Source organism: Zingiber officinale, chromosome 4B, assembly GCF_018446385.1.
Source record: "Zingiber officinale cultivar Zhangliang chromosome 4B, Zo_v1.1, whole genome shotgun sequence".
Classification (NCBI taxonomy): Eukaryota; Viridiplantae; Streptophyta; class Magnoliopsida; order Zingiberales; family Zingiberaceae; genus Zingiber; species Zingiber officinale.
Genome location: NC_055993.1, coordinates 105053334 through 105125422, shown reverse-complemented (window position 1 = coordinate 105125422; position 72089 = coordinate 105053334). Strand labels below are relative to the sequence as shown.

The 72089-nt window shown below is 38.3% G+C and overlaps 4 protein-coding genes across 4 annotated transcripts; 2 read left to right on the top strand and 2 right to left on the bottom strand.

Annotated features, from left to right (window-relative positions):
• The first annotated feature begins 24453 nt into the window (after window positions 1–24453).
• On the top strand, window positions 24454–27399 carry LOC121975879 (zinc finger protein JAGGED-like). Its single transcript, XM_042527789.1, has 2 exons — window positions 24454–24841; window positions 26564–27399. The coding sequence occupies exon 2, from the start codon at window positions 26569–26571 to the stop codon at window positions 27196–27198; it is 630 nt and encodes a 209-aa protein (XP_042383723.1). The 5' UTR covers window positions 24454–24841; window positions 26564–26568; the 3' UTR covers window positions 27199–27399.
• A 281-nt stretch (window positions 27400–27680) lies between these two features.
• On the bottom strand, window positions 27681–35059 carry LOC121975878. The gene is made up of 8 exons (XM_042527788.1): window positions 34915–35059; window positions 34544–34604; window positions 34260–34411; window positions 32643–32741; window positions 31887–32558; window positions 30674–30741; window positions 30033–30600; window positions 27681–29863 (listed from the first exon to the last, which is right to left on the bottom strand). Exons 3-8 carry the CDS (start codon window positions 34362–34364, stop codon window positions 28451–28453), a joined length of 2925 nt encoding a protein of 974 aa, XP_042383722.1. The 5' UTR covers window positions 34365–34411; window positions 34544–34604; window positions 34915–35059; the 3' UTR covers window positions 27681–28450.
• A 7323-nt stretch (window positions 35060–42382) lies between these two features.
• On the top strand, window positions 42383–46707 carry LOC121975877 (putative septum site-determining protein minD homolog, chloroplastic). The gene is made up of 2 exons (XM_042527787.1): window positions 42383–43536; window positions 46458–46707. The coding sequence occupies exon 1, from the start codon at window positions 42467–42469 to the stop codon at window positions 43430–43432; it is 966 nt and encodes a 321-aa protein (XP_042383721.1). The 5' UTR covers window positions 42383–42466; the 3' UTR covers window positions 43433–43536; window positions 46458–46707.
• Window positions 46708–47352: 645 nt separating this feature from the next.
• LOC121975876 (tricetin 3',4',5'-O-trimethyltransferase-like) lies at window positions 47353–48887 on the bottom strand. Its single transcript, XM_042527786.1, has 4 exons — window positions 48394–48887; window positions 48014–48324; window positions 47882–47946; window positions 47353–47794 (listed from the first exon to the last, which is right to left on the bottom strand). Exons 1-4 carry the CDS (start codon window positions 48807–48809, stop codon window positions 47498–47500), a joined length of 1089 nt encoding a protein of 362 aa, XP_042383720.1. The 5' UTR covers window positions 48810–48887; the 3' UTR covers window positions 47353–47497.
• Between the last annotated feature and the right edge of the window lie 23202 nt (window positions 48888–72089).

The following is a 72089-nucleotide window of genomic DNA, read 5'->3' as shown; positions in this document are numbered from 1 at the left end:
CTTCAACCTGCTGCATTTGGCTTAGTAGAACTAACTGAAACTACCCTTTACGGATCCTAACCAGTTAGACCAAGGTTTTGTACTAAGTTCAGTGGATAGGACTATCTGGAAAACCTCGAAGGCATGGTTACTTTAATGATGTCCAAGTGACTCACCATAGCCCAGACGTTTATCCAGAGAATGTCTATTTGTTGAGCCCAAAGCTGAATCTGAATCTAACACAAAGTTAAACTAAACCCTGAAACTGAATCTAACTCATCTCACAAAAATTATAGGATTCCCTGAATGAAAATCTAGATTGGGTGAAATGACTAAAGACATCCAATCAAATCGAATCGAATCGAATCGAACAAAATTAAATTAAATCTAACCAAAAATAAATTAGATCCAATTAAAATTAAACTAAACCAAAATAAAATTCAATTTCAAATTATATTATCTTAAAAATTATTTCAAAAATTATCTTAAAAATTATTTTTTTAAAAAAAACTTTAAAAATTGTTTTAAAAATTCATTTTAAAAATAAATTTTAAAAATTCTTTAAAAATTCATTTTAAAAATTCTTTAAAAATCAATTTTAAAAATTCATTTTAAACAATTCTTTAAAAATAAATTTTAAAAATCAATTTTAAAATTCTTTAAAAAATTGTTTTAAAATTCCTTAAAAATCAATTTTTAAAATTCATTTTAAAAATTCTTTAAAAATCAATTTTAAAAATCCATTTTTTAAAAAAAAATCTTTAAAAATCAATTTTAAAATTCTTTAAAAATCAATTTTAAAAATTCTTTAAAAATCAATTTTAAAAATTCTTTAAAAATCAATTTTAAAAATTATTTAAAAATTTATTTTAAAAATTAATTAAAAAAAATTGGTTTAAAAATCCTTCAAAAACCAAGGGCGAGCACCCCTGGTATAACGATCCGGGGCGCCCGGAAGGTACCCCGGGCGCCGCGCCCCGGTTAACTTCGCCCGCTCGGAGTGATTTCAGGCGCCCAAACCTGGGGGGGGGGGGGGCGCAAGGCGCCCCTCTCCTCTTGCACCTCATCTTATCATCTCTTGTAAAGGTTCTTTTCGAACCTTAACGAGGGAGGGATTGATAATTAAATCGTTTCCTCTTTGCTTCGGTTATTACACTGTTGCGAGTCAACCGAGGTCGTCATTTTTAAAAATCTTATTTACGATGTCTCGGTAAATTCCTTTTTCCCCCTAAGTTTTAAAAATATTTCACTTCTATAATTTATGCTTAGTATAATTTTTTTTTAATAATTTAGGAAACATTCTAGATCTGGTGTTAGGCTCTCTACTGCTAGTGCTGACCCTAGGTTCCCTACTGGCGAACTTAGGATTAGGTTTGAGTCTACCATATATATGGCTATCAGGACTAGGTGCTTAGATAGACAGTTTTTCTTGCGCTCCTGTATTCCAGCTGTAGAGGTCATTAACCACTATAACTTATAGAACCTTGTTTACTGTACCAGTTCAGTAAACATAAGTTTATGTGCTGAATTTTATAACAACTTAGTTAGGGTAGATGATCTTACTTACACTACTAGGGTAGCTGGTACTGATATCACGCTATCCCCTACCATTATCCGGACCTTTTTAGAACTATGACCATCTGCGTGCACTTTTTAGTGCTACCCTCCTAGGGATCTACCATTTGGTGATCTTTACTGGCACATTACTCTGGATATGATTTACTGTGACTATGTTTAGGTCAGTATCCCTTCGAGTTCACGACTATGTACTCTATAGGGTTTTAGTCTTCTGCATCTTGTCGTTGACCACTCGCGACATAGCGATGATGCGTCCATTTCATTCTTTTTTCCTGTATGCCCTTTGCCATAGATTAGATATAGACATTAGTTTACATATCTTTCAAACTATTATCTACTTAGCTGGAGTCACCATCAGCGCTCGAGTTCATATGCCATATTGTCACATTTTGACAGCATATTTCGCCTCCCTACGTATTGACGTCACCCAAGGCGATATCCGAGTCATGACTGAGTTCGACGTCCTAGGATCTAAGAACTTCTCTCTAGGAGGTATCCATATAGATGATGAGGGTGTCTTATCTTGGCGGAGGGGGGCACAGCACTTGCCGGACCTAGATGCCCAGGAGGAGGCAGAGCAGGATGAGTTTATAGTCATGCTATTCGGCGAGGACGCTTCGGCCCTGGTACCACCTCCACCTCCAAGCCGGGCACCACACCCCGCTCCTCGCACTCTAGGTGACCGAGTTGCCGGACTTGAGCTATCCATGACGAGTCTCCGTCAGGAGGTCTCCGATTTTCATCGAGGCATGCTGCAGGAGGTCACCAACTTACGATGGGAGATGCGGCAGGAGGTCTCCGACTTGCGACGAGACGTGAGACAGGAGATCTCCAACCTTCGACGTGACCTATCCAACTCCCGAGAGGATGACCGGACCCGTCATACTGAGCTGATAGAGTTGTTACGTTCCTTGGGGACCAGACCACCCTCCTCATCATCCCGATAGACTTGATCATCACTATTTATATTTTATCATGACCGTTGTATTTTGACCTAGATATTGACTTATGCGATTCTGATTTACTTCGACTTAGTTATATCTCGACTTCGACATTGACTTATCTTGATGTGTTTAATAGACTAGGACTCTTAATTTACAAAAACTGTTTTCAAAACTAGTGTTGTTAAAATCTAGGTTAAAATTTTCAAAACTTCCCATTTTTAGAATTTTAAAAATAATTTTAGCCTTAGACTAGGTCAATCCCTTAGAAAACATGTTCCTATAGGACTAGAATTTGAGCATCTTACCAACACACTAGGACTACCTTGTTTGTGATTGTTGAACATAGAAAGGGGTGAGATGCATAGGCAAATTGTCTGGACTTAAGATGCCTATTTCAGTGTATCGAGATAAGTCCGGGCGTTAAATACAAAATAAACATCAATCAGATTAAGTCATTCAGCTTAGTCAAACACTAACTGATTATAATTGACTTAATTTGACTAACTAAGTGAAATCTGTTGTCCTCTGACAGTTAGTAAGTAACTAATTGGTTAGACAGTTTTTGTAATGTCAGGTTCAGGGGGAGGATTAATTATTTTTCATACTTATTTTCCATTATTTTTAAAATTAGCTTTTGAAAAATATTTTCTTAATTTGATTTTAAACTAGCTTTTTATGGATCCAATTTTTTTTAAAAATTGGTTTTGAAAACATATGTTTGAAAATTGATTTTACAAACTTGGTTTTGAAAATAAATTTTACTTAGTTTTAAAATTTGTTTTGAAAGTTGGACTTTCCAAATATAGTTTTGAAAATTGATTTAAAAAGTTAGATTTTACAAACTTAGTCTTGAAAATTTTACTTAGTTTGATTTGAAAATTAGACTTAGCCTTAATAATCTCCCTTTTGTAAAAAATATTATATTTGAAAATTGTGTTTTAAATTTGCAAAGCTTATTTCAAAAAATTAGGTTAAAATTGCAAATTTTATCTTTAAAAATTACTCAAAATTTTTACAAAGTTATCTTTCAAAAGTTATCTGTCTAAAGTTTAAAACTTAGTTATTTTTTTAAAACTAAAATCTAAGGTTTTAAATAAAATATTCTATGTTTTCTACTTTAGACTCCCCCAAGTCAATCTGACTTTAATTCTTTGAATTTTTTTTTTACTTCCCTTATTTTTCTGTGTCAGTTTTTGATGAATGTCAAAGGGGGAGGGTTAGGTGGCTTAAGTTAGTTAAAATAAACCAACAAAATACCAAATAAGACTAACTTAGAAAGTAACTTAAAAACCCAGGTTGTTTACTTGCCTTATCATTGCTTGTTCACTTGCATATTTTTTTACTAACTTAACCCGGGTTGTCATTGCATCAAAAAGGGGGAGATTATTGGTGCGGTTAGTACTAACAGTCTAACTCAGTTTTGATGAATGACAAAGTAGGTTAAGTTAGTTTCATATTGATCTAACACTTCTACGAAGTATCCAGGAGAAGCCCAAACGGGTCGATGGGCTGACCTGACGTCTGACACGAAGTTCAGCTAGGTCGACGGGTCGACCGGATAGCTGGCACGAAGTCCAGATGGGTCGAAGGGTTGATCGAACGTCTAGCAGGTAAGTTGAGGTAAGTCACTAGAGGGGAGTAACTATGAGGATGCGTTCCCGGGAAGGGAACATTAGGCGTCGATCCAACTTAGATCCATTTCGAAAACTCTAAGTTGAAATCGTGACTAGATTCCGATCTCGAGGAGACAGAATCTAGCTACTACTTTTGTTACTCTTATAACTTAACTGTGCTAACACTTTGTTTTGCAGGGTAGTCTTACATTTTGCCTCGGACTAATGTTTTTTGCAGGCTGCTGAAAAAAACAAAGGTTCGGGTGCCCGGAAGGGATCCGAGCGCCCGGGATGCAAAAAGTTATCCCCAGTCGCGTCACCATGTGGAACTTCATGTGTGGACGAGCTACGTCACACTCCAGGCGCCCGGAAGGGATCGGGGTGCCCCGAGCCTCCTATATAAGGAGGGTGAGGCCTGGAGCAAAGTACAATGAACAACAAGATCTCCCATCGATTGCTTTGCTGTGCTTGTACGACACTGCGAGGGCTCTTCGACAAGTGCTATTTTTTTTCTTCTAAATTATTGTCGGTATTATTTTTACTAGAATTTCTGTACCTTACTTTTGTAATCAACTTTTCGAATTGCTAATGGATTGCCCAACGAAACTACTCAACGAGTGCAGGCCTTGGAGTAGGAGTTGCCGAAGGCTCCGAACTAAGTAAAACTTACTTGTGTTAGCGTTGTTGTTTTCGTGTTTATTCCGTTGCGTACTCTCGCTAAATTTTTTTAATCGCTATTCAGCCCCCCCCCTAGTGAATTCACATCCAATAGTTCATCGCTAGAAGATCCTTTTTTTTTAATTCTTTTTATGCTCGCCGTAGCACCAAATCCGAATAAATGTCCAATGAACAATATACATGGGTTTGAATTTTTCTAAATATAATCTCCCTCAAAACTCTCACTCTTAAACCACAAGTGATTGTGGATCTACCAAACATAGTGGATCATAGCAGCCATAGAAGCATGGCGTGCCCACATCAATATCTCAGTCCCTCGATAATGACGTGCAAATACTTGCAACATCCTCTGATATGTGGTCATCTCATGCGTCATGTGTAGCTAATGCCAGATACGATCCCAAAGCTGTCGTACCTGTAGCCATCCAAAGAAATCCAACCTTGCCTATAAGAGGTGTGGCCCATCATCGCTTCCAGTTCAACAAATATCTTCTATATTTGTCCCTCGTTTTGTATTACCAGACTTATTGTCTCTCAATATGATAATCAAAATTTTCAAATTTGTTTTAAGTCTTTCGGATATACTTATAGTGCGTGTGACTCAATAGGTTTCTGATTTATGTTGATCATTCAAAATTATCCATTAATTATGAATTGATCATGAGTGACATCTAGTAGTACATTATGATCCTCAATTAATAAAATAAATTATAATTGATCTTAGAACTAAATCTGAATCCTTCAGTAGCTGTGGTTATCAATGTATTTATTCCTAGCACTCATCTTATACCCACTAAGTTCATGATATATTCTATGTGTCAGTATCCACTAGGATGACTATGTCACACCTATCCTAAGTAGTAGTTCCTTGTCTTGTGGATTCAAATTACTCAAACATATGTCCAAGAAGATCATCCTCTTAACGTGTAATTCTTTGGCCAAAGACTTACGCGTAATAATCCTTACAATATGTCATAGTGTATATGTCGCCTTATAAAAAGGAGTGATGAATCCTATGTGGGTTATTTAAATACCTTCGGGCACTTTGACTTATACCCAATCATCCTAGGGTCAGACCTTCAAGGAAATGCTTGCTTAAGATGTCAAAGCATACGTCTCCATAACCAAGATGACTTGAATACCTCAAGTTGAAAGAAACTTGCACTCAAGTAGTAATGATATTTTTATAGACATGTATAGAACTATATGAAGTCTCATAGTAGGTCACGTCTAATGAACTAGTTATTTTTAACCAGCATCCATATGTTAACTCTCAACATCCTAATATTTCCAGTCAGTAAGGATCGACTGCTTAGATAAATCAAGGAGCATAACATATGCTAGTCTTATCAAATTAATGATGCCTAATCTCATTAATTCATCGACTAGAGAATCTTTCAATATGTACATATTTACATATAGAGAGATACCCACTAATTGTGATCTAATCATAATTTCTTTCATGTTATGCATTGTGTTACATACTTCATTAATTGAGTTTAAGATCAATATCATATATATAAAGAATGTACACTCAAATAGTGAATTTATTTATCTAATAAATAATATAATATCTAAGGTGATTATCTTATGACATCTCTCAAATATAACATACTCTCACTTGACCTAATGTCAATCTCCTTGGTATCGTATACCAAAAGACTCAATGTGACTTTTAAACTTATTTTGTGATAGGGCCTTTGTCAAAGGATCCGCTAGATTCCTTTTGATGAAAATTTTCTCAATTTGTATTTTTTTCCACTTACAATCTCCCTAATCAAGTGATAGTGGTGAAGCATACGTTTAGATCGTTGATAAGATCTTGGTTTCTTAGTTTGTGTAATGGTCCCATTGTTGAAGCATTATTGCAGTAAATGTTGGTTGGTCCTAGGAAGATCATACCGGCTCCACTGTACAAAAATTTTGTACAAGTGTCGAACCTTTCCTAAACAACCTATTGTGTTCTTTAGAAATTAAATTAGGAATCGCAAACGGAACTTAACATTATTGATTCCAAATTTAACTTATCTGTTCTTAATGGTTTAGATTTGGATCACAAACGATGCTTAACATTATTGATCCAAATCCACATATGTTATAAATTCAATTAAATATTAAATTCCAAAATTGGCTTCCAGGACTGCATGGCGAGGCACTAGTCCTTCTTGGGTATAAGATCATCCACCACCGCCTAGACAAAGCCTTTTAAGGAAAGCTAATATTTAATTTTCTTATATAACTCTAGGTTTAACCAAAAAGAACAATCGAATTACAAATTCAAAAAACAAAAAAAAACACAAACTTGAATCACAAATTCGAAACTCTAGAATCATATGCCTCTTGTGTTTGGAATTCATACAAAGAAAAAATTAGCATGATGCGGAAAATAATTACTAGTTATACCTTTTCTTTGTATGCTAATAACCTCGAGATCTTCTGTCGTATTCCTCGCCTCCTCTTGGACGTCGTGTGGGCGACGATCCTCCAAGATGAACACCACCCAAAAGCTCCTTCCTCCTTCTCTAAAATCCGGCCACCGCCACCACAAAGAAATAAAAGAGAGCAAGAGGAAAGGCAAGGGGAGAGGGTCGGCCACAAGAGGGAGCACAAGCAAGAGAATAAGAATTAATCTCATGAGGCCTCTCCTCCCCTTTTGTTATAATACTTGCCCAAGGCATACAAGGAAAGAATTTTACAAAAAAAAATTAAAATCTTCCTCTTGTTTTTCCTTTCCTCCTTTTAAATTCCTTTTTCTCCTCTTTAATCGATTTAATTGATTGGTCGGCCCCTTGCTTGGGCACAAAGCAAGGGTGGTCGACCCTAAGAGGAAGGAAATAAAAATCTTGTAAAAATTTTATAAGCAAAGAAGGAAAGCTCTTATAAAATTTTACAAACTCTCTTTTAATCTCCTAATGTGGATGTTTAAAAAAGGAAAGTTTTCTTTATTTTAAAACAAGTTTTAAAATTTAAAACTTCTCATTTAAAATTTCCTTTTTTAACATGGTGACAAAAAAGGAAAGTTTCAAATTTAAAACTCCCTTTTTAAAAACCATGAGGATGGTTAAAAAAGGAAAGTTTTAAAACTTTTAAATGTGGCCTAATTCAAATAAGGAAAGTTTTATAATTTTAAATCTCTCTTTTAAAACTTGTAGATATCTACAAAGAGAAGATTTTAAAAATTCAAAATACCCCTCATAATTTGAATTATGTGGTCGACCCCTTCAAAATTAATTATGGTCGGCCCCCTTAGAGAGAGTATTGGCCGGCCCTTGGCTTGGTCACCAAGCCTTGGGTTGGCCCCCTCTTGGACACCAAGATGGGCTTTTCATGGGTGGATATGAGGCATTAATGAGGCTATGACAAGGACCTAGAGGAGAAATTAGTTTTGGCCTCCCGACGAGCTTGAGTATCCCATGTTTGCCCCGAACACACAACTCAAGTTCATCAATAATAACTCATTCCACTAGAGAGCTATTATTGCACTACCGCACCAATCCCAAATTACATTATGGGTTTCTTCTTATCATGAGTGTGTTAGTCTCCCTGTGTTTAAGATATCGAATGTCCATTAATTTAATTGAGTTACTGACAACTCGCTTTAATTAATATCTTAGTCCAAGAGTAGTACCACTCAACTTTATCGTCATGTCAGACTAAGTCCACCTGCAGGGTTTAACATGACAATCTCTATAAGCTCCTCTTAGGGACATTCTCAACCTAGATTACTAGGACACAGTTTCCTTCTATAATCAACAACACACACTATAAGTAATATCATTTTCCAACTTATCAGGCCTTTTGATTTATAGAACTATATCTCACCCTTTGATAAGTCAAAGAAATAAATATTAAATATATGTGCTTGTCATTATATTAGGATTAAGAGCACACACTTCCATAATAACCGAGGTCTTGTTCTTTTATTTAGTCAATATAAAAAGAAATTACCTCAATGGTCATACTCAATACACTCTAAGTGTACTAGTGTAATTATATAGTTAAGATAAACTAATACCTAATTACACTACGACTGTTCTGATGGTTTGTTCCTTTCCATCTCAGTCGTGAGCTACCGTTTATAATTTATAAGGAATTGACAACATGATCTTCTGTGTATGACACCACACATCATGTTATCTACAATATAAATTAATTGAACAACTACACTCAATATATAAATGTAGACATTTTTTATCAATGTGATTCTTTATTTCAAAATAAATATTTACAAAAGCTAGGCTTTTAGTATACACTCTAACAATCTCTCACTTATACTAAAAGACTAAGCTGCCATATCTGCTGCCATACATCTGATTCTCATCCCCTCCACATGCCGATCGAAAGCTTTCGCCGGAAGGGCCTTAGTGAAAGGATCTGCCAGGTTATCTGCTGATGCAATCATGGCGACGACAACTTCTTCTCGCTTCATGATGTCTCGTATCATGTGGTACTTGCGCTCTATATGTTTACTTGCCTTATGGGCTCATGGTTCCTTCGAGTTTGTAACTGCACCGCTATTATCACAATAAATTGTGATGATTTTAAGCAAACCAAGAATCACATCTAAGTCCATTAGGAAGTTCCTAAGTCATACTACTTCTTTGGCTGTCTCAGAGGCTGTCACATACTCAGCTTCCATGGTTGAGTCTGAAACGTATTTCTGCTTAACACTCCTCCATGCAATGGTTCCATCTCCTAAAGTAAACACATAGCCTGATGTAGACTTACTATTGTCCCTATCTAATTGGAAGTCTAAATCCGTGTAACCCACAGGGAGCAAATCATCTGCTTGGTAAACTAGCATATAATCTTTAGTCCTTCTCAGGTACTTCAATATATGCTTTATAGCAGTCCAATGTCCTTGTCCAGGGTTACTTTAATATTTGCTAATCATGCCCACGGTAAAACAGATATCCGGTCTCATACACAGCATTGCATACATTAGGCTTCCCACAGCCGAAGTATAAGGAACTATCTTCATGTCCTCTATCTCCTTTGATGTCTTCGGAGACATCTCTTTAGATAAAGCTACTCCATGCCTAAAAGGTAAGAAACCTTTCTTAGAGTTTTGCATGCTAAAACGAGCAAGGATTGTATCTATATATGAAGCTTGAGATAGACACAACATCATTTTCTTGTGATCCCTTATAACTTTGATCCCAAGAATGTGTGCACATTCTCCTAAGTCCTTCATATCAAATGTTTGGACAACCATACCCTTACGTCCGATAACACCTTAACATTGTTGGCAATTAACAAAATGTCATCTACGTATAATACAAGAAATACCACCACATTTCCGTTACACTTCTTGTATACATAAGACTCATCTGGACACTGAATAAATTCATATGACTGGATTACTTCATTAAATCGGATGGTCCAAGATCTTAAAGCTTGCTTCAGTCCATAAATAGACCGATTGAGCTTGCACACTAGATGCTCTTTGCCTTTTTCAATGAACCCCTCTGGTTGCTTCATATGGATGTTTTCTTCAAGACTTTCGTTAAGGAAAGCTGTCTTGACATCCATTTGCCAAATCTCATAATCCATATGAGAAGCAATGGATAAGAGTATCCGGATAGACTTAAGCATAGCTACCTGTGAAAAGGTCTCCTCATAATCGATTCTCTCTTTCTGAGTGTACCCTTTCGCAACAAGCCTTGCTTTGAAGGTTTCTACCTTCCCGTCTATCGCTCTTTTCCTTTTGTAGATCCACTTGCATCTAACAGCTTTTATACCATTTGGTGATTCTACAACCTCCCAGACCTTATTAGAATACATAGATTCTATTTCAGAATTCATTACCTTTTGCCAAGATACTGCATCTTTATCTTGGAGTGCTTCGTCATATGTCCGGGGATCAGGTTCATGTTTTCCCGGGATCAAATCCGAAGACTCTCCCAAAAACATGAATCTCTCAGGTTGCCTTACAACCCTCCCACTACGATGAGACACTATCTGTAACTGTGCATCATTTGTAACACGTGTTGCAGCTTCTTGTGATACTTCATCTTGTACTGTTGGTACTGAAGTAGACGTGTTCTCTCTCATTTCTTCTAGAACAATTTTACTTCTGGGCTTGTGGTCCATTATATAGTCTTCTACTAAAAATGGGCATTGATGCTAACAATGACCTTCTAGTCTTTAGGACTATAAAATAAACCACATTTCGTTCCTCTAGGATAACCCACAAACACGCGAACTTCTATACGAGATTCTAACTTATCAGCATCTGCTTTCAGCACATGTGCTGGACTACCCCAAATCTAAATATATCTCAGACTAGGCTTTCGCCCATTCCACAATTTTGTGGGAGTAGAGGGTACTGATTTAGAAGGTACCAAGTTCAGAATGTGCGCTGTCGTTTCCAAAGAGTATCCCCAAAACGAATTTGGTAATTATGAATAACTCATCATCGATCTAACCATCTCCATAAGAGTTCTATTCCTTCGTTCTGCCACACCATTCTGTTGGGGTGTACCAGATGTGTATAATTGGGATTGAATCCTAGCTTCTGATAAGTAATTCCTAAACTCTTCTAAGAGGTATTCGCCACCACGATCAGACCGTAGTGTCTTGATACTTTTACCAAGACGTTTCTCCACATCAGCATTGTACTCTTTGAACTTATCAAAGCACTCAGACTTACGGCGCATCAAGTAAATGCATCCGTATCTCGAATAATCGTCTATAAAAGAGACAAAGTATTCAAAACCACCTCTTGCCTGGATAGACATAGGACCACACAAATCAGAATGAACCAGTTCTAACACATCTTTGGCTCTATACCCCTTGGCCTTAAAAGGTCTCTTGGTCATTTTACCTTCCAAGCAAGATTCACAGGTTGGAAAGTTTTCCACCACTAATGAACCCAAGAGTCCATCAGCTATAAGCCTTTGAATTCTACTTAAGTTAATATGACCAAGCCTTAGATGCCAAAGATATGTTTGGTTCATCTCCGAAGGTTCCTTTCTTTTATTGGAATTAGAAGATGTGTTATTAATTTCCATTTGTTACTTTGTGGAAGAAATTGGATTTAAAGTATATAAATTGCCAACCAATGCACCAAAACAGATAATAGCTCTATTTCTCTTTATAACCACATTTTTATTGAAAGAAACAGAATATCCATCCAAATATAGTTTAGAAATTGAAATTAAATTCTTTCTGAAACTGGGTACATAAAGACAATTTCTTAAAACCAAACTTCTATTCCTATCAAAAGATAAGTAGACGTCTCCTACTGTAACAACCGCCACCTTAGTAGCATTGCCCATGTAGACGGTTATCTCTCCTTCGAATAGTCGTCGGGTTTCCTGGAACCCCTGCAAAGAGTTGCAGACATGATCAGTGGCTCCCGTATCTACACATCAGGTGCTGGTAGATAACACCGCTAAAACATGTTTCAACTACTAGAGCATGAGATATACCTTTATTGTTTTCTTTCCTACGAGGACAGTTTGCCTTCCAATGTCCTGACTACTTGCAAATGAAGCACTTGCCCTTCGGCTTCTTCATTCCAGCTTTTTGTCCTATACCTTGAGGTATATTCACCTTCTTTGCTGAAATAGCCTGTTTCTTCTTCTTCTTTCCTTTCGACTTAGAAGTAGAACTATTTTCAGCATAGTGAATCTAAGAATTATGACGAAATAGCCCTTCTGCTGCCTGAAGTTCTGTCAGCAGTTCCACCAATGAATACATCCTTTTATTCATATTATAGTTCAGGCGGAAATGCTCAAAACTTTTGGGTAGCATTTGGAGAATCATATCGATCTGGGTTTCCCCATCGATTTCTCCTCCAAGGATTTGTATTTCGTTTAAATAAGTCATCATCTTTAGGATATGATCTCTTACGGGAGTCCCTTCTATCATGGTTGTTGGGATCTCTTCGTACGGCTAGAGAGGGGGTGTGAATAGCCGACCCCAATCTTTCGCGTTTCTTCCTACGATTAGGTTAGTTGCAGCGGAAATACAAGGAAGAAACTAAGAAGAAGAAAGCAAACCTCAAACGCAAGGATGTAACGAGGTTCGGAGATGAACTCCTACTCCTCGGCGTGTCCGTGAGGTGGACGAGCCCTATCAATCCGTCGGTGGATGAGCCCCCGGAAAACCGGCTAATACAATATACTCCTTGTGGGTGGAGAAACCTCGCCACAAACGTTTGCAACAGCAGACTAGAATACAAGGAATACAAGTAGAAAGACAAGAACAATGTATAAACACTAACTCGCCTTCTCGTCGACTGCCTGTGAAGCAACAACTTCTCGGACAACAGCAGCAGCTGACCGTCGACTGGAAGCTCACACGAAGCTTACTGGGGAGAGCTCAACAAAGCTCAGATCGCAAGCAGCAGCAAGCTAGAAGCAGGAAGAAGTAGAAGAAGTAGTATCCCTGTAGAAGCTCTCAGCCCCTTTATACCTGCGAAGAAGAAACAGCGAAGAAACTAGCCGTTGCGTCGCAACGGCTAGAACCCTGATCGGTCTGTGGACCGATCAGGCAACATCCTGATCGGTCTGCAGACCAATCAGGGAAGAAGCCTATGCTTCTGTTCCGTCCCTGATCGGTCCATGGACCGATCAGGAAACCTCCTGATCGGTCTACGGACCGATCAGGCTTCTTTCTCCGCTGCCACTGATCTCCTTCTGATCGGTCTCCAGACCGATCAGATAACCATCAGTAGCATACTGATCGGTCACCAGACCGATCAGATGAGCCATGTATCATTGGATCGGTCCGCAGCCCGATCCAAACTTTTCAGCCCTAAACCTAAGGCTTCCACACCAACATCCGGTCAACCTTGACCTGTTGGTACATCATGCCTAGCATCCGGTCACTCCCTTGACCTGCTAGCACTCCCCGCTAAGTGTCCGGTCAATCCCTTTGACCCACTTAGACTTTTCAACACCAGAAGTCCGATCATCCCTGATCCATCTGGATTTTCCCTTGCCTGGTTTCACTCACCAGGACTTTCCAACTGCCTAACATCCCAGTTAGGACTTTCCTACTACCTAACATCCCAGTTAGGACTTTCCCACTGCCTGGTTTCACTCACCAGGACTTTCCACACTGCCTAACATCCCAGTTAGGACTTTCTCACTGCCTGGCTTCACTCACCAGGACTTTCCAACTGCCTAACATCCCAGTTAGGACTTTCCCACTGCCTGGCTTCACTCACCAGGACTTTCCAACTGCCTAACATCCCAGTTAGGACTTTCCCACTGCCTGGCTTCACTCACCAGGACTTTCCAACTGCCAAGTCTCCATACTTGGACTTTTCGCGTGCCAAGCTCCCTGCTTGGACTTTTCCCGAATCAGGTCAACCAGGTCAACCTTGACCTAAGGTTGCACCTACAATCTCCCGAACACCTATTCTTGTCAAACATCAAGAATACAACTCTCTTTTCGTCAAACATCGTCAAACATCAAAACACAACTCGAGTCAGGTCAACTCGAGTCAGGTCAACCAAGTCAACCTTGACCTAAGGTTGCACCAACAATCTCCCCCTTTTTGATGTTTGACAAAACCATAATTAAGTTAGGTTAACCCGATAACCTAACTTAGGTTTTCAATCATCTTCCAATGTCCAATGTTCTTTCCTTGAACATTCTCTGGACATTCTCCCCTTAGGTTAACCCGATAACCTAACTTGGGTTCTCCAATAATTCTCCCCCTTTTTGACATACATCAAAAGAATCTCATTCCTTCCTTGACATTCTCCTAGCTTAGGTTGATAACCCTTAATTTCCCCCATAATTCTCCAATGAACACTCTCCCCTTTTTGACACACATCAAAAAGAAAAAGGAGAGTATCAAGGTCAAGAGTTTCTTCCTAATGAAAATCTCATACCTTTCATTGAAACTCTTAATTTCCCCCTTGATACTAAACTCAACAATCAACTTAGTGATAATCCCATATCACTAATCCTCAAAAGTCTTAAGGAGTACAAACTCCCCCTAAAAGTCAACTCCTCTTGACAATTAGGTAAAACTCCCCCTAAAGGTCAACTCCCCCTTGACCATTGCACCAACAATGTCTTTGAGAGTTCTAAACCTTTAGAAATCCACAAAACCCAACTTCCAGCTGAAATTTCAGACCAACAGCTGAAAATCAGAAACTGGCACGCACTGATCGGTCCCCAGACCGATCAGAATCCCCCTGGATCGGTCCCCAGACCGATCCACGCTTCACTGATCGCACTGGATCGTCACTGATCGGTCACCAGACCGATCAGAACTTCCCTGGATCGGTCCGGTGACCGATCCACACTCTGAAATCAGAGATTTCTGATTTCCCTTCCCGGAAATTCAGAAACTCCTAATAAATTCCAGAAAATTCTAAAAATCGTAAAATTTTGAGGATACACTCCTCATACCATATACTATCACGGAAAAATAATTTTCTATGAAAATAGTTTCCATTTTTCAATCTTGATACAAAGTTCAAAAACTTTGAAATAGTTCAAGTTTAACTCAACTTTGTATCACAATGTTCAATGATGAATGCTATCACTAGGAAAGCTTCATCAAGGTTTTTCAAATCAATTTTAAAATGCTTTTAAAACCATTTGAATTTAGGACCATAATCTTAGGGCTAAATGTACATGACTTGTACACAAGCTTTCCTATGATCCTCCATTTCTTGAATTAGGCTCATCTAGGTACAAGAACTATGCACCTTGATCCTAACTCATGATCCTAATATCTCACACACATCTAAGGTGTATCAAACCACATCCATGTCAATTTTGATGTGAGATATGGGTTTAGGTATCTTAGACTAAGGTCTCATGCATTTTCTAAACACAACTTTGATCTCAATATCAAAATGTGTTTTTCATCCTTAAATCAATTCAATTGATTATTAATGCAAGAGATGATGACATGGCATAAAATGGTATCATAAATGAAAACATGTGCCAATGTCATGATGTCATGGCATAAAGTTTGAAACTTAAATAAACATGACATAAAAACTAGCCTAAGCATTATCATGACATTTCAAATGATCATAAATTAAATATGATGTCATGACATGGCATATGGCAAACAACCATGGTAAGTTAACACAAATAAAATACCTAGATTACCTATCTAAGTATCCTTAATCACTTAGCTAACTTAAATTCTAATCCTAGATTGCCCATATATCCCTAAGAGAAAACCAAAATCCCAATTATGGTATTTCTCTAGGTTTTCTTAAATTTTGCCAAATAAGATTAAAATCGATATTTTTCAAATATGGCACAATTTACTCTTCAAGGAGTAAACGATAATTCCTTTTCATTTTCAAAGGTTCACAAAACCTTGAAAATGCTCCTTGAGTGTCAATTTCCTCAAAGTTGGGTTAACTACCCTTCTTATTGGAGTTGACACTCTCTAACCCATCTATGGGGTAGAGAAAATGCTCCTAGGAACCCAATACCTATTAGAGCTCATTGGGTTCACTAAATATTCACTAGGGATAACTTCCCTAGCAACCCTCCTAATGACCCTCTTAGGCTTTAAAGCCTTGGTCATTTGGGTCTCATCAAGGTCAACTATAGGGGTGACTCCCCTTGTGACCTTGGTAATGGTCTTCCTAGCCTTAGGTTTTGTTCCATAATCGAATGGAACATTATGATAGGTGGGCTTGACCATTTGGGACTTAGGTTTGTGACCCAAACCCTTTTTGTCCTTGGACATTGGTTTTTGACCCTTAAACCCTAGAGATGACTTCTCCAAGTTTTTAAGAGCCTTTTCCAAAGTATCAAGTCTTGACCTCAAGACTTGATTCTCCTTCTCTAATACCTCAATTTTTGATTTGTCATTCTTCTTTGAGGCATTCCTAGGCATGTGTCTAGTTGATTTGGGGTTTCTACCTAGGTTTTCCTTAACCTTAGAAGTGTTAATCCTAGGGTTAGCATTCCTAGTAGTATCCCTATCTAGGTTGACATGTTTAGCACCTAAGCACATGTATTGATTTCTAGTGTTAACATGCTTATCATTATTGACTAATGCAATAAAATTACTAGCATGTATCCTACTAGACTTGCACGAATGAGCCTTAAAAGATACCTTAGGGTTTGCCTTAGCTCCCCCTATCGATGTGCCCGGTCTCTTGCCCTTGTGAGGTTGCCTCCCCCTCGGACAATGGCTCCTATAGTGTCCCCGTTGCTTGCATTGAAAGCACACCACGTGCTCCTTGCCTTTGCGTGTTGGGACTCCGGCTACCTTGCCGATGGAGTCTTCCTAACTCTCTTTGGACATTTGCTCTTGTAATGTCCATACTCCCTACACTCAAAGCATAATATATGTAATTTATTTGAAACTAAAATGCTTGAGTTACCTAGGGTTTGGGATGGATGACTCTCTCCTTCATCCCTTCCGGAGGTAGAATCTTCTTCTTGCTCCGATCTTGAACAAGAGGAACTCTCCTCCTCTTCTTCCTTGGATGTTGAGTAGCCCTCAACTCCCAATTCGCTCCCTCCATGATGTGAGCTACTTGGCTCACTAGGCTCCTCTTCATGGCTTGAAGTGGAGCTCTCCTCATGGTACTTGGCCAAGTTATCCCATAATTCCTTGGCATTGTTGTAACCTATCTTACACAAGATGTTAGTAGGCAATGAAAATTCAATTATTCTCGTTACCTCTTCGTTGATTTCGGATTTGTGAATTTGTTCTCTTGTCCACTCCTCCTTCTCAAGTGGTTTTCCTTCCTTATCCACCGGAGGAGTAAAACCTTCTTGTACACAAAACCAATTCATTATGTTAGTCATAAGAAAGTACTTCATCCTTACCTTCCAATACGCGAAGTCGCCGCATTCGTAGAAGGGTGGAATGGTGATGTCTTCTCCATAGAGATCCATCTCTAGCCCGTGCTCCCCCGGGTGTTGATCCGTCGAAGAGCGGCCTCGCTCTGATACCACTTGTTGGGATCTCTTCGTACGGCTAGAGAGGGGGTGTGAATAGCCGACCCCAATCTTTCGCGTTTCTTCCTACGATTAGGTTAGTTGCAGCGGAAATACAAGGAAGAAACTAAGAAGAAGAAAGCAAACCTCAAACGCAAGGATGTAACGAGGTTCGGAGATGAACTCCTACTCCTCGGCGTGTCCGTGAGGTGGACGAGCCCTATCAATCCGTCGGTGGATGAGCCCCCGGAAAACCGGCTAATACAATATACTCCTTGTGGGTGGAGAAACCTCGCCACAAACGTTTGCAACAGCAGACTAGAATACAAGGAATACAAGTAGAAAGACAAGAACAATGTATAAACACTAACTCGCCTTCTCGTCGACTGCCTGTGAAGCAACTCACCCGAAGCTTCAAGAAGGAGCTCACACGAAGCTCAGTAAGCTGAGAGCTCAACAAAGCTCGATCGCAAGCAGCAAAGCTAGAAGAAGAAGTAGAAGATCTCTTATTGAAGCATGTGAAGCCATCTGAAGATCTCATTTGTCCAGCTGGATCAGATAGCTGCTGGAGAAGACCGAGGAGGATGAAAGATGAGTCTCTTGTCCGCACAATTTTCTTCAGCTTTGCTCTCGTCTAGAAATGAATTCATTTCATGATCAAGGAACTCTGATCATGGAGATCCTCTTCTCTTCCATCGATCTCCCTTGTGCTTTTAGATTGATATTATAATCGAGCGTACTTCTTTGCCGATGACAGATAGGTTAATTTTTAGATTGGATCGGTCGGATTCCATTTGATTCCTAAACCTAAGGCTTCCACACCAACATCCGGTCAACCTCGACTGTTGGTACATCATGCCTAGCATCCGGTCACTCCCTTGACCTGCTAGCACTCCCCGCTAAGTGTCCGGTCAATCCCTTTGACCCACTTAGACTTTTCAACACCAGAAGTCCGATCATCCCTGATCCATCTGGATTTTCCCTTGCCTGGTTTCACTCACTAGGACTTTCCAACTGCCTAACATCCCAGTTAGGACTTTCCTACTGCCTAACATCCCAGTTAGGACTTTCCCACTGCCTGGTTTCACTCACCAGGACTTTCCACACTGCCTAACATCCCAGTTAGGACTTTCTCACTGCCTGGCTTCACTCACCAGGACTTTCCAACTGCCTAACATCCCAGTTAGGACTTTCCCATTGCCTGGCTTCACTCACCAGGACTTTCCAACTGCCTAACATCCCAGTTAGGACTTTCCCACTGCCTGGCTTCACTCACCAGGACTTTCCAACTGCCAAGTCTCCATACTTGGACTTTTCGCGTGCCAAGCTCCCTGCTTGGACTTTTCCCGAATCAGGTCAACCAGGTCAACCTTGACCTAAGGTTGCACCTACAATCTCCCGAACACCTATTCTTGTCAAACATCAAGAATACAACTCTCTTTTCGTCAAACATCGTCAAACATCAAAACACAACTCGAGTCAGGTCAACTCGAGTCAGGTCAACCAAGTCAACCTTGACCTAAGGTTGCACCAACAATGGTGGCTGTCATTATCTTTCTCATAGCTTCTTGCCTAGCGGCCCGATCCTGGTGACCAAAGAGATCCTTGAGATTGTTCATTATATCATAAGCTGTTGTTAAATCCTGATGCTGATGTTGCATCGAGCTTCCTTTTTCCGCTGCGCTTCTGGTCCTCCAATAGTAACACGCCTTACAAGGATACGATCCGCAACAAAAATAGAATTTTACATATATCGATCCTATATTTCACAAAGGAATGTACATGTAATCTAGATCGAAACAAAAATATAAAATCCTAAAACTAATACAGCTCCTGCTGTATTTAATATATACAATCATGCACACACAAAAATGCCCTTGACATGTCCAAGGGTCCAATCACACACAATATCTATAAGCCATAATAGTTGGAGCCTGCAACCACAGAGTTAGTACATCCTACTATTACCCTGCCTAAATTATGTATGATATGTGCATAATTAAATTGGAAACCAAACACACAGAGGTAGACCTTAGCTCTGATACCAATTGTTGGTTGGTCCTAGGAAGATCATATCGGCTCCACTGTACAAAAAATTTGTACAAGTGTCGAACCTTTCCTAAACAACCTATTGTGTTCTTTAGAAATTAAATTAGGAATCGTAAACGGAACTTAACATTATTGATTCCAAATTTAACTTATCTGTTCTTAATAGTTTAGATTTGGATCACAAACGATGCTTAACATTATTAATCCAAATCCACCTATGTTATAAATTTAATTAAATATTAATTTCCAAAATTGGCTTCCAAGACTGCATGGCGAGGCACTAGTCCTTCTTGGGTATGAGATCATCCACCACCGCCTAGACAAAGCCTTTTAAGGAAAGCTAATATTTAATTTTCTTATATAACTCTAGGTTTAACCAAAAAGAACAATCGAATTACAAATTCAAAAAAAAAAAAAAACACAAACTCGAATCACAAATTTGAAACTCTAGAATCATATACCTCTTGTGTTTGGAATTCATACAAAGAAAAAACTAGCATGATGCGGAAAACAATTACTAGTTATACCTTTTCTTTGTATGCTAATAACCTCGAGATCTTCTGCCGTATTCCTCGCCTCCTCTTGGACGTCGTGTGGGTGACGATCCTCCAAGATGAACACCACCCAAAAGCTCCTTCCTCCTTCTCTAAAATCCGGCCACCACCACCACAAAGAAATAAAAGAGAGCAGGGGGAAAGGCAAGGGGAGAGGGTTGGCCACAAGAGGGAGCATAAGCAAGCGAATAAGAATTGATCTCATGAGGCCTCTCCTCCCCTTCTTTTATAATACCTGCCCAAGGCATACAAGGAAAGAATTTTACAAAAAAAAATTAAAATCTTCCTCTTGTTTTTTCCTTTCCTCCTTTTAAATTCCTTTTTCTCCTCTTTGATTGATTTAATTGATTGGTCGGCCCCTTGCTTGGGCACCAAGCAAGGGTGGCCGGCCCTAAGAGGAAGGAAATAAAAATCTTGTAAAAATTTTATAAGTAAAGAAGGAAAACTCTTATAAAATTTTACAAGCTCTCTTTTAATCTCCTAATGTGGATGTTTTAAAAAGGAAAGTTTTCTTTATTTTAAAACAAGTTTTAAAATTTAAAACTTCTCATTTAAAATTTCATTTTTTAACATTGTGACAAAAAAGGAAAGTTTCAAATTTAAAACTCCCTTTTTAAAACCATGAGGATGGTTAAAAAAGGAAAGTTTTAAAATTTTTAAATTTTCTTTTAAACCATGTGGCCTAATTCAAATAAGGAAAGTTTTATAATTTTAAATCTCTCTTTTAAAACTTGTAGATATCTACAAAGAGAAGATTTTAAAAATTCAAAACACCCCTCATAATTTGAATTATGTGGTCGGCCCCTTCAAAATTAATTGTGGCTGGCCCCCTTAGAGAGAGTAGTGGCCGACCCTTGGCTTGGTCACCAAGCCTTGGGCCGATCCTCTCTTGGACATCAAGATGGGCTTTTCATGGGTGGATATGAGGTATTAATGAGGCTACGACAGAGACATAGAGGAGAAATTGGTTTTGGCCTCCCGACGAGTTTGAGTATCCCGTGTTCGCCCCGAACACACAACTCAAGTTCATCAATAATAACTCATTCCACTAGAGAGCTATTATTGCACTACCGCACTAATCCCAAATTACATTATGGGCTCCTTATCATGAGTGTGTTAGTGTCCCTGTGTTTAAGATATCGAATGCCCATTAATTTAATTGAGTTACTGACAACTCATTTTAATTAATATCTTAGTCCAAGAGTAGTACCACTAAACTTTATCGCCATGTCGGACTAAGCCCACCTGCAGGATTTAACATGACAATCCTTATGAGCTCCTCTTAGGGGCATTCTCAACCTAAATTACTAGGACACAGTTTCCTTCTTTAATCAACAACACACATTATAAGTAATATCATTTCCCAACTTATCGGACCTTTTGATTTATCGAACTAAATCTCACCCTTTGATAAGTCAAAGAAATAAATATTAAATATATGTTCTTGTCATTATATTAAATCTCACCCTTTGATAGTCAATACAGTATTTTTGACGATAGCCTTTCACTACCAATCTCACTTTGTAGGTAATGAAATTACTATCCATATCAATTTTTTTCTTGAAAATCCACTTGCACCTAATAGGTGTAATACCTTCGGGTGGGTCTATCAAGTTCTAAACTTTGTTTTAATACATCGAATCCATTTTTGATTTCATGGCTTCTAACCATGAGTCCCTTTTTGAACTATTCATAACTTCTTTATAATTAGTAGACTCCTCATTTTTAATGAGTAATACATATTTTAATTCACTAATGAAAAATCCATACCTCTTGAAAATTAGACATATCCTACTAGATCTACGAAGAGGTGGTGTAACAATAGGTTCATCCATTACCTCATCCTCATGAGTAATTGGTTGTGGTTCTTGATTAGATATCTCTTCAGTGTCTATTAAAGTCTCTTGAACTATCTTAAATTTTAACCTCACTTTCACTATTTTCCTGTAAAGAAATTTGTTCTCCAAAAATACAACATGCCATAAAATAAACACCTTTTGTTCTAAGGGATGATATAATTGATAACCCCTTATTTTCTTAGGGTAACCAATAAATAAATACTTATCAGACTTATCATCTAGTCTATCTGACATGGTCCTTATCACATAAGCAGGGCAATATCATATATTCAAATAAGATATATAAGGTTTATTACGAGTTCATATCTCATATAGAGTAGTAGAGATTACCTTAGTCAAGACTCTATTTAGCAAGTAAACAACTATCTCGAGTATGTAAGCCCAAAAGAATTTGGAAAGATTTCAATGATTCATCATCGACCTAACTACGTCCAACAAGATTCAGTTTTTCTTCTTAGACATACATTTTATTGTAGTGTGTAAGGCAGAGTCCATTGAAACAATATACCATTGTCTCTAAGATAAACCTGAAACTTTTGGCTTAACTATTTACCAACTCAATCTTATCGAAGTATTTTAATACTCTTGCCTAATTATTTCTCTACTTCATGTCTATATTTTTAAAACTTTTTAAAGGCCTCAGACTTGTATCTTAAGAAATACACTTACCCAAATCATGAGGGATCATCGATGAAGGTAATGAAGTAACTATAACCTTCACGTGCACGAGTTGACATAGGTCCACATACATCAGTATGTATGAGGGTTAATACATCATTCTCTCGTTCGCCTTTTTCCCTTAAAAGGTAATTTAGTTATCTTGCCTTGCAAGCATAAAGCACATGTATCAAATGAATCCAATTCAAATGATTTACAAATTTTACATTTATATAATTTAGACATGCGTTTCTTTCTTATATGACCAATGTCACATGTAGGAAGTTAACTGATCGTCTCGTTTAACACGTTTGTTACTTGTTTCAATATTGAATATATCGTTGGATATATCTAGTACGTAGATACCATTGCATAACATTCCGGTCGCGTAAAGAACACCATTAAAAATTATGTAACAACAATTGTTGTTAAAAGTTAAATGAAAATTTTTTCTATTTAAGCAAGAAATAGAAATAATGTTCTTTATTAACAAAGGAACATAATAATAATTATCCAAATCCAAAACTAGTCTACTAGGGAGTTTCAACAAATACATTCCTATGGTTGTGGTTGTAACTTTTGCTCCATTGTCAACTCGCAAATTTGAATCTTCCTTGACATATATATGAGGTATATCCGGTATCTAATACCCAAGTGCTTGAAGAAGTAGTATGACATTCAATAATAAAAATACCTAAAGGAGATGGGGTATCAGATGCATTTCTCTTCTTCATGGACTCAAGATAAATCTTGCAGTTTCTTCTCCAATGAACCATTTTAATACCATAATGGTAAGATGAGCCCTTTGGAGCAGCTTCTTCTTTCTTGCCCTGAGAATAATTCTTAGGTTTCGAAACTAATCCAAGAAGTTCAACCCGGTCTGTTTCTTTATTTCCAAAATTGAACGTAAATTCAAAGAAAATATTCTGATTCTATTATCTTAGAAATACAAAATTGAGCATATAAGAGAGTTGAATTAAGTGTGTAATGCAAACAACTCACATACACAAAAGAAATTCTCACTTGCTTATCGAATTCAGGAACCCTTACTTTGAATTCGAGATATGGTAGTTTTCTCCAAGTAGATTGATATCCATTATAAATAAAAATAATCTTGAAGAGAGTTCAATAAATCATTCTTACTTCTAATGGTAGGTATCGTCTATATCAATTATATATAACATATACATAATTATCATATTATACTACCAACTGATTGATAGTTGTACAAATATCAAATTGATATATATATATATATATCATTCAACATCATCCAATCTATATTAATTTTAGAGAAGTACAATAAATTAATATTTTAAGTTAAAATTGACTCATTAATTATTACATGATATCACACTGATTTAAATATATTTAATTGCCTTTTGAATTTTGGATGTAGATAAGTTGTGTTTCAAATTTATTGGCTAGCCAAAACAACAAAGAGAATTAAAAATTTATTAGGCCAATGTTTTTAAATGCTCTGTAATATTTCATATTTTTTTAAAATGTTCTTAAGACTCTGTTAATAAAATATTTTTAAAGTTTCAACCCACAGTTAACGATATTAATAATCAGAGGTGAAATGGCAAGAGTTAAAAATAATAATAATAATTTAGGGGTATTGTGACTGAAGCGATAAAAATTTGGGGTCAATGTGTAAATTTCCGGATCCAAATTCCGATATGCTTGGCCCGGTGCCCTTGCCCTCGTCGACGATTGGGGCTCGCCGATCTCCGAGGCCGTGCACGATGCCGGCGCTAGCGACCCCACTGGGGTACGTGCAATCGAGGAGGACGGAGACGTCAGCGAGGAAGCCGTGGCGACAGAAGGCGTGGAAGAGTCTTAAAATCAAGTAGCAGATCGGAGTTTGCCGGAGCGGCGAAACCTTAAAAACGTTCTACTAAGTCTGCGTACCATCCGGATACGACAGTTGATGCTTCCATTCCCCACTGGTTCTACAACTCGTCTCTTCCGGTTGGTTTGAGCTTCCCATATGTGGAAGATCTTCTTCCCCAAGAAAGAAGCCCAATGACACTCAGGTAAATTTAATTTTTCAAGGAAAAAAAAAATGTGAAAGAACTATCTGATTAAATCTCAATTCAACTGCAACATTGCACTACTGTGTTTCATCACCTTTGGCAATGATTTTGATCTTCCAAGACAATGTCTGGAATTTATGTTCATTAAACATCATCTTGTGAGTACCTTGATACTCTTCACTTTGTCGATCGGGTAACATTCATTCAAGTTCATGTATATGGGTGTGAATTAAGCTAGATGTAGTGTTAGCACAATATGGTGTCAAAACCATAACATTTTGGCTGGCACAGGATTGGCACAGGACTGGCACAGGACAGGATGATACTCTAAATCTCGTGCGAGATAATACCGGTTTATTCGGTCAAGAAACACACTTCGACACTTTGGTAAACGTCGACACAATAACTTTTTGGTCGGGAACTAAAATATGGCACGGAATGATACTTCAAATCTCGTAAGAGATAATACCAATTTATTTGGTCGCGGAATGCACTTCAATTCTTGCTGAATACTGGCACAAACCGTTGGCCGGGAACTGAAATCCTGGCACGGAATTACCTAGACAAGAATAGTTCGAATTGATGGCTCCTACTTATTTTTCTCCTTAATCTCGGGTTGGGAAGCCTTAACCTACCTTCATTTCTTATTTTACGCACTTAGTAAACTAAAGGAAATTTTGGTTTCTTTCATTATCTTCATGCCAATTTTGCAAACATATATTATGCCAAGTATTTACTCTCACTGATCAATTTTTCTTCTTTAGCAAGGCGGCTTCGAACTTTTTTTTTTAAAAAAAAATCTGTTGGCAGTATCGAAGTTTCATTCATGACTAGCCTTATTGGATTTCGCTTATTGTTTCCTTTAAATGATGTCCAGAAGAGCATCCCAATTTAATTTCTTGGATTTATGTCATGAGAGTAAGCATGTGTCACTTGACATAATTAGAAACAATGTTCTGTAAGTTGCCTGGAACAAACAATTCAATACTTGTCACAATTGGATTTGTTTTGTTTTCATAATTGTACAAAATAGATAGATATTAAGTTAATGTGGACTCTGTTGAATCGTTGCTTCCAGATGGTCAGTAAAAAAATTTTTAAGTTTGAAAAATTATTGCAGCTCATCGTCTACAGATTGCTTCTATAATATCAAGAACTGACAACTGGAGAACTCATATTTCTCTTTGATGGTAATTTTTCTTGACTATAATGATCACACTTGTTTCTATTTCATATGAGGGGATGGGTTTATTGTTTAAGGAAAGAGAGAATGCCTTAATTCATTACTCCCATAGTCCCATTATGTTTAAAGGACTTTTCTGTCTGGCTGAATCTTTGATAACCGAGACTTCTTTTCGAGAGTTTTGATTCAGTAAATTCTTCCCTTTAAGAACAGGCTTCCATTTCGAGCTTTTTCCTTATGTCCAAAATAGTATAAGAAGAGGCCAATTCTCAAGCACATCTCACTCGTGCATCTTCTTCACACCAGAAGCAGTACATCCTGTGTGCTCTTATCCTTCGTGTAGGTTAGGTTATCGAATGAAGATGCTATTTGTCTTTGTTTTCAATGTTTTTCTATTAGAGATTTTTTTTTTCTATGAGATTGTTTGAATTCATTATGCTATTTTCATATCAAGTTTTCACTTCCTAGTAGATCAATGTTTACTTTGGATAATCTCCTTATTAACCTTCATATGGAAAACTTTAAATTTTTTTTGCTAGATCAAATGGCTAATGAAGAAGCAAGGAATGAAGTTTTAGAGTCAGTAGAGAACAAACCGGAGGACAGACCGGAGAGAAAGGCGACATTCAAATGCCAATATTGTGATCGCATCTTCACAAGCTCGCAAGCATTGGGTGGCCACCAAAATGGCCATCGAAGGGAACGAGATGCCGCCAAGATAGCTGAACATGAAGCTGAGATATACGGCATGCATTCCCCACTCCTTCCCATGTTTTCACCCCAAACTTTTCTTCGTGTAACTCCATCATCCACACACGCTATTAGAAGCCATTTCCGTCCATGGATCTACCCTCCTTATTACCCAACACCTCAACATTCTTATCATTTTCCTTCGAGGACCGAGCCACGGTATTCTCTGCCGCAATTTTCCTCGGTTTCTCCTTATGACCATCATTTGGCAAGAGAAGAGCAATTGAGGTTTGTAAACTGGCAAAGGAAATATACTGGGAGTTATGCTGGTCCCTCCGGGGCTATGAAAGAATCAAATACCGAACAACTTATGGTGCCATCGCCCCAACTGATGGTGCCATCGCCCCCTGCAAGCTCAAGCCTCACATTCCAGCATGACAATGATGAGTTCAAGGGCGAGATCGACCTTAACCTTCATCTTTGAATGGTCAACTAAAGGTGACTTTTGCTGAAGAACCACGAATTGTTCAACATGAACTCAGGAACATGTTAGTCTCATTTTTTTTAGTGGTTATTTGATCATTGTTATAGATGTTGCGGATTGAAAGAGCTTAAAGTTCTATCGTATACGAGTTGCACAACAAGTTACGATGGATCTTAATTTTGTAATGTTTTTTTTCACTATAATTTTGAGTTAAAATTATTTGTTCTCAGACAATATTTACTACTTGATTCATATGGTGCACAATATGATTTTAAATCACACTGCAGGGTAGATATTGCTACCATAGGCAAGAGATTGAATCTTGACAAAGCCGCACATATCATACAGGCTGTAACGGTCAAAACATATTATTCTAATAAATTACTATACTATGCATCAAAACATTAACACATGTCAAAATAGTATCATTTCAGCTACAGATCAGAAGTTCAGTAGGGTTTGATATTTTAAATCTTATGGTGTAATCTTCAAAATATGTGTTTTTTATTAAGATAAAAAAAATCTTTTTTTTCCTAATCATTTGAAACTAAAGAAATATTACAAATCTCATACAAGTGAAATATGTTATAATTCTAAAAAAGCCAAAGAATTAAGGGTACCTGGTACTCATTTTATTTCGATTTTTACCAGTCTTAACCATGCATAACCATGTGTTTTTGTGGTAAACCCGACTGAATCTTCCTCCTGATCCCGGTTTAAACCGTTATGTCTGGTCCGGTCCAGTCCCAGTTTGCAAGCACTTCGAATCGAAGACTCTTCAGGAGGATTGCTACAATGATTTTGCCTGATATCTTTTATGATCGATGGGAATAGAATCTTATTTAGAGTTTCTTATTCCCACTGATCACCAATCCTGAAGATATAGTAGGGAAAATATAAAAGAACATTCCGCAAAAAGGGTTTCCATTGACAGCATTTAACAGGGTCACCAGCAAGTTCATGTAAATAGATAAACTTTCATTTCCTTGCCTGACAAAAACTCATCTCAAACGATACAGCAACATAGGGAAGATCCAAAGAACGAAACGCTGGATGACCAAAACAGAAGCAACATGCCAATCTCCATAGAGGAATATCAAGGGGGCAAGAAAGCAACAGGTCAAGCATGGAAAGCGGAACTTACAACTCACAACAAAACTCTGTACAAGATACTTGCTGCATAATGGAAACTTGGCAGACATAACAAAATTCTGTACAGATAACTATGGAGATAATTTCTAATGGGGGCAAGCTACCACCTATTTCCTTGATCATCTGATATCGTTTCCTCGGAAGACACATCACTCTCGATAACTACTAAATTACTTGGTGTGGTAGGTTCACAACTTGTGTTATTCAGCTCTAAGACATCATCACTTGCTCGAGGAACTGTATTGAAAGATGGTGTGGGTTTTGGAGGAATTGATCCCACATTTGATTGGAAGGAGAATCTACTCTGCAATAAAGAATTTTCCGAATTCTCAGACAACCTAATATCGTTGGCATTCTTTCTCGCGGTAATGTTATTCCTCTTCAATATTCCCCTTCCTCGGTAATCTTTGCGCCGAACAGGAGGCTCAATGGCACTAGGAAAAACAGTGAGTCTTTCATCAGCATTAATCATAGGACCAGAGTTTAAGCTTGAAACTCCACAAGTCACTGGAAAACTGCGCTGTTGAGGGATAGTCAACACTTCTTTGAGCCAATGGGGAAGAGTACTATTTGTAGTACCTGTTTTGGGAGTTTCCGCTTCAACTGTTTTTTTCGGTGAAGTATATGGTTCACAATCATACCAGTGGTATTTTGTACTCAAAGCATTCTGATAACCAGTTCCTGGCCTTTGGAGAATCGAACATGTAGGGATGCTTCCTATAAAGGGATTTGTAATGGAATTTCTGAATGTAAGAGAGTTTACAGAAAAGCCTGGTAAATGAGGCAAATTTCTCTTGGTATTGTTCTCACTCTCACCATATACACCACCTAGAGAAAGTTTAGTTTCTGCTCTTAGTGTCGGTAGATCATAGCATGCCATGTCTCTCTCTCTGTAAAATTTATTTGATGCTGTACGCCCCCAACAACTGTCATCCCAGCCCCCACCAAGTCGCACTGAAAGATCTGAAGTTGGTCTTCTTGGCTGATAAGATGCACCATTAAGAAGCTTCAGCTGCTCTTTATCCCATCGCTCAGCCAAGTCTTCTGCGACCTTTGATTCCGAAAAGCATAATTTTGGATCCATTAAGATGGCACTCCAATTATTCAGTCCATGTCTTCTCACACCAATCCAAAGGGAATCTAATTCTTCCTCAGACCATTCGTGAGAAAACCTCTGAATTTTATCTAAGAAAGTGCTCTCTTTCAACACTTGTGAGCCAATCAAATCACTCTCATGCAATAGCTTATCTAGGGATGCAGCACCACCCACCTTATGCCAACTGTATTTAAGAGTGTCTTTGACACTTACTGGCGCCATCGTGCTCCGTAGATCATTCATAGAAACTTCATGTGCTTCAGAATCCAAAGGATGAGAAAGATCAAGGAAATCTGTATATTTAGGGTTGTTTGATGTCCTTTCATTCTGTTGCTTTTCATATATTGAGAAATTGGACCTAATCTGGAGTGTATCCTGTAATCTGGATATCTGATTCTTGCATTCTTTTGGCATATCCTGCAGTGAAGTAATATGAATGAGGGGAGAAATGGTATACAACATTCATAGCATTGCTGATTTTTTCCTTGTCAATTTATATGAGAAATATGAAACATAAGAACATTTACATATGGCAGATATGGTTGAAAAGTCAATAAATGTTACGTGTTCCTAGGCTTAACTTCACCTTGTGGAGTTGAATCTTTGTGGATATATCAATAGGGTTCACAGAGGAAGCTCTTCCATTCGATCCAACTCTGCAATTTCTGCTGTTTTTCTCCGTCTGATTGGATGAGCCAATTCCTCCTTTAGCCTCCAATTCATTGTCAAGCATTTTCAGCCACTTTAAAGGTTTAGCTTTGTCATTAGCTTCCTCATCGACAATTACAAGCTCAATATTCTGAGATGAATTTTGTGACTCCAGCAAGTTTTCAGCCGTAAAAACAGTAGGATTTATCCCTGGCTTTGAGTTGATAGAAACAGGCACGGGAGCAAAGAGCTTTGTTCCACTCACCATCCCTATCTCCTCTAACACTAATTCAGTTCCCTTGTTTGTCATGGATGTAACATTGTTGGATATTCCTGAATGCTTGTTTTTGTGCAGTAATATAGGTTCTTCTGTTGCATCACTTGCTGAACTATCAAAGTTAACAGATTGAAGATTAAGATCATGTGAAGGTAGGGAAGGCATGGGATCTTGAGACATGATATGGGGTCTCTGAAAACATAGTTCTTTTTGTTCATCTGCTGCATCACTAATAAACACAAATGCATTTCAGTTTAAAGAACTGAAACTATAAAGACAAACAACAAGAACAGAAAAATTACCCTTCTCCAACATGTTTAAGTTCAGCACCATTAGCTTCAACATCCTGACCTTTCCTGATATCATGTGCCTATCCAGCATGTCAGGAGGATTTAGTAACATGATACATTTTTCTAAAGATTAGGAAGATCAAATGCACACCAAGAAATAGCTCTTATCATTTTGATTAGTTACTTTTTCCTGAGAAATCCTTTAAAATGGATCAAATTGTCATGCAGTTTCAGATTAACTCCAACAAGAATGCACATCAACAAAATGAATAATTCCTGTCAGTTCCACAAAAGCAACTAGATAATGTTGACATAGTTTTGAATTGGAAACCACCAGCTCTAGACAATTGAAACTAAGAAATATTCCTTCTATGAAAAGATAAAGCAGTATATAGGTGGCATGGCATCAGGAAAAGTAACAAATGTAAAGTCTACAAATGTTCTACAAATAGACAAGTAGTATCAGTCTACATAGTTCATATTACCAAATGATGGTCATAGAAGCTTCAGAAGAGCAAGCCTTAAGTTTTATATATTCTCCAACATTTTCGTTCCTAGGGTAATTTTCACTTTTTCCTAGACTTAAAGACTTTCTAGATTCCCCATCTAGATATCCAATACTAAAAAATTCCACAATCTCCATCAAAAAAATGTAGACCTAAGCATTTGAATAGCTTGACCCTACGAGGGGCAGAGATAACAATCGACTCCATAAGACATGTAAAAATTTTATTAAATAGCAACTGATGTGGACACCAAGATTCATAATAATGTTGGCTACCATTCCTGGTTGAAGAAGCATAACTGGCAATGCTTTATTTAAGGTTGTAGAATATGATATCAGGAATATGCAAGTAAATGGTACCTTTTTCTTTATGGTAGTATGCAACTTTAAAAACAAGAGTTGATATGCTCAAAAAAAAAACAAGAACACACAATCAACCCACCCTCACACATACAAAGAAGGGAAAAGAAGATCAAACTGCTTAAAAAATGGCCTGTCTGTGTATGCAGGAGGTGTGTTTTATTGTTTCTGATATTCCTCATATTTTTTTTTTGTCTCTCCTTTCTGCAGTTTAGCTTGTGGGTATTGAAAGAAATAAACAACAGAAAGCATATAATATAACAACATTAGATAAAGATAAAATCCATCTTTTCCCCCATAAAAAAGGAAACTTGGGAAGCGAAAAATGAAATAAAATAAAGAAGGTTAAAGAATACCCACATTCTGTTGAACCTCACGGAGTTGACTAGGCCCACTTACTTCCGATATTACTGTTGAGTCAGCACATCTACAGCCTTGTCCAAATTCATGGCTCTGCGTACAAGCTTGACTCTGTTTGCCCTCATCCATTGAATACCTTGTGATCGATTCATCACCTACATTTTGTTTCTTTTTGACTCTTCTATGAAATGTAATCAAGCGAGTCTTGGTATTCTCTTTTGGGCAGTCATCATTCAGAACTATGCCACATTTTTTATCGGAACTGACTACCAAGGCAACACTCTCTGAAAATCTGGAATTAGGATCTGTTTCGGTCCAACTATTTAGATCTATAGAAGTTGATCTACCTACACTCTCCAAATTTGATGATAAAAACCGTGAAGCTTCTTCAACAACCTTTCCTGTTGATCCAAAATCTGCACCTAAATTATCTGTAATGATGTTTATTCTCTTGATAGTTGGATCCATTAGGGAAGCACTTTCTTCAGTAAATTTCTCTTCAGGTGATCTTGAATGCAACAATACTTTCTGGTCATCCAGCTTCACTGAACTCATTACAGGTTCCTTAACAATTTCATTTTCTATTATTTTGCCCGATTGGGGCAGTAAAAGTACCTCAGTATTGCATTTTTCAGTACAAGCAGAGCATAGACAACTGTCTTCAGAAACATACTAAATGTGAAAAAGGAGAAATATTAGGCCAACATGTACATGCGGAAAATATGAAGGAGAAAATATGCACTGGTAGTCATAAACCTCAGAAGAGTCAATGCACCGAAGATGGTAGCTTTGAGAGCATCTATGGCATGTGAGCAGGTTTTCATTAACATCGACATTACCACACCTAAAGCAATGCTGCAGCAAGCAAATGAAAGCATAATAATTAAATAGATGATAGATGTTTGTTGGTGTAAAACCAAGCAGAGCAAGATCAATATAAAAAAGGATAGTGGAAATATGGTGATCTATCTTTTGATTGGGAATTTTCTTTGAATAAGGGTGAACTTCTTATCAGGTCAAGAATACCTTTATAGCTCAAAATGTAAGCAGAGTTAAAAACCAGGCATACATATATAATTGACTAAAATAGAAATACTTCCAGGAGAGTACCATATACAAAAAAAAAAAAAATTGGGTATGAGTCTACTAGGCTACTACCATAATGGTGGTGAGGAGTGTTAAAATATGAAAAATAAAAAATATATCAATTACAGATGTTTTGATGTTTTCAATAAGTTCCTGAACCCTGGCATTAGGTTAAATGCTGAAAATAGTTAAAGAAACACAACTTAGCCATATTGCGTTAGAACTAATAGTGCATGCATACAAAGAGGCACCCCAATGGAAATATTATGAGTTGTAGAAGGATAACTGAATGGCAACAAGTCTTATTTACGTTGTAGAATATTTCTTTCTCCTTTCAAACATCAATAAATCTCGTCAAAGAGCCGAGTGCCATCTTTCCCTAGGTTTTAGTGGTTCATCTTGGCACATCCAAAATCCATTGGTGCATATTGAGAGAATGTCAAGCGAGACATGAGCCTCCTAAGATGTGTCAAGATTCAAGACCATGCCTTAGCAATCACTGCACAGTAACTCAACCATCCCCAAGGACTATAAAGCTGCTTATGTGGCTTTAAACCTTTCCAGCAAAATGTTTTTGTCCATGGTTTTATAAGACAAGGTTATTGTGAGGCCAAAAAGGTTAACACTTAATTCTTTCAATGAATACAGTTTTAGTTTGTGATTACTATATTCTCTTTAGAAAATAATTGACAAAGGCACACAAATCCAAAACAACCACAACCTATAGCACCTCAAGGATCATAATGAGAAAACTCACGTGAGAAGGATGTTAAAGAATTCAGTAGCTTAATATGTTAGTTCGGGTTAGAGTGCACAAGTTGTATAGTTTTGTCACATCAGAAATGTTTGATAATGCTAACAAATCTAGTAATCAAGCACAATATCTTCAAAACAAAAGGAAGCAGTCAAATTACTAGATGCTGAAAGCAAAAACAAAAGAAATAACATTGTGGATGTGGAAATGTATGCTAATAGGCTAACTCTTATTCCTTCAAAATTAGATATAGAGATAGTTAGAACACCTTCGTGTGCCAACAATGCTTCAAAATCGGGAAAATCAATGAGAGTTATATTAGCATTAGTCCGCGGAAGAGTATGCCAAACTATTTGAAGTTATTTAAGTTTCATAAAATCGTGTGCTAAAATAAATAAATCCAGAGGTACAATACCTTGAAGAAAAAAATGACTAATAACAGACTTTAACTATCCTAATTTCCTTGTACTTATCACTATTATCTTTTGCTGATGTAGAATATCAGATTTTTCTGTTTAAGAAATTGAAATTACCTCTCCCTTAGTCTTGACTGACGAACCAGCTTTGAGAATAACAGGTTTTGCATTCGCTGAAAGGCGCTTCCTCTTGTATGTGATAAGAACCTTGTTAGTTATCATTTTGCACAAAGTGATCAATGCCCTTATGACAGTCAAACCATTGCCCCCTACATCACACAAAAAATCATACATCATAATTTAATCTCAGCATAAACCATAGCTAGAAGCAATGCGTGAACACCTATAATTACGAAATATGTTAGGCATAGCATTCTGCAAAATGAGCAAGTAATACAAACCTAGCAAGCACAAATTCCAACTCTTCCAGGTTCGTTGTTCAATACCAACAATGTCGACATCCTAACCTAAACAACAAAACAGCCACAATATACCTTACTAAACAAGCACGCTTAAGTAATGGGGAAACGACACAATGCAAGAACATTATTTTCCCAAGTAAATCAAATCCAAGCTCTCTACAGTGTTATCCTTACCAAATAATCAAATTGCTTCCGCTTCAGAAACTCTTCCCAAACACTACTAGTTCATGGAGATAAGAAAAAGGAAAACCATCGAATCGATATTCAATATACGATCATTCATCCCACTCATTATTGAGTGGGAAAAGGGGGGCAAAAACTTCTAATCTGCAAAAATAAAGAGAAATTACCCCAGTGACGAACGCCAGGTGAGATCGATCGCGGGAGCAGGAAGGAATTTGGGGCGAAATTGGCCGGATTCGTGAAGGGGGGAAGAATTGAGAAAAGATGGGAAGAAACGCTTTCTTGCGTTGCGCTGGGCCTGGAGGATTTGCCTCTCTTTCTTGCTTTTACTTGCTTTCTATGGTAGGAAGAAATGAATTGACGTTAATGCCCTTAATCCGTGTGGTGCCGTGCCTATTCGTGCAAGGGTATTTGAGTCATTGTGTGGCTTTGCCTGCCACGGTTGGCGGCTCCCGAGGCGATGCTGGCCAGAACCTGGGCCACCGGCGGTGACCTGACTCGGCACGCTCCAGATCACGTGCATTTGGAATACATATGGTTTGGTTTTTTTTAGCAAGTTGTAAAAAAACATGGCTTAAATTAATGCAAGATACAATTCCAAAAAAAAATCAAATTTTTATAAATTTGATGGATCATTATGCAATTTGTCTCGTATTTCTTATTTGTTTTGTTCTCAAAATTATTTTAATTATAATAATTTTAATCAAAATTATTATTTGATTTTTTCTGGGGCGAAAATTAAAAGATCATCTTTGTTATTTAAAATCATCAGATGAACGTCTCTCTTCTATTTTTATTAAAAGGACCCTTTAAAAATAACATAGTTATCCTTAGTATAATTTTCAATATTATTATCTCTTATAAATAATAGTTATAATTTTATAACTATTATCGTAGTTATATAAGCTGTCATTCACAACGGATAAAATATAAATATTATTAAATAAGATAAGTTGGTGTAATAACTATAAAATAGTATATGCTACATGTGAATTGTTTATCATTTCAAATTTGTTTGACTGGTTTAATGTATGTATTAAGAGATAATAATACTAAACACAAACACGGTACAATTATATTATTTTACCAAGGTAAATAGGATGAGATATTCTTTTGATAAAAAAAAAATAATAACTTTTTACTAAACCGTATAGATAAGTTTGCTTATTACCTAAATCAAGTAGGTGACTTTGGTAATTACCAAATCACATATGTGGTTCTCATTTTACCTCTCGTCCTTGTCGAGTACGTGTCTACAGCCACTCTATTCCTTTTTTTCTCTCGTGAATTAAAACTCTTTCTTTTTACATTCTCTTTCGTTAAAAAGAAAAATTTGTATGTAGTCCTTAATCAAAAATAAAATTTTGCTTGTAATATCGATTAATAAAAACCTTTATTTTTACTCAGTTATATATAATGATACTAATTTATTTAATTAATCCTGATATTTTTAGGTATAAAAAGTTTAAAAATAAGTATAATTTTTCTTAAATTCAACATAATAAATTAAAATCTAGTACATTTTCTATCAAATTGAACATGATTCTTTTTCCACCTGAATTAGATAGAAAATACATTAGATTTTCTTTAAATATTGCTCAATTGGATGGAAAATATACTAAATTTTTTTTAAATGATACTGAATTATAGAAAATATACTCGATTCTAGTTTAAAGTGCTGAATTTAACCGGAATTATATACATTTTTAGACTTTTTGTACTTAAAAAATATAAGTGGTAATTTTGATAGAAAATATACTCGATTGTAGTTTAAAGTACTAAATTTAAGAGTAATTATACTCATTTTTAGATTTTTTTTATACCTAAACAATCTAAGGAGTAATTAGAAAGTCGTACTCAATTTGATAGAAAATATACTTGATTTTAGTTTAAAATGCTGAATCTAATAGAAATTATACTCATTTTTAGACTTTTTGTACCTAAAAAATATGAGGGGTAATTTTGATAAAAAATATATTTAATTCTAGTTTAAAATACTGAATTTAAGAGGAATTATACTCATTTTTGGACTTTTTGTACCTAAAAAATTCGAGGGGCAATTAGGTAATAATATTTACATGAGGGATTTGAAGTAAATAAAATTTTACATATAGGTGGAAATAAAGTTTTTTGAACATAAGAATTACATGCAAAATTAATATTATGATTAGAAACTTTTCTCTAATTTATCGCCTCTGAAACCATTATTTTTTTTCTTATGAATTAAAACTCTTTTTTTCTTCTCTTTCATGATTGCTCTTTGCCTCATTCTCCCTCACCTTTCTATTGTGATTTTTTCGCTCTAGTTGACTTCCTCAATCCTGGGCGGTAGACTGTGGAGTTCTCCACCCTCATGCAGAGAGTCACAAATGTCTCCTATCTCGTGATGACAATACCTCACGCGCTAGCCACTAGACCATCCCAAGAGGATTGTATATCTTCCAAAAATAGAGTCCATCACCAAATGCCTCCTACCTCATGCTCAAGGAGTTGATGGATAGTTACTGACAGACGAAGGATAGCGATCTGATTCCAAGAAGAAGATCGACATTGTTAAGTTGATTACGAAGACGCAACAATGGATTCTATGGATCCATGTGCTCGTCAAGTGGTGCCAGCATGTGCTACACCTTTTCTTTGCTCCCCATGTTCTACTTTCTTTACTTCCCTTGTTCGATTTTTTTACCAATTGCTAAAATTTGACTTTTGGCTTAGGATTTAGGATGAAATCTTTTGAGGTTAAAACAGTTTCATTTCTTAAATACTTATACCTTGCATCTGCTTCTCTTTTTATGCAAATCTTTAACACAATTATATCCTTGTATAGGTATGTCCTATATCCTCAATTTTATATTTTTTTGCCTTGAATATATTGATATGTACAATTGCATAGTGGCATATTTTTCTAACTCCGACATATACTTTGTTGTTTTAGCTGAAAGGTAAAAGTCTTAGACATTTTAGAAGAATTGTGCTCATTCTATGAGGGTAGATATATGACAGTATCTTTGTTAGATTTTGAAAATTTTGGCATATTTTCTGAAATGGTTCATGAATTAGCTGAAAATTTTGATTTTCCTTTCGATCACTACAACTAGTTAACAAATCAATCGTAGTTTTCTTTAATAGGAAAATTGTTCATAACTACTTGCCATTATGATGTTTGTAGTTCATCATCAATAATTTTTTAGTTATTCTGGTCTTCAACGAGCACATTTATAGTTCACTATTACTTAATATGTTGGGGGCTTATATACATGAATAATAATCTCTCGTTTTGTGAACAAGCAAAAATTTCTGTTCTACTAGTTGACTGACACGTAGAATCAACTTAGACAACTACAACACAGCCTAAATATTCAATTGCTCCATCATATTCTACATCTTTTCACTCTCTTTATTTTCCATCCAAGTAATCATAGCCTAAATATTCATTTGCTCTGCTCATGTCAACTTAGAGTTCTGTGTTTTACTTTTCTTCTCATGGGTATTCTAATGGATCATGAGCTTCCATCCACGTTTTACAATTCCATTGTTTCTTTTTCCTTCTTCCTCTTCTCTGATATTAGCTGAAACTCTAATTTATGAAAACTTTTAGCAAGCCACAACCTATAAAGCCATATCTAAGAACTAAATTTGTCTTGATTTGGGTTGATTATTGATCTGAGTAAGGATCAATAGGATGCCACGTAGATAAAAGGATGAGGAAGTTGTCAAAGTGGTTCCAAAGGTAGGTCCAAGGCCTGACTCTTGACTCCTGGGCTCCTAGGGCTTCCCAACTCCAGAACCTCTCGGGCCTTTGTGCCCCAAAATACCTTGGGTTTCCTGGTTTCGATCCACTTGGGACTTCTGGCTCTTTATCTTCTCGAAACTCTTGGTTCTCAATCCACTCGAGACTCCCAACTCTTTACATTCTCAAGACTTTTAGCTCCTGATTCACTTGGGACTCCCGACTCTTTACCTTCTCGGGACTCTTGACTCTCGATCCACTCAAGACTCTAACTCTTTACTTTCTTGGGATTTTTAACCCCTGACTCTCTTAGACTCCTAGCTCACTAGCCTCTCGGACTTTCCATTTTCTCAATAATACGAGATGAAATATCAAAACAAGAAGAAAGCCTGTTAATCTTATTATTTTAGGAAAAAGGTGATGACATGACTAATCTTGCACTACTTAAGGAATAATCAGTATAAAAATCGGAATAGAAGGAAAGAATCTATTAATATGATTGTTTTAGGAAAACAATGACGACTTGACTAAATATTATATTATTTAAGGAATTAAATAATGACCACGTAAAAGAAAAAAGAGAAAAAGGTCCATGATTTCTCTATAAAAGAGGATCTTTCACAACTTCCCAGGTACACAGATACATACGCCACTCTACATATCAAAATCCTAATCTTCATATTCCTCCTCTAACTTGAGCGTCAGAGTAACTATGCTGGGAAACTCCCAGGTCGTTACCTTAACTCTCTTTTTTTGTTGTCTTTTTTTTTTACGCAGATTTTAGATCACATTGTCGTCTTACTTGTCATTTAGCTATTAGCGATTAAGTTGGTCATCTAGTCAGCTCACTGATGAGTCATCAGTCGATGTTCACGGACATGATCATATATGTTCAGATTTTTTTTATCATAAAGTTGATAATTTGATAATGATAGGAACAATGCTTTTCGATTGTTGTAATGATTTATTTGTGCTATATCGTATTGGATTATTATTATGATGATGGTAAAGAGAATGATGACCATTATTTGTTGATGTAATATTTAATATATTAACATTTGAAAGTTTGTAGCTTCTATACTAACTTTTTAACTTTTAATCTTTTAACTAAATGTTTTTTTAACTTACCCCTTATATGTGTATGGATTTCATTGTGTTGTTTTGGTTAGTTCATCAAATTAGTTTAACTTAGTTTTGCAAAAGTATGTTGTGTATTGAATTTTACAAAACTCGATGATTGTATTTTTATACTGAATTTGTTTTATCTATCTAATGCTCACGGGTCTCTAGATTGAAAATATTTTCCATCAATAAACTAAAGGAATTACACGATGGATTATAAGAATATTAGCCTTTAGACGATTGTGCCTTTACTAAAGTAGATTGTCTTCAACAAATATTATCATAAGGAAATTAGTACATTATTAGTAAATTTCAATGGTACATTACCATTATAATTTTGTTACTATTTTAATTTTGTGATACTATAGGAATGACTAAGACTTCTTCGTTATGCAATATATTAAACATCTTTTATAGAATATTAATATGGAATTCACACAAAAATATATTCAAAAATTTAGAGTGGAGGTTGCAGTATCAATCATTTGGGACAAATTTTGTAAATTCAAAGTAAAATGAATCATCTACCTTGTTGTTAACTTGTAGTATATTTGTATTTCTTGTATATCAAATGATGTAGTACGTTTGTTTGTTGTAAATTGATACTTCATCTACTTATTTGCTATGAAAAATTTTTAGCCAAAATTCTTGTTATTACTAATTGTTATTATATTGTGTTGTTCTCGTATTGGATTGTTTAAAATTGATGTTTTTGTTCTTGTAATGAATTATTATTGGATTATGTAAAATTATTGTGTTGTTCTTGTATTAGATTGTTATTGAATTGTTTAAAATTGTTGTGTTGTTCTAAATTATTCTTGTATTGGATTATTATTTACTTGCGTAAAATTGTTGTGTTGTTCTTTTATTGGATTGTTATTGAATTGTTTAAAATTGTTGTGTTGTTCTAAATTGTTCTTGTATTGGATTGTGCAAAATTATTGTTGTTGGGACACTCCGGAGCTAGGGTTGAATAGCTCATCTCCCTTCGTCGATGATGATTTGCAGTGAAAAACACAAAGGGAACTCCTCCAATGCTAACACAAATAATTTACTTTGTATCCACCTCAAGATAAGGTGACTAATCTAAGGATCCATATACGAGCACACTCTCTACTATCAAAAATACTACTTCTCAGAACAATCCAAAGATGGAGAAACCATGTACAACTCAAGAACAAAAATATAACTCTAAACAAGAAGTAAATGTAAAAATACAAATGGAAAACCTTCTTACTTGATTTCTTGTTGCTTGAAGAAGCCTCTTGTAAGCTTGGAAATGTAGCAACACTTTAACCCTAAGTTTGCAAGAACGGGTGATGAAGAATCGTAAGCCAAGTGAGTTGTTGTGGAGAAGCAATGTCATGTTTGAAGTCGCCAACGACTTTATCTCTGTGCTTTTAGGGTTCTCAATCAATTGGGCATGCTCTCAATCGATTGTCATGTCAGATCCACGCAATCCCATCCGTTCAAAGCTCGCAACTTGAGCAACGATCATCTCCTAATTGATTGGATGATCGATTGGGGCATCTAGATCGATCGGCTGATCGATCCAAAATCCTTCCGTGCTATCACAGAAGACCCCAAAATCGATTGACTAATCGATTATGGCTTCCTCACGTCATTGAGAGAAATCTGAGCCCAATCAATCGCCTGATCGATTGACGTGTCCCAATCAATCAACTAATTGATTGAGAAACCCTCTGTGTGTTTGCGATAAACTCCTAATCGATCGGCTAATCGATTCGGTCACCTTTGTCGCGATAGTACTCCCAATCAATTAGTTGATCGATTTAGCTTCAGGCCAATCGATCAACTGATCGATTGCCCAGCCCTATCTCACCAAACACAAGTTTAGTATTTCCTTACTCAACATTCGGTTAATCTTGACCTGCTAGGATTTTCTCGTGCCTAGCATCTAGTCAGCCCTGATCTGCTAGGATTTAGTCACCCAGTGTACGGTCAATCTTTTGACCCACTTGGACTTTTTTTCCCTGTGCCAAGTATCCGGTCAACCTTGACCCACTTGGACTTCCAAACACTAGGTGTCCAGTCAACCTTGACCCACCCTGGATTTCTACATACCTGGCTTCACTTACTAAGACTTCCTTACTGCATAACTTCACTTACTGCCTTTATTCTAGAATCCCAAATCGTCTGACCGAGTTATAAGCGAGTGTGATCTTTCGCCTTTATTTCAGATTCTCGAGCAGTTCATTCGAATTATAAGTGAGCATGCTTTCTCGCTTTATTCCAAACTTCTGAGTCTTCCGATCACATTTAATGATTAGGAGGAGATTTGTAATGATGAACTTTGTTTCATCTTCATTTTATTTTAATTTATCAATTTAGAATTTTAGTTTTTTTTAGTTTGGTGAGAGTGACGGAATGAGTTTTTGGATGTATATCCCTTTCAGAGTTACTATTTTTTATTATTATTTATACTGATATATGTATGAATTTTATGGAAATTTTAATCAAGATATAATAATCAACTCACTGTGTCTCCTTTTCTTTTTAGATTATTATAAAAACAATAATAAAAAAAAGATAATGACACAGTTAACTTTGATAAAATTTCTTACATTTACCTTTTAGTCATTAAATGCTTTTTTTTGAACATAAGGAGGTTAAATACTATCGGATATAACACATAGGGGTTAAAGGTATTTTACCTTAAATAAAATTATTTAAAAGAATACCGAAAAAAATAATGCTATTTTGACAAATTAAGCAGAAAATTTTAGTATTTTATTTTTAAAATCACAATCTTTCTCGAATCGAATCTCATTTTTTTTTTTTGCCATGGCCGCCGACTCCCTCGCTTCCTCCTCCTCACTCTGAAACGCGCAACACAAACCCTAATCATGGCCTCCCCCTTCCCCCGTCTCCTTCCATCACTCCCTTTCTCCCCTTCCTCTCCCCCTCCTCGCATCTTCCCCGGAAAGCCCCTCCCTCGCCTCCGTGCCGCGGTTTCTGCTGCCCTCCAGTGGAACCGCAAGCCTCAGCTCGCCGGTGAAACTCCGCGCGTGGTGGTCGTCACCTCCGGAAAGGGAGGAGTCGGAAAAACTACCACCACCGCTAACGTCGGTCTCTCCCTCGCCCGCTTCGGTTTCTCCGTGGTCGCCGTTGACGCCGACGCCGGCCTCCGTAACCTGGATCTCCTCCTCGGCCTCGAGAATCGCGTCAATTACACTGCGGTCGAAGTCCTCAACGGTGACTGCCGCCTCGATCAGGCCCTGATCCGCGACCGCCGCTGCCCCTCCCTCGAGCTCCTCTGCATCTCCAAGCCTCGCTCCAAGCTTCCCCTGGGATTCGGCGCTAAGGCTCTCACATGGGTCGTCGACGCCCTCCGCTCCAGGCCGTCAGGCGCTCCGCATTTCGTTCTCATTGACTGTCCCGCTGGCATTGACGCCGGGTTCATCACCGCCATAGCTCCGGCGAATGAGGCGCTACTCGTGACGACCCCTGACATCACCGCCCTCCGCGATGCTGACCGCGTCACCGGACTTCTCGAGTGTGATGGCATCCGGGATATCAAGATGGTCGTCAATCGGGTGCGGACGGATTTGATAAGGGGCGAGGACATGATGTCAGTGATCGATGTGCAGGAAATGCTTGGGCTTGCACTGCTCGGTGTTATCCCTGAGGATTCTGAGGTTATTAAGAGCACAAACAGAGGCTATCCACTTGTCCTGAATAAGCCCCCGACGGTGGCTGGGCTTGCATTCGAGCAGGCTGCGTGGAGGCTGGTTGAGCAGGACACGATGACGGCTGTCATGGTTGAAGAGGAGCCCAAGAAAAAGGGCTTCTTTTCTTTCTTTGGTGGTTAAGGCTACTCCTTACTTTAGAGGAATTTTGAGCATGATACTCTCAGAACAGGAGTCTATTCTCAGCTTGGTAGCAGAGGGGGAGATTTTGGTTGTGTACAGAATAGGTACTGCCGTTCCTTGTTTTTCATTTCATCTTTTATCTTCAATTTGAGATTGTCTGGTCTTTTTTCTCCCAAAATATTTCTTGATTCTCTGATTTGGTTTAGATTGTGGGTGCGTGGTGCTCATGCATATGTACCTTTTGGGTGATTGCAATTTAGTTGTGTCTCATGGCAGATTGAATAGTGGATGAAATTGATAATCACACAATTCTCTATTTATTTTATTTTTAATAACAAGCTGATATTTTAGCCATGGAAGTATAAGAACCTGAAGTCCTTGCAATAAATTGGTCACTTTCCACCTCTTTTTGATGGTTCTGAGGTTGATGCCCTGGCACTTTCTCTACCTCTTGACTTAACGATCACAGTACCTTGTTACCTAAATGTTCTAGTTGTCATTATTAAGTAGGAGGTAATTGTTCCCAAACACATATGCTTGATCAATTTTTGTATTTTAAAATGTAATTTTTTTCGCTCCTAATTAGTGGATTAATGATGGATGACTTGCATTCCACTCACGTTAAGAAATAGAATCTCATAAACTAATGTGTTTTTTTTAATATGTTTTTTTTGGTTATGAAAGAGTTTTTCTCACTCTTGTTTGAGTAAAGAGTTGGACAATTTATAATCATATTATTAGGTTGCATGACTAAAAGGCCTGTTGTCTGATTGACTCTGGAGACACCTATTTTCAACATTCTTCTACCACAGGAAAAGCAACTTTTCTTATGATGGACTTACAACATTTGTAATTTGTTGATTTCGTTTCGTTTCATTTAAAGTGGCATTAGTTACATGTTTTAGTTACAATGATAACTGCTAGTTGTCAGAAGTTCTAGAATAGAGAAGAAAAATTGCACGTATTTCCTGAATGATCGAGATAAAAGCCATAATCGTTTCCCTTTGATTTGATTTTTGTTGATAGTGTATCTTTCTTTTCTGTTCTAGTAAATGAAATATACTGATATTTTGATTGTTAGTACCTTTATGGGATTTATGTTATCTAGGAGTAATACTTTATTGAAGTTCCTATTGTGCTGTTTATGCAAGTGTCCAGAACTAATGCTCTGTTTACTTCAAGGTGTGAATTAAGAAAAGAAAGAAATCTATAGTGGAAAAAATTCTTTTGGGAAAAGGAAAAGAATTCTTTATTTGGTGTGCTTATTTACTACAATTGGGGAAGAAGAATGAGAGGGATCCATTACCTCGTTTACTATAATAAAAGAAAGAAAACTAAATAATATATTACCCAAAACACCCTTTTTATGTTTTCCCATTTTTAGATAAAAATATAAAATTCTTTACTGAACTAAAAAAATATAAAATGTATTGATAATTATGTTCTCAAAATCCAATGTTTTTATATTTATTTTTAATTTTTTATATATTGTCTTATAATTGTGAATTCAAATAATATATTTTTAACCTGATAAAAAGTTTCTATGAAAGAAATAGAAAAACACTGCATATAAGTAGAATAAAGTGTGAGGAAAATATTACATAGAAGTGGAATAAAATATTGATCAAGATAAAGTTAGATGTCGTAAGAATGCTATCATATATTAAAATCAAAAAACTTATACCATTATCATATATTAAAATAAAAAATTATCAATAATAAACATAGAAATAATCCATAATTATTACAAAATTATTATCAACTAAAAAATTAAATTGACTTTCATATGCTAATAATTCCTAATAAACCTATATAACCCTATACTCTCAATACCTATCCAAATCTTGCAGATTGCAATTATTCAAACAACACAATTCAAAATTAGAAAGAAACATCTTTTTCAGAAGAGCAAGTCTCTTCTCCACTGGACATCCCATAACAAGCATCATCTTCTCCTTATTCTCTCCTAGGAATAGATAAACATCAAGTATATTTTCATCTGGAACACCAACAGAAACTAAATCTTTATAGAGTTTTTCATTTAACTTTTGTTGACGAAATGGCTTATTCTCGATAACTGAACTTGAACGGTCAATTGCAGCAACCACTTCCTTGATACTTAAGTCGAGGGCTGAACTTTTCTTATTGCCATAAGCATCAACAGATGTAATTTTTCTCTTCTTTAATCCTTCGACAAATGGTGAACTATCAAGGTCTACTTCAGAACTCACATGTATATCATCTCTTTGTTCTTCCTCTTGAATAATTTCAACATTTCTTTCGGCAGCCGTGGAAGCTCCTTGACCATTCGCTCTGTCATAAGCAAATAACTCAAACAACTTCTCATAATGAGGTGCAGGGGTATATCTCCACTTCTTAATTGATGGATTAGCCTAGATAAAAATAAAATTAATCATAAACATACTCGTTATATAAACTGACAAAATATAAAATGAAATATCTACCATTAATACTTACATCAATAAGTTGCTTCCAAACTTCTTCCTCGGCCTCAAATCTCTTACTCTCAGCATGCCATTGAACTCCACTTGCATTTTTAAACAAATCGTAACATGAATTAAAGTTAGTCTTCAATGTTTTCATTCTATTCTTCAAATGGTCCTTTGTCAATGGAATTTTAGTCTTCTCACGGCAAATGACAACCATTTCTTTGTATGCAGTAGACGTGAAAGTGCTACCTACTCGGTTGCTAATAACTTGTTGATCTAACATAACATCTATAAAAATTTTATCCATTTCATCAGTCCACTTAATCATATCCTTTTTGACTTGTTCGACCGTAAAACTCATTTCTACTCAATACCTGCATCAAATTCACATGTGACCATGAAAAAAAATTAAATCTTATTCATAGTTATAAACTAGTAACATTCAACTGTATAATATTGGATTAACAAACATAATCAATGCATAAAAATTCATATTCAATAATAGAACATCCAGTATTAAGATTTATCAATAGTATGTTCAAATCATCACATTGTTCAAATCATCACAATGTCAGAGCAACTGCAGCAATCTCGGAAGAGAAAAAGATGGACCGGAGGAGGAGTCGACGGGTGAGGACGAAGAAAAAGAGTCCGCAGGTGAGAAGGAAGAAGAAATCGGCGTTTTAGCGGAGGCATCGTTGGGTGTGGAGGCAGAAATCGCCGTTGGGTGTGGAGGTAGAAATCGCCGTTGGGTGAGGAGGCAGAATCGCAGGTTTGGTAGAAGAGAAAAGGAAAGATTAGGGATATTTATGCGATTTCATTTTATTTATTTTTCTTTCCTTTGTCTTTCCGTCCGATTTGGACGGGATAAATTTTCCTCAAAAATATATCTGCCGAAGGAATACAATTTCCATCCGTTTTAAATTTTTAATCAAATAATAATAAAAAATTTTCTAGAAGGGAAACTTTTCTCTTATTTTAATTTCCTTACCTCTAAGTAAACAGAGGCTAAATGTCATCCACCTGCTTGCTGAAGGATAGCCACAATCAAACAAATACTTTCTGTTTTCAGTTTTTCAGAAGCATTCTTAAAGATGATTCAGGCAGTGTTCCTTTTTAGATATGATCACAATACAAGTGACTTCTGCTTGTGGAAGACGAGATTCTAGACAATATTCTCATCTTTCTTGATTCTATTTTATCCTTGAGTTTCAATGTTATCAGTTGGAACTATGGTTTGGTGAATATATTCACGACAATCTGATCATGCGTAGAGATGCACCATGAAAGCTGAGGTATATTCTGGTTCTCTTGCCCGAATGCTGTATCATCTTAGCCGAGCCATTGTCCAGTTGCTTGACTCATTTGATTCGTTAACCTGCCCGTCTTACTTGGTTAGCTCAACTCAATCTATTAGTTGAATGAAATAAGATATAATGGATGTTAAACAATAACAATAACAATAACATGAGAACACCCAAATTTAAACCTATTTTATTCTCAGTAGGCACTGAACACAAGACAAAAAGACTGCACAAACAAAGGGCACTCAATCCAAGAACAAACAAGCCTACAACCAAAAGAGCCACACCAAGACATTGATCAAACCCTTGATCTACTTAGTGAACTCCAAGACCCAAGTGTTGGCAAAAATGTAAGTGGCCTTGAATTCACCAAAGCCAGCCTCCTTGGCCAGGCTCTCAAACTCTCGCTCAGTTCTCTCTTTGCCTCCTGGATTGTGTGCCAGCATGATGAGGTCGATGTGGAAGACGCCCTGGGCCTTCAGAGTCGGCTCCGGCACTGCTGGGAGCACGCACTCCACCACTATCACTTTGCCACTTGCCGGAAGGGCGCTGTAGCAGTTCTTCAGCAGCTTCGCACAGTGCTCATCGCTCCAGTCATGGAGTATCCACTGCAATTCAAGATCATCACAATCAATTTCCAAGTAAAGTAAAGAAAAGAAAACAGAATTAGAGAGATCGTGTGCTGCAGCTCTCGCCTTCATGAGGATTGCGTCGGCGCTAGGAACGGCCGCAAACATGTCGCCGCCAACATGCTCCACTCCTACAATTAGGATCGAAAGATGTTTGAGGAAAATCGTATGAGAATGGACCTTCAGCTGAGAATGGACCTGGAAAAGGTGGTGCTTCGGAGATGACGTGGGGGAGGTCGAAGTTGACGCCCTTGATGTTGGGGTGCACGGAGGTGATCATGTAGAGGGTGGCGCCGATGCCACCGCCGACGTCGACGAGGACGTTGATGTCGTCTAAGCCGCTGTAGGTCTGGAGGAGCTTCTTGGTGAGGATGATGGAGTGGTTCTTCATGCCCTCGTTGAACACGGCGTTGAACCGCGGGTCAGTGCCGTGGTACTCGAACGCCGTCATGCCGTAGGCCCTGTTGAAGGGGATGCCGCCGTCCAGCACGGCGTCCTTGAGGTGGTACCTGTTGATTGCGCTCGCCGCGTCAGTTCGTCGAACGGTTAGAGGGCGAGCGCGAATCGTTACGACTCACCAGCTCTCCATGAGGACTTTGTCCTGATTCATGAGGGCGAGTGCGGCCATGGAGACGCCGTCCTCGTTCTTGGTGAGGTACTTGCAGACTGGCGCAGCGCCGTAAGTGCGTGTAGGGCTGCCGTCGGCGTCAGATACAACGCAGGTGACGACACCGTAGGCGGCGAGGAGACGGAGGATGCGGTCGATCATGGCGGGGGCGTGGGGGTTGTGGGTCGGCAGCTGGGCGGTGACATCGGCGGCGGAGAGCTTCGCGGCGGGGCCGGCCTTGGCGAGGATCTCGAGGAGGCCGAGCTCGATGGCGGCCTTGAGGGTCATGGGAGGGATGGACGCGCTAGCGAGCTGCATGGCGTACATGCAAGCCGCCTCGTCCTCCTCCGGCGTCAACTGCCACTCGGCGGCGGCGATGGAGCCCATGGCCGGCGACGACTGCAAGATTGGGGTGTAGGAATTGGAAAGGAAGGAGATGGTGGAGGAGGACTAGGAAGTGGAATTGGTTTTATAGGCGGCATTGGCTCACCAACCGCACCACCAACACCAAATCTGGTGGTGGTGGTGGTGCGGAGGTTGGGCAGTGCGGAGGAAGCAATTGCTGCCGTACTCGCTCCTTCACGCTGTCGACGCTTCTGCTAAAAGCAGCATCATTTGTACAGCAGGGCGAGCATTATCAATACAGCAGGCAATTCTTTTCAAAAGGGCACTAATATTATTCTTATTTATTTAATTTTCCATATTACTCACTTTTTGTTTTTTCTAGTTCTGCGTCCGTTGGATTGACTCATTCCATCAAATAATTTAAATAGATTGGGTTAAAATTTTATCAACCTAAGTCCACCATGGGCCGACTCACCTGGGCCTGTGACTCGTGTGGGTTGGTCCACGACGAGCTTGAGTTGACCCGCGGGTTGAGAAACATATGGAAGTTAAGTTTTATATTAATTTATTATCTTTCTTTGTTATAATTTTAAAATAAAAATATTATTTTTCATCCCACGTAAATATTCGTTTGTGTTCATTTTTATTTAAAAATATGAAATCTTTTCGAAGTAAAACGTTGAAAATATGAAATATTTTTTTAAAAAATTGATGGATCCGCGGGTTGACACGTCAAATCTGTAACTCACCTTAGATTGGGTTGGATTGGAAATTTCTCAACTTGTTAAGTTGACGGGTCGACCCTTCCTGTCCCGTCATATGATTAGTCCACCACAGATCAACTCATCCTGCTACGGATTAGTCCGTCTGACAACTCTAGCTTTTTTCCTTAAGACCAAATGAACCTGATTTGACTTAGGTCAAATAATAAAATGGTAAATTATCCTATACTATAGCAAACCTAATTTTCCGTAAAAAAAAAATTCTAATTGTCAGACAACATGATAAACTTTTTTTTTTACTTGTAATACAAATCGATTTATCTAATTATTTTTATTATTTTAAATGAAAACATTTAAAATCATATATAATTTTTTTAATTCAATAATATTTAACTAAAATTTAATATATTTTCTATCAATTGGATAGTTCCGATTGATTGAGAATCGACCGACATTCAATCAGCTTGTTATAAGGGAACAAAAGCCTTCATTATTTTTTATAAGTTCAAAAAGTTTAAGAATGAGATATAATTTTTCTTAAATTCAGTATCATTTAATTAAAATCGAGTATATTTTATATCCAATTAAACATGACTCTTTTTCACCTGACTAATCGATTGAGAGTAATTTGTTCTCACTTCTTTCATGCAAATTTATTTTTGCTTCAACTCCCTAATGCATATTGATTTATCTTATTGTTCTTATTTTTTTAGGTATAAAAGATGTAAAATGAGATATAATTCCTCTTAAATTCAACATCATTTAACTAGAATATAGTATATTTTTTAACGATTGACAATCGATGAATTTGTCATGAGTGAGGGAACAGAAGCCCTCATTTTTTTTTATAGGTATAAAAAATTTAAAATGAGATATAATTTCTCCTAAATTCAGTACCATTTAACTAGAACGGGTATATTTTCTATCTAATTGAATATGACTTTTTTTCCACCTGATCAATCAATTAGGAGTCATACCAATAGTCGATCAATTGATATGAGCTTTGAATCGATTGGTCAAGTGGAAAAAAAAAAAAGTTGTACCCAATTGGATAGAAAATATATTATATTTTAGTTAAATGGGGTTGAATTTAAAAGAAATTATATCTCATTTTGATTTTTTTTTTTTGTATAAAAAAAGATAATTAGATAAATTGGTTTATATTAAAGAGTTGAAGTAAAGAAAAAGTTATATGCATGGTGTGAGAAAGTTATATTAAGGAGTTGGTTTAAAGAGTAAGTTAGGTTTGTTATTAGGAATTTTAAGACAATTTATATATAAAAATAATACTTCCATCACCTAACCAAAGCCATGGAGACATCTTTACCTTCTCCGTCCAACTTCTCACATGAATTTCAATCCTAACATTGATGAGATCAGATATCGTGACAAAGACTTAGCAACTTTATATTTATGAGTCTCTTTCTGTTTCTTTAAAGACCCGGGCACGATGCGATGATAAAAACAATAAGACGGATTCTAGACTTTGAATATATATATATATATATATATATTCAAATTCTAGAATCCGTCTTATATCCGTGATATTCGAATAATGATATTGGACCTTCTGTTATACTCCATCTCCATCTCCAATTATGCTTCTCTAAGAAGTATGATCTAACAGTGAACTCTTCTCAGCGTGCATAAACTATACTCTACATTTACTCGTAGACGAATCTAGCTCCATAATTAACCCAATAAAGTTTGTACATTTAAAGTTTCAAAAGAAAAATAAAAATAAAAGGACGTCCATTATTTAACTAATACGTATAAATGGTTCTTTTCTAATTGACATCAAATGTGCATAAACTACCTAGAATATGTTTAATGCATATCTAGACTAATTTTATTTTTCTAAACTGCATTTTAGGGTATGAATCATAGCCGACTGAATTAGCTGATGTAGGATTTGAATATTTTTCTTAAATGATGACGTAATTAGCAACCGGCTTTTATACGCTGTAACAATTGTTTCTACATTATGTTCAGATTTTACCTATAATGAGTTTTATGAAGTTCCTTCGTTTGTTTTATAATTGAAAATATTATTTTAATTAGATTATCATCCTCAATTAAATAAAATTAAAATAAAATATTAATACTGTTGTAACTAAGGGTGCAAATGAGTTGAGTCAAGTCACTCAAGCCGCTCGTGACCAGTTCAGTCAAAGTTCGATTCGAGATCGGAGTCAAAGTTCGATTCGAGATCGGAGTTGATTGAGATTGAGCCAAGCTCGAGTCGACTCATTTAATATTTGAGTCGATTTCTAGCCCATTTAATACTGGCTCGATGGCTCGCCGAGCTTGTTCAAATTAGACTAATTCAATATTTTAATGTTTAAAATAATTATTATTTTAAAACTAAATAATAAGTTGAGAAAGTGTTTGTAGTTAGAGTATTTCATTGGGTGATCCTATCTGGAATCTGAGTTAGACGAATGTCGGCTGATATGGTGCTGGTGTTAACGGAGAGGTAACTTTGACACACTTAACGTATGTGCACTAGAAAAATGGATCCCCACGTGGAACTCCAGGACAGTGGTGATAAAACTGGTGGTACTTAGGCTTTGCGCACACTCAGACAAGCACACGAAGCGTTAGAGACCAAAAACTAGGGAAAAGCCCCCAGCGCTGGCTCTCCGACGCTCAAATCAAGTATTTTTCCCCCAGAAGAACAGTGTACCAAGAAAAAAAGAACTGTAGAAGATGAGTGTGAATGTGCACGTGCCTGCTCAAGGGATAGGACTTCCCTTTTTATACGACGATACGTACCTCTGGAGTTTGACTGATATCAGAGAATATATGTCGAGTGTCAGAGCCTGTCAAATGAAAGAGGACACGTGTTGCCCTCCCATTAGTTGAAAGAAGGTTCCATTCTTAGGAAATGATAGACCACTGCATATTCCCTGGAGAATGACAGTTATTCTCTGATAGGAGGTTACGATTCTCTGACACTATTGTCGCCTAGTGCTATCCGTTTCGTCCGGGCTAAACTTGAGGCCACTCGGGCTAGCCGCTCAGTTGTGCTAGAATGACGGAATCTTGGTGAAGAGGATGAGCTGCTGTGGGCCGCCCGGGTGCTGTCTAAGCCAGTGGCGGAGATGATAGCTTTCACGATCTGACCGCTGAGGGGTCGGTCAGGAGCTGTCTTGGACATGTACCTAGACCCTTTATAAAGCCAGACCTGGTCACCTATTCTAACTGTTTCCGACCAGGAATTATGCGACTGCAGGAGCAAGGCGGTTCAACCCCCCTCATTCCTTGACTGTTGACTGCCACGACTTCTTTGACTATTGACTGTCATGTTCTCTTGACTTCTGACTACCACGTTGCCTTGACTTCTGACTGTCACGTCCTCTTGACTTTTGACTTCCTAACCCCCTCGGGGCCCTCCTTTATATGATGTATCACAAGCCTCCCCTTTAAGTCTAGTCGAAGGATGCCCAAGTTCGACTGACTATACCCTAGTTCTTTTGTTGCTCACTCTGGCGCGCAAGAGACTAGGGTGTGGTCGATTGTCTTAGTAAAGGTTGAATCCTCCTTGAGTATGAAGACGGCTAGCACTTTCCACTCTGTGGCTCTAATACCATTGTGGGCCAGGTGCCATTGGCGCTTGAATTGAGGTGATAATTCGGTAGGCCGACCGGGGGGTCGTTGGTCGTGAGAGCATGCTCACTTATAACTCACACTGGGGAGAAAGCCTGGAATCCTGACCGAGATGTCATTGGTAGTGAGAGCATGCTCACTTATAACTCGCATTGGGGCGAGAGCCTGGAAAGCCGACTGAGAGGTCATTGGTCGTGAGAGTATGCTCACTTAAAATTCACGCTAGGGCGAGAGTCTGGAATCTCGGCCGAGAGGTCGTTGGTCGTGAGAGAGCATGCTCACTTATAAGTCGCACTGGGGCGAGAGTCTGGAATCCTGACCAAGAGGTCGTTGGTCGTGAGAGCATGCTCACTTATAACTCGTGCTGAGGTGAGAGTCTGAAATTCTGACCGAGAGGTCATTAGTCGTGAGAGCATGCTCACTTATAACTCGCGCTAGGATGAGAGTCTGGAATCCCGACCGAGAGGTCGTTGATCGTGAGAGCATGCTCACTTATAACTCGCGCTTGGGCGAGAATCTGGAATCCCGACCGAGAGGTCGTTAGTCGTGAGAGCATGCTCACTTATAACTCGCGTTGGGGCGAGAGTCTCGAACGCCGATTGAGAGATCGTTGGTTGTGAGAATATGCTCACTTATAACTCGCGCTAGGGTGAGAGTCTGGAAAGCCGACCAAGAGGTTGTTGGTCGTGAGAGCATGCTCACTTATAACTCACGTTGGGGAGAGAGTCTGGAATGCCGACCGAGAGGTCGTTGGTCATGAGAGCATGCTCACTTATAACTCGCATTGGGATGAGGGTCCGGAATCCCGATCGAGAGATCGTTAGTCGTGAGAGCATGCTCACTTATAGTTACTTATGCTGGGGAGAGAGTTTGGAACGTCGACCGAGAGGTCGTTGGTCATGAGAGCATTCTCACATATAACTCACGCTGGGGCTGTTAAGATGTATACTAAAAGCCTAGCTTTTGTATAAACATTTATTTTGAAATAAGAATCACATTGGTCAAATGTCTGCATTTATGTTAAATGTAGTTGTCCATTTAATTTATATTGTAGATAACATGGTGTGTGGTGTCACACAGAAGATCATGTTATCAGTTCCTTATAAATTATAAATAGTAGCTCACAACCAAGATGGATTGGGACAAACCATTGGAATGGTTGTAGTGTAATTTGGTATTAGTTTATCTTGACTATAACATTACACTAGTACACTATGAGTGTATTGAGCAAGACCATTTGAGGTTGATCTTTTTATACTGATTGCATAAAAGAACAGTACCTCTGTTATTATGGAAGTGTGTGCTCTTAGTCTCGATATAATAACAAGCACATATACTTAATATTTATTTCTTTAATTTATCAATGAGTGAGATTTATTCAGTTGGATCAATAGACCCGATAAGTTGAGAAATAATATTATTTATATTGGTATGTTGTTGATTATAGAATGAAACTGTGTCCTAGTAATCTAGGTTGATGATGTCCCCTTGAAGAGCTCATAAAGATTGTCATGTAAACCCTGCAGGTGGACCTAGTCCGGCATGACAATGAAGTTGAGTAGTACTAGTCTTGGAGCTAGATATTAATTAAGTGAGTTGTCAGTAACTCATTTAATTAGTGGGCATTCGATATCTTAAATATAGGAAAATTAATGCACTCATGATAAGAAGAAGCTCATAATGTAATTTGGGATTGGTGCGGTAGTTCAATAATAACTCTTTAGTGGTATAAATTATTATTGATGAACTTGAGTTGGGTGTTTAGGGCGAACATAGGAAGCTCAAGCTCATCAGAGACCAAAACTAATTTCTCCTCTCGGTCCCTGTTATAGCCTCTATTAAGCATTGTATCCACCAAATTCACTTCTTACCCAAGTAATGGGTCGGACACATCCTTGCTTGGAGCAAGGGGGCCGGCCAAGCATCAACTTGGAGCCCAAGAGGTGGCCGGCCAAACCATGCTTGGTGTCCAAGCATGGGGCCAGCCACACCACTAAGATTAAAGGGAGATTTTATTTTTGTTAAAATCTTTCCTTTTGTAGCCATTCATGAAGGGATTTAAAAGAGAAATTTTAATTTTTAAAATTTCCTTTTATAGCCATCCTCATGGTTTTAAAAGAGAGTTTTAAAATTTTAAAATCTTTCCTTTTATAGCTATCTAAAAAAGATTAAAGAGAGATTTTAATTTTGTTAAAATCTTTCCTTATTTGTATTAATCTATAATGTTTAAAAGAGAGATTTTAATTTTTGATAAAACTTTTCTTTTTTTAACCATGATTTAAAAAGAGAAGTTTTAATTAATCTTTCATTTTTGTAGTTGTCTACATATTTTAAAAGAGAGAGATTAATTTTAAAACTTTCCTTTTGTTGCCATGTACAATAGGAAATTTAGAAAAGAGAGATTTTATTGTTGTTAAAATTTCTTTTTTTAAGGGGAGGTCACAAATAAGGAAGTTTTAATTATGTTTAAAACTTTCCTTTTTTACCATGACCAAGGATTATAAAAGAGAGAGAGAGGTGCCTCATAAGGATACAACCTAAGCCTTGCCTCCTCTCTTCTCCTCCTTGTGGTCGGTCCTCTCCCTTCATCTTCTCACCTTGTTTCTTCTCTTAGGCCGGCGACACCATCTTCTTCTCTTCCCTTTCTTCTTTCTAAGGTCGGCATCTATCTCATCTTGGTGGCTGAAACTTGAAAAGAAAAGAAGAGATCCTTGGTGGTCGGTTGTTTAGAGGGGAAGAAGAAGAAGAAGGAAATTTCCTATTTTGGCATCCCTTAGTGGCTCGAGTTTCTTGGAGGCAAAGAAGGTTCGGGTGGAGTTATCTTGGTAGATCATCACCCACACGATGTCCAAGAGAAAAAGAGGAATACAACAAAAGATCAAGAGGTCATTAGCTACAAAGAAAGGTATAACTAATTAATGATTTCCGCTTCGAATTAATTAGTTAGTTTTCTTTGCGTGGATTCTGAGACACCAACACAAGAGGCTAGCAATTTTATGTTTCGATTTCGTGCTATCGATTTTGTATTTCGATTTTACGTTTCGATCTTGTGTTTCTATTGTGGTCTCTGCAGTTAAACTTAGGGTTACTGTAAGAAGTTAAATATCCAATTTCTTTGAAAGACTTTGTTTAGGAAGTGGTGGATGATCCCATAACCAAGAAGGCCTAGTGCCTTGCCATGTTTAACCTGGAAGTCAATCTTTGAAATAGATATTTAATCAACTTCTGTAATATGGTTTAACTTAGGAAGATCACATCGGTTAAACTTGGAGTAAAAATGTTAAGTATCGTTTCCAATCCAAGTTTAACTTCTGAAGAGCAACTTCGATTAATAATGTTAAGCATCGTTTGCAATCTAAGTTTAACTTCAGTAGAGCACATGGGTAGCTAGGTTAAGTTCTGTGCTTACATAAATTTTTGTACAGAGGAAACAGAACGGAATCCAGGTGTAGCAACCAATAAGGGCGAGAGTCTAGAAAGCTGACTAAGAGGTCGTTGGTCGTGAGAGCATGCTCACTTATAACTTGTGTTGGCGTGAGAGTCTGGAATGCCGACCGAGAGGTCATTGGTCATGAGAGTATGCTCACTTATAACTCACGTTGGGGTGAGAGTCTGGAATCCCAACCGAGAGGTTGTTGGTCGTGAGAGACTCACTTATAACTCGTGCTGGGGAGAGAGTTTCGAAGGCTGGCCGAGAGGTCATTGGTTATGAAAGTATGCTCACTTATAACTCATGCTGGGGTGAGAGTTTGGAAAGCCGACCGAGAGGTCATTGGTCGTGAGAGCATGCTCACTTATAACTCGTATTGGGGCAAGAGTCTAGAATCCTAACCGAGAGGTCGTTGGTTGTGAGAGCATGCTCACTTATAACTCGCGCTGGGACGAGAGTCTGGAGAGCCGACCGAGAGGTCATTGGTGATCAAGGGAAATGAGCCCATGGACTTTAACCTCTGCTGCCCTTGAAGTAATCTGTGATCATGACTCCTGCCTCGCTACCTCGCAATTAAGCCTTGACCAAATTTGAATCTTTTCCTGATTTCGAGGTTGGGGTAAGGTGCCAAAATCTAATCAATGACTCCCATCGCCTTCTATTCCTTTTCCTGAGGTAGCCGCATGGAATTTTCGGCCCTGAGACATGATGCCACTATTCCCATATCAGCACTATGATTGTCCTATCCTTTCCATCATAAATGTCATTTCATAGAAAATCGCCATATGCCCCACTTATTCCCTCCGATACGATGTCTGACGCACGCTTTTTGCACGCGACCCGATGTCACTTCTCTTCCCTTTATCTAATGGCTACCGTTTGCCATGCTATTTCGATTGCCCAGCTTGAATCCTGATGTCTCTTAAGGGTTTTGGTTTTAAAACCCTAAGGGCCTTAAGTGGTTGTTTATCGGCGCTTCCTCTTCCTTCTACCTTTCTTCTTCGCTTGTTCCTGCTTGTCCTTCGTGCATCTCCTTTGTAAGTGCCTTTTCTTCCTTATCCTCTGCTTCTTGCTTTTTTCAATTTGGTAATGGCTGGCGAAGTGGTAGTCCCATGGTATGCATACTTCCATTCAGATTTTGTTAGGAGTGACATTAAGTTAGTACACTCTAGCTTGCAACTTTCTAAAGCATACAAGCTTTGCCTTCCTGGTCCTGAAGAACATCCTTGTCCTCCTCTTGCTAGCTTCGTGACCTTCTTCAAGGACTAGCTTCTTAGCGGTCTGCACTTTCCTATCCCTTCCTTCTTTTCCTCGTTGAATCGGTATTTTGGTGTCCCTTTATCCCAGTTCGCCCCCAATACCTTCAGTGTCATGTGCAGAATGGTAATTCTGTGTCATCTGTATGAGATTCCTTTAACTTCTCAACTTTTTCATCATTTTTATTCCCTCAAGCGATCAGAGCTGGGTGTTTTCATGGTGCAATCCAGGACTGGGTACAAGTTTTTTGAGGGCATGCCTTCTTCCAACAAAGGCTGGAAGTCCCGTTTCTTTTATGTACAGCTACCTGAGTCTGAACCTGGCTTGTTGAATGACATCTCAATCTTTCCTCTCCTTTTGAGTTGAGTGATCATCAGCACTGCCATGTTACTTCATTGCTTCTGAGAAATTGGCCGGGGTGCAGTTCCGACTCCCCTCCTTACTGCGGAAGAGTGTGCTACACCTTTGGGTTAAGCCCCATCCGGACGCCTATGACTGTGCCTTTTGGTAAGATCAAATGACTCACCTTTCATGGAAATAGGTACATATATATAAAAATCAGTTTGAGAGGTAAAACTCTCAAACCTCATGTCAAACCATACAAGTATCAAGAGTTTAATTTTCAACAATTGAGGTAAACTCCACAATCAAACTCCATAATCAGCCCCTCTCTTGTCACAAGACTAACACCACATGAGCACATGACACTCAATGTGGTGAACACACCATCACACTTGCATGCAATCAAACACAAACCACACATGCCATTACACGTTCTTAAGCCCACAATTAGACTTTGCATTCACACTTTCATCAAGAAGAACTACTTATATGTAAAAAATCAAAGACCATGTAGTTACCAAGCCATGCACGGATGCAAGCCAAAGCCACAAGCAAAGTTCGGGCAGCAAGGCAAAGCCATGGATGCAAGCCAAATCCAAATGCAATCTTCGAACAACAAGCACAGTGAGCTCCAAAATAGCAACATTAGCAATGTAGCATTTGTTTCCTTCATGTTCAGTCAACATTACACCTTCAATGTCATCCAACAACGGCTTTCAACCTGCAAAAGATGAGCTCTAAGGAGGCTTCAAGTCCACAAACCGGTGGATATATATTTGGACCTTCCAAAATAGTCAATCCACATCTGGTGCAATACCTTGGTATTGTTAGAGTGTATACTAAAAGCCTAGTTTTTGTAAACATTTATTTGTTGAAATAAAAGAATCACATTGGTCAATATCTACATTTATTAGTTAAATGTAATTGTTCAATTAATTTATATAGTAGATAACATGGAGTGTGGTGTCACACTCAGAAGATCATGTTGTTAGTTCTCTATAAATTATAAACAGTTGCTCACGACTAAGATGGAAAGGAACAAACTATCGGAATAGTCGTAGTGTAATTAAGTATTAGTTTATCTTGATTAATAAATTACACTGGTACATTCTAAGTGTATTGAGTATGCCCATTTTAGGTAAGTTCTTTTTATACTGACTTAATAAAAGAACTAGACCTTAGTTATTATGGAAGTGTGTACTCTTAATCCTAATATAATAACAAGCACATATATTTAATATTTATTTCTTTGACTTATCAAAGGGTGAGGTTTAGCTCAATAAATCAATATGCCCGATAAGTTGGGAAATGATATTACTTATAGTGTGTGTTGTTGATTATAGAAGGAATCTGTGTCCTAGTTATCTAGGTTGAGAATGCCCCCAAGAGGAGCTCATAAGGATTGTCATGTTAAACCCTGCAGGTGGACTTAGTCCGACATGACAATGAAGTTGAGTGGTACTACTCTTGGATCTAAATATTAATTAAGTGAGTTGTCAGTAACTTACTTAATTAGTGGACATTCGTAATCTTAAACACAGGGAGACTAACACACTCATGATAAGAAAGGAGCCCATAATGTAATTTGGGATTGGTGTGGTAGTGCGATAATAACTCTCTAGTGGAATGAGTTATTATCGATGAACTTGAGTTGTGTGTTCGGGGCGAGTACAGGATACTCAAGCTCATCAGAAGGCCAAAACCAATTTCTCCTCTAGGTCCCTGTCGTAGCCTCATTATAGCCTCAAGTCCATCCAAATGTAAGACTATTCTTGGTATCCAAGAAGGGGGCCGGTCCAATGCTTGGTGACCAAGCAAGGGCCGGCCATATCCTCTTCTATAGGGGCCGACCACAATATTCAAACAAGGAGGGTTGTTTTTGAATTTTTAAAATCTTCTCTTTGTAGAAAACTATAAGTTTTAAAAGAGAGATTTTAATTTTAAAAACTTTCCTTATTTGAATTTGGCCACATGTTTTAAAACTTTCTTTTTTTAACCATCCTCATGGTTTAGGGAAAAAAAAAAAGATAAGTTTTAAAATTAAAATTTTCTATCATCATGTTTGATATGGGTTAGGTTTCATGGGTCCCCGGTAAGAAGGGGAAAGGATATAACCAAACGGAGAAGGTAGGCTAATATCGGCTAGGATATACCTCAAAAGGAGGTAGGTTTGTATCGACCGAAATATGCTTCCAAGGAGGAAGACCCATATCAATTGGCATATACCTCAAAGGAGGTAGGCTAATATCGGCCGGGATATACCTCAAAAGGAGGTAGGTTTGTATCGACAAAAATATGCTTCCAAGGAGGAAGACCCATATCAATTGGCATATACCTCAAAGGAGGTAGACTAATATCGGCCGGGATATACCTCAAAAGGAGGTAGGTTTGTATCGACCGAAATATGCTTCCAAGGAGGAAGACCCATATCAATTGGCATATACCTCAAAAGAGGTAGGCTAATATCGGCCAGGATATACCTCAAAAGAAGGTAGGTTTGTATCGACCGAAATATGCTTCCAAGGAGGAAGACCCATATCAATTGGCATATACCTCAAAGGAGGTAGGCTAATATCGGCCGAGATATACCTCAAAAGGAGGTAGGTTTGTATCGACCGAAATATGCTTCCAAGGAGGAAGACCCATATCAATTGGCATATACCTCAAAGGAGGTAGGCTAATATCGGCCGGGGTATACCTCAAAAAGAGGTAGGTTTGTATCGATCGAAATATGCTTCCAAGGAGGAAGACCCATATCAATTGGCATATACCTCAAAGGAGGTAGGCTAATATCGGCCAGGATATACCTCAAAAGGAGGTAGGTTTGTATCGACCGAAATATGCTTCCAAGGAGGAAGACCCATATCAATTGGCATATATCTCAAAGGAGGTAGGCTAATATCGGCCGGGATATACCTCAAAAGGAGGTAGGTTTGTATCGACCGAAATATGCTTCCAAGAAGGAAGACTCATATCAATTGACATATACCTCAAAGGAGGTAGGCTAATATCGGCCGGGATATACCTCAAAAAGAGGTAAGTTTATATTGACCGAAATATGCTTCCAAGAAGGAAAACCCATATCAATAGGCATATGCCCCAAAGGGGGTAGCCCAATATCAGTCGGGATATACTTCCAAAATGAGTAGACTATTATCAACCGAGACATGCCCCCCAAGAAGGAAGGTTAATATCCGCCAGGTTGACTAATATTTGATAAAATATAGCCCAATGTTAGTTAAAATAAATAAAGGAGCTCGGACAAACACTTCCTCAGAAACCTCACAAGAGGTAATAATAATTGGTCAAACCTAGCCAGACCTAGTTCCGACTGAGACAAGAAACATTAGTACATTAAGCTATCTCTGATGTAGCAGAAACAGGAGAGGTGAATAGGAAGGATAGGAGCACTTTGAAAGCAAACTAGTAGGATAAAAGAGAAGTGATATTACAAATAAAATAGTTCCTAAATATGTTTGCAATATACGATTGCATAACCAGTGTTATATATTTTGGCGGGAAATGTGTTTTCAGATCGTTTTGTAGGTGCTAGACGACAAAGAAGGTACATCTGGGGTACGAAGAATATTTCTTAAAAAGTCATTCACCATAAGTACACAGCTTACGTCATCTCATAACAAACTCTAACAAACTGGGGTCCACTTCATAACTACGGAGGTTATATGAAGTGGTATAAAAAGGGGAATCCTCTTCGTGGGCGAGATCATTGCGCACATTCATAACCCTAATTTTTCAACTACTGTTCATCTTCTTCCTCTTTCTTCCACACCAAGAGAGATCACTGACTTGAGCGTCGGAGGGCCTAGCCAGAGATTCCCACCCCCGTCTTAGGTCACTGACGGTAGTGTTGGTTGGTCTCTTGTGCGCAGGAAGCCTTGGGAGCTCCGAATCTGGGTGTTCTTCGATCGGATCTCTTCATCGCCATTGGTATCTTGCATAAAGGGGATACTCTTGGGGCTTCATCTTCTTGGATCCGCTTTAGGTTTCTCGGATCGGCGTTCTAGAGGTATTATTCTCCATCAGCAGTGGGTTCTTTCTCCCGGCTCTCCGTTTTGTCCAGCTTCTCAGACAGGATCAAATTTGGCGCCGTCTGTGGGAACTTCACCTGGATCTAAGACTACAAGATGGAAGAGGCCGGAAAATCAAACCTACTCACCATTAGTCGAGAAGATCTGGATTTCCTCATCAATTCTCACGTACAAAAAGCCTTACAACAACAACAACAACAACAACTTCAAGCTCACACTGGAGCTACTCTACCAATAGCTCATAATCCGGCGATTTCAACTACTGAGCATCGAACAGGAAAGGAATGGAAGAGGAGGAACATGCGTATTTTCCCCCAGCTGCTGTTTCTCCAACAAGACGTCCACGAGCCTTTCTTCGCACTCCCATGGAGCAGGGGGGTAGGAGGCCCGTGTTTCAGGAATCCTCTAGCGAAGCACCGGACAGAGAAAAGCGTAAGATCAAAATGATAACTAGTGATAGCTCACCAGAGAAAGTCATCTCCCCATTCTCTCAGAGTGAACTGGATGATCCGCTTCCTAAGCGGTATCAAAATCTTCAGATCGGTGAGTACACTGGAACGACAGATCCAGAAGATCATTTATTGAAATTTGAGAATGTAGCATTATTACAACAATTCTCGGATGGGGTGAAATGTCGGATGTTCCTTACTACTCTCGGAGGAGATGCACAACGCTGGTTCAAAAGATTGCCAGAGAAGTCTATTCGAAAATTCAAAGACTTCAAGAAAGTTTTTCTACACCATTTCTCCAGCAATAAGAGGTATCATAAGACTCCTTGGAGTCTATTTTCAATTAAGCAAGCATCCAAAGAATCCATCCGAGCCTACATCAAAAGGTTCAATCAAGTAGCCATCGATGTACCTAATGCTACCACAGAAATCTTAGTGAGTGATTTTTCTCAAGGTTTAAATGATAATGATTTCTTTAAAGATTTAGTGAGAAATCCTCCTATTAATTTTGATTCCTTGATTGAGCGTGCTACTGAATTCATTAATGTGGAAGAAGCTCAAGCCGCTCGTAGGAAGGAGGGTGTTACCTCTTCTCCCATCCAGGTTAAGGAGAAAGCTTCGGCCCCTGTTCCTCCACCAAGAGGGCCTAGAGCAACTCATCCACCTCACCATCAACCAGAATATCGTCCACAAACCGTACAACATGCGGAGATACAACCATAGGCACTAAGGAGATGGTGCACTTATCATAAAACTAGCAGTCATCATACTGAAAACTGTTTTGTTTTAAGAAATAAACGAGCTAATAGGGAGCGTTATCAGAGGCAGAATTATCATCAACAACAATACCCCAGGCAGCAAAGCCCGCTCAAACTGGAATATCGCCCGGTCGAGCCTCGGCAGGACACATTGCCGACCCCGGTCGGTACAAGCCAAGTGTCAGAAAAAACTCCTTCTGAAGCTATGACGACTCGACAGGAAGAAAACAGGAGTAATGCTGCTCGGGGCAATATCAATATGATTGCAGGCGGACCCACTGATGGGGATTCTAATAGGGCCAGGAAAGCACATGCCCGAAGACTAGAAATCATGCCGTGGGATGTAGCATGGAGCGAGCGGCCGATCCTGAGATAAGTTTTGGGCCTCGAGATCTTGAGGGGGTAGAGATACCCCATGATGATGCCCTAATCATTAAAGCAGTGATAGCCAACTACGCTATTTCTCGTACCTTTATAGACACGGGCAGTTCTGTCAATATTATATTCAAAAAGGCTTTCGATCAACTACAGATTGACCCGAGTGAACTTCAACAGATGGTCACTCCTCTATATGGATTCACTGGCAATGAAGTGCAGCCGCTGGGACAAATAAAGTTGGTCATATCTCTAGGAGAGGAGCCTCTGATGAGAACAAGGAGATCTTATTTCATGGTGGTAGATGCCCCATCCTCTTATAATGTGATACTGGGTCGACCCGCCTTGAACGAGTTCAGGGCGGTTGTTTCTACTTTTTGTCAGAAAATTAAATTCTCTATCGATGACCAAGTTGGAGAGGTGCGAGGTGATTAGAAGACAACCCGAAATGTTATGTAGAAATAGTTCGGGCCGAAGCTAATACTGCCCGAAAGATTCAAAGAATGGAAGTTAATGCTATTCAGGAGAAGCAGCCTGTTCTGGTTTATGAAGAAAAGGAAGAAGTTCAGATCCAGACCGGTCGGCCTGAAGCTACTACATATATTGCGGTTGATCTTGATCCCACATTGAAAGCCGAACTGATACAGTGTCTGAAGAAGAATAATGATGTATTTGCTTGGACACTTAAAGAAGTCTCGGGCGTTTCTCCTACAGTCATGGAGCATTCCTTACATGTCTTCCCAGATGCTCGCCCGGTCATGCAAAGAAAGAGGAATTTTAGCGCGGAATAGAACCAAATCATCAAAGAAGAGATAACCAAACTTATGGAGGCTGGTTACATCAGGGAAGTACAATTTCCCAGCTGGTTAGCTAATGTGGTGTTAGTCTCTAAACCAGGAAACAAATGGCGAGTGTGCATTGATTTCCGAGATCTCAACAAGGCTTGCCCAAAAGATTATTATCCATTACACAAGATCGATCAATTGGTAGACTCTACTGCTGGATGCGAGTACATCTCTATGCTAGACGCTTATCAAAGCTATCATCAGATTCCCTTAGCTAAAGAAGATCAAGAAAATGTCAGTTTTATAACATCTGAAGGTACTTATTGTTATAATGTTATGCCCTTCGGACTAAAAAATGCAGGAGCAACTTATCAAAGGCTTATGAATAAAGTCTTCCAAAAGCAGATCGGTAGAAATATGGAAGTATATGTTGATGATATCTTAATTAAGTCTCTTCAAGCTGCTGATCTGTGCAGGGACGTAGAAGAGACCTGCAAGACATTGAGACAATATGGGCTCAAGTTAAATCCAAGCAAATGTTTATTCGGCGCAAAAGGAGGAAAATTCCTGGGATATATGGTGTCCGAACGGGGAATAGAAGCCAACCCGAGCAAAGTCAAGGCACTTCAGAACATAGAGCCGCCACGCAACATAAGAGAAGCTCAAAGATTGACCAGTCGGATTACAGCCTTGTCTAGGTTCATTTCCAGGTCGGCAGATCGTAGTTTCTATTTCTTTAAAATACTCAGAAAAGCCAATAAATTTCAGTGGAATGAAGAATGTGATAAGGCTTTCCAAGAGTTGAAAGATTATTTGTCTACTCTCCCTGTATTAGCTAAGCCTATAGTAGGAGAGACTCTTTGGGTATATTTGTCGGCTAATGAAAACGCTGTAGGCTCTGTATTAGTCAGACAAGAAGGAAAAGAACAACAACCTGTATATTTTTCTAGCCATTTATTGAAAGGAGCTGAGTGTAGATATACTACGCTAGAGAAATTGGTTTATGCACTAGTCTTGACCGCTCGGAGGTTGCGCCCATATTTCTTAGCACAAGAGATTATTGTATTAACCAACAGTACTCTCGGACGGGTGTTACTCAACCCAGAGGCATCAGGTCGGCTGATCAAATGGACGACTGAACTTGGAGAATATGATATTCAATATCAACCTCGCTCGGCCATCAAGGCACAAGCTCTAGCAGACTTTATTATAGAAGTTCAAGGCCCCGAGGAAGAAAACATTTGGAATGTTTATGTAGATGACTCCTCAACTAGACAAGGCAGCGAAATTGGTGTTCTTATATCTCCAAGAGAAGACAGACTTCAACTCTCTATCAGATTGAATTATAGAGCTGCTAACAATGAAGCAGAATATGAAGCCTTGATAGCGGGATTGCAGGCCGCCCGACATATAGGGGCGGCTCGAGTCCTTATCTATTCTGATTCTCAATTGGCAGCCCAACAATTATCAGGTAATTTTAAAATTAATAATGACATGCTTAGGTTATATGCTGAGGCATTTGATAAGTTGAAGTCTCAGTTTCAAGAAGTAAATATTCAAAAAGTTCCTCTATCTGAGAATCAGATAGCAGATGAATTGGCTAAGTTGGCCTCTGCTATAGTACCATGGAGTCTAGATCGGCCCGTAGAACAAACTCTGTTAATATCCTGTATTGAAAGACAGGCTGAAGCAGAAATTCAAGGTGACTGGAGGGCTCAAATCATATTGTATTTACAGCAAGGTATTCTTCCAAGTAATATAGAACAGGCAAGGGTATTTAAGAAGAGAGCTGCTCAGTACACTATGGTAGGGGAACAGTTATATAAAAGAGCTTTTTCTAGACCTTTGCTCAAGTGTATTGGTACAGAAGATATACAATTTATTTTACAAGAAGTTCATCAAGGTTCATGTGGTAGTCATATAGGAGGGAGATCCTTGGCCCGTAAAATCTTATTAGCGGGATATTTTTGGCCTACTCTACACGAAGACGCCAACAAATTGGTAAGAACTTGTATGTCTTGCCAGAAACATCAAAATATTTCGCATCATCCTACACAGTTGTTGAAAACCTCTATAGTCTCATGCCCCTTTAATCAGTGGGGCATGGACATAGTAGGCTCATTTCCTATGGCGGCTGCACAGAGAAGGTTTTTATTGGTAGCAGTGGATTATTTTTCCAAATGGGTAGAAGCAGAACCACTTGCCTTGATTACTGAAGATGCAGTTATTAAATTTCTGTGGAAAAATATCATATGCAGATTTGACATTCCTCATAAATTAGTCTCTAATAATGGAAGACAATTTCAAGGAGATAAAATTTTATCTTGGTGCAAAAGTTATGGTATTACTCAAGCTTTTACCTCTGTGGCTTATCCGCAAAGTAAAGGTCAAGCGGAAGTAACCAATAGAGAAATTATAAGGGGTTTAAAAACCAAACTGGATCATGTTGGAGGCAGCTAGGTAGATGAATTATCCAGCGTTCTTTGGACATATCGTACTACACCTCGAGAAGCTACAGGAATCACACCCTTTCAATTAGTCTATGGGGGAGAGGCAATAGTTCCCATTGAGGTGGGAATAGAATCTGATAGAAGATAATTATATGATGCAGACAATGAGGGTCGGCGACTCATGGAGCTAGATTTGATAGAGGAAATTAGAGATAAAGCTACTGCTCGTCTAGTATCATACCGACAACGAATGAGACAAAATTACAACAAAAGGGTCATCCCCAGATTTTTTCAAGTAGGAGATTTAGTATGGAAGCGTATTAAACCTATCGGGGATGTCAGTAAGTTGGAACCACAATGGGGAGGACCCTACAAAGTGGTGGAAAAGCTCGCATCAGGCTCATATTATCTCCAAGATACTGAAGGAAGAATTCTGGAACGTCCCTGGAGTGCCAATCATTTACAACCTTACCGGACTTAACAAGATCATGCTACTTAAGAATATGTCAGAAGGAACAAATCATAATTATGTGAAGTAAATTCCCGATGAAAAGAAGACAAGTATTCTTATAGTTCATGTACTACGTTTTCTTTCAATAAATGCAATGCAAGGCAAATATCGCCACAAAAATAAATGTGGTGCATACAGATTGATAAGTATTGGCAGAACTTTTATAATTCCTTTTTCGAGCAATCAACAGTGGAAAACCTTAAAGGACTATTCAGCTCCCCTAAGAAAAATCCAGAAAAAGGTCAGTACCAACATCATAAATTGGTATAATAACATAGTCAATCGGGAAATCTCATGAAATAACCTGGACGGGTCTTCATGGGAGGAACCGGAGACTTTAAACCATCACAGAACATAGTCGATCGGGAAATCTCATGAATTAACCTAGACGGGTCTTCATGGGAGGAACCAAGGACTTTAAACCATCACAGAACATAGTCGATCGGGAAATCTCATGAATTAACCCGGACGGGTCTTTATGGGAGGAATCGGAGACTTTAAACCATCATAGAACATAGTCGATCGGGAAATCTCATGAATTAACCTGGACGGGTCTTCATGGGAGGAACCGGAGACTTTAAACCATCACAGAACATAGTCGATCGGGAAATCTCATGAAGTAACTCGGACGGGTCTTCATGGGAGGAACCGGAGACTTTAAACCATCACAGAACATAGTCGATCGGGAAATCTCATGAAGTAACTCGGACGGGTCTTCAGGGGAGGAACTGGAGACTTTAAACCATCACAGAACAGTCGATCGGGAAATCTCATGAATTAACCCGGACGGGTCTTCATGGGAGGAACCGGAGACTTTAAACCATCACAGAACATAGTTGATCGGGAAATCTCATGAATTAACCCATACGGGTCTTCATGGGAGGAACCGGAGACTTTAAACCATCACAAAACATAGTCGATCAGGAAATCTCATGAAGTAACTCGGACGAGTCTTCATGGGAGGAACCGGAGACTTTAAACCATCACAGAACATAGTCGATCGGGAAATCTCATGAAGTAACTCGGACGGGTCTTCATGGGAGGAACCGGAGACTTTAAACCATCACAGAACACAGTCGATCGGGAAATCTCATGAAGTAACTCGGACGGGTCTTCATGGGAGGAACCGGAGATTTTAAACCATCAGAGAACATAGTAGATCGGGAAATCTCATGAAGTAACTCAGACGGGTCTTCATGGGAGGAACCAGAGACTTCAAAGCCTAATCAACCGGGATCATATTGGCATGGTAAATACGAAGTTATATGGATTTATTCACAAAATCGGCTGACATTTTACACTGGATCAGAAGCCAGGGTTCAAAGGGGATTCTATGCATATGACACATTTTCCATCTGGAAGCCCATTCATATGGAAATCTTTATTTAAAAATCGCCCGGAGTATTATACTCAGCTCGGAACTCAGGAGTTTTATACAGTTCCTTATCTAAAATCACTCGGGATTATTCATTCTTTTATGGAGCACACTAGATGTTATCTGCAGAAGGATTCATCAAGACATGGTTTAACTTCAAGAGATGAGCAAGGAATTCTCGAATAAAACTTATACTTAATGCTCGGAAGTATTTCAAAAGAGGCATTCTCAAACCAGCACAATAGAGAAACAAGTAAGTATCAAAAATTTCTTATACATCGCAATCACTTAATTACCAAGTTTTGGTTACACTTCTTTTCATTACCAGTTTTTCCATTACGAGTCTTTTATGGACAATCTTTTTAGACACCTAGAAAAGGACCTTTTAAATCTGCGGGTAGTTCTTCGTTAAGCCTGCGACGACTTATGAAAGAAGGGGGAGGTTCCTTGGGTAGATAGTCACCCTCTCTTAATTGTCGAAGAACTCCCGATACAGAATGATTTAAAGCACCCACTATCCTACAGACAAATTCTTGGGCAAACGCTGAAGACTTTAAATAAGCCAGACGCCACTCTTCCCATTGACTCTTCTCTTGCTCCTTATAGCTTTGAAAATCAACCTGCAGTTTTGTGTTTTGATCTTTTAAAGCATCCTTTTTTGATTTAAGCTGTTCCAATTCCTTCTGGAGCAGTGACAACTCAACATCTTGAGCTTTCCTGTGCTCTTGTTCCTGTAGGATAATGAAATCATGAGAGGCTAGGTCTTGAGCTTGATCAGAAAGACAGACATTATGAAGCTTCTCTACTTTCTCTAAAATAAGATTTTTATGAGAGGCATCTAAGAGAGCTTTCTCCTTTAAAGCAATCTCCAGTCGAAGACCAGAATGTAGTCGATCCACCTGTAATTCCAAAGTTCTTCTTGTAAGCTCTTTATCTTTCAATAGTTGCTGGGACTCCTCCAATTCCTGTCTCAGGGTCCCCAATTGTTGATCTTGTAAGGCCACTTTCTCTTGCAACTGAGCCAGGTCCCTACTAGAAGAAGGTAAAGTAGCCTTCAATGTCTCCAGTTGAGCTTTTAACTTGTTGTTCTCCTGGTCCTTAGCCATAAGTAGCTGGTCGATATGCAGACTTGAGGCAAGGAACTAAACAAAAGGATGACATAGTTAAAGATGAGAATACGAAGTCGACAACATATAACTAGAAATACTTACAGCTACTGCCTTACGACTATGACGGTCGGCTCGATGTGGAAGACTAAGGCCTCTTAGTTGTTCTTGACCTTGTAGCCAAGATTCGGCTAATAGGTCTTGTAGTTGCAAAGAACCATAGCTAGGTGGATCAGAGGATTGTCCCAATTGAGAGGGTAGACCCACAACCTGTTTAAATAAAGGTCGGGGAATGGAGGAAGAAGGAAGTAGAGAAGAAGAAGATGCAATGGAAGGAAAAGAAATAGTAGAAACAAGAGAAGCAGAGGAAGAACTAGATGGAATAGAGGGTGACAATGCAGGGGAGGCTGATTCAGTCATGGAAACACGAATAGTTGAGGGATTAGCACTTGGAGAAGATCTCCGGCAAGGTGTTCGCTTTGCTCGGGGCCCAGAAGCCAAAGGAGGCAAGGCCAATGCAAGAGGTGCAGAAGACACAAAAGGGATAATGGCCGTCTCAAAAGCAGAAGCAGAAGCAGAAGGAGCTGAAATAATAGCACAAGAAGAGGGGATGAGCAGACCAGGTCTCATCATCCTAAGAGAAGGATTAGATATAATATGGGTAGGAGCTATCGGTGCCTTACCTCTCTCAAGAGAAATGGACGTCGGAACAAGAGGAGCTTGCACAAAAGTACTAAAGAAATCGCTAAAGGGGGCATTCTCAGTAAGATTTGGCTTTTTAACTAAGGCAACAAAAGGCTGTTCTTCTTCGTCTTCCATGACCGCGACAGCCTCTGCCCATTGTTCTTCTTCAGATAGCAAACCCAGGGTGGAGGAATTAGGATTAGCCCGGCGGGCGCGCAACCATTCTTCTCCAAGATTATTGACAAAGGACTTAGTCATAGCAGAATTCTTGTACATAAAGGCGGGAAGAAGAACATCAGCTGAAACACAGGGATTAAACACCATTATAAAAAAGATATATTAATCAGTAAATACGGAATGAAATGTTTATACATATCAAAAGATCCATCCAAAGGGGTGTCAATATTGCTTATCCCGAAAGGAAACATCAAACCCTCCACAATTAGATGCGACAAGCTGAATTTTACTCCTTTCAGTTTAGGTAAGGCAGAAGCAACAAAGGAATCGTTAAGAAGATCATGGGTGCTAGGAAGTGGAGGTAGATCATATATCCATTGGATGGGAAATGGAGGAGGAGAAGGGAGACGCATATAGAAAAATTTGTGATACCATTCCCCCTGAGGAGGAATTCGGTTGAACAGAATAGCCTTGGGACGAGATTGGAATTTGAAAACACCAACATCAACTCGACGAGGAACAAAGAAGTGATGAAAAAGACGAGGAGACAAGGGTAACAGTTTGGATACCTCGATAAAACCCATAAGAATAGAAAAGGATTGAGGGACAAACTGGTTGAGTGGATTATATTAAAATAGAGGCTAACATTACAGAAAAAAGGGTGAAGAGGAAATCGAAAACCTTGTAGGACTTGATCTCGGAAGATAGATATACACCCTAAAGGAGGAAGATGCGGACCATCATGAGGAGCGGGACGGATTATATAAGAAGGAAAACCATAGGTCGCCTGTAAGTCCACTTCTTCTGTATGTATAAGGCTGGAAACACACGAGAAAAACCATGCAGGAGGAGAACTTGCCATAGTAGAAGGAAGAGAAATCAAGGGAGAGGAAGAGAAAAGTGGGGAGGCGGAAGCGAACTTCTTAAAACCCTTGTTCTCCCTTCGGTCTTATGCTAAAACCCCCAAACAGGGATAGCAGAAGAAAACAAGAAAAGAAAAAGTACTCGGAATTCCAATCGTCATAAATGGGTGATAACATTAAAAGATAAAATCAAGAATGAAAAGTGAAGTTAAGTAATTTTCCTCGAAAAATGCATAAAGTTTTCCTAGACACAATTCTTAAGAAAGTTTGACGGATATAAAGAAAAATTGAGTAGATAATTATAAGCTCGGATTATTTGGCAAGAGTTGGGTACAAGGTATTGGTTAATAGACAGGACTTGGTTAAATATTATCGAACGA

Coding starts and splice junctions, on each gene's coding strand:
- LOC121975877 (XM_042527787.1), top strand. CDS start 42,467: ATGGCCTCCCCCTTCCCCCGTCTCCTTCCATCACTCCCTTTCTCCCCT.
- LOC121975879 (XM_042527789.1), top strand. CDS start 26,569: ATGGCTAATGAAGAAGCAAGGAATGAAGTTTTAGAGTCAGTAGAGAAC.
- LOC121975878 (XM_042527788.1), bottom strand. CDS start 34,364: ATGATAACTAACAAGGTTCTTATCACATACAAGAGGAAGCGCCTTTCA. Junction 30,601..30,673: donor CTTAAACATGTTGGAGAAGG/GTAATTTTTCTG, acceptor TGTGTTTATTAG/TGATGCAGCAGATGAACAAA. Junction 29,864..30,032: donor CAAAGATTCAACTCCACAAG/GTGAAGTTAAGC, acceptor ACTTCACTGCAG/GATATGCCAAAAGAATGCAA.
- LOC121975876 (XM_042527786.1), bottom strand. CDS start 48,809: ATGGGCTCCATCGCCGCCGCCGAGTGGCAGTTGACGCCGGAGGAGGAC. Junction 48,325..48,393: donor AAAGTCCTCATGGAGAGCTG/GTGAGTCGTAAC, acceptor CGCAATCAACAG/GTACCACCTCAAGGACGCCG. Junction 47,795..47,881: donor CCGACGCAATCCTCATGAAG/GCGAGAGCTGCA, acceptor CTTGAATTGCAG/TGGATACTCCATGACTGGAG.